At 41.8% G+C, this 72,089-nt stretch overlaps 1 protein-coding gene across 2 annotated transcripts; it reads left to right on the forward strand.

Moving 5' to 3' along the window:
• The first annotated feature begins 20,956 nt into the window (after positions 1-20,956).
• On the forward strand, positions 20,957-55,057 carry ZNF445 (zinc finger protein 445). Of its 2 annotated transcripts, XR_007155704.1 has the most exons (9): positions 20,957-21,080; positions 39,890-40,464; positions 42,911-43,079; positions 43,432-43,508; positions 43,791-43,917; positions 44,658-44,768; positions 45,744-50,444; positions 53,573-53,579; positions 55,046-55,057. XR_007155704.1 is itself a non-coding variant. In XM_047875593.1 (7 exons), exons 2-7 carry the CDS (start codon positions 40,030-40,032, stop codon positions 47,900-47,902), a joined length of 3,078 nt encoding a protein of 1,025 aa, XP_047731549.1. In that variant the 5' UTR covers positions 20,957-21,080; positions 39,890-40,029; the 3' UTR covers positions 47,903-53,148. The 2 variants fall into 2 exon arrangements, 1 of the variants encoding a protein (XP_047731549.1); XM_047875593.1 differs by lacking the exons at positions 53,573-53,579; positions 55,046-55,057 and having other exon boundaries at positions 45,744-53,148.
• The last annotated feature ends 17,032 nt before the right edge of the window (positions 55,058-72,089 follow it).

Consider the following 72,089-nt stretch of genomic DNA (forward strand, 5'->3'; position numbering starts at 1 on the left):
TACAGAATGGGAGAATGCCATGGTATATCTGATAAAGGGTTAGTATCCAAAATCTATAAGGAACTTATCAAACTCAACGCTCCCAAAACAAATAATCTAGTGAAGAAATGGGCAGAAGACATGAATAGGCATTTTCCTAAAGATGTATAGATGGCTAACAGACACATGAAAAGATGCTCAACATCACTCATCATCAGGGAAATACAAATCAAAACCACGATGAGATACCACCTCACACCTTCAGAATGGCTAAACTTAACAATACAGGAAACAACAGATGTTGGTGAGGATGTAGAAAGGGGAACCTTCTTACACTGTTGGTGGGACTGCAAACTGCTGCAGCCACTCTGGAACACAGTATGGAGGTTCCTCAAAAAGTTAAAAATACAACCACCCTGTGACCCAGCAATTGCTACTGGGTATTTACCCACAGGATACAAAAATACAGGTTTTTGTACAAAGGGGTACATGCACACTGATGTTTATAGCAGCATTATCAACAATGCCAAATTGTGGAAAAAGCCCAAATGGCCATTGACTGATGAATGGATAAAGAAGATGTGGTGTATATATAGAGAGACAGAGAGAGACAGAGAGAGACAGAGAGAGACAGAGAGAGAGAGAGAGAGGAAGGATATTACTCAGCCATCAAAAAGAATGACATCTTTCCATTTGCAGTGACGTGAATGGAGCTTGAGTGTATTCTGCTAAGCGAAATAAGCCAATCAGAGAAAGATAAATACCGTATGATTTCACTCATATATGGAATTTAAGAAACAAAATAGATGAACATATGGGAATGGGGAAAAGAGAGGGAAACCAACTGTAAGAGATCTTAATGATAGGGAACAAATTGAGGGCTGAAGGAAGGAGGTGGATGGGGGATGTGCTAAATGGGTGATGGGTATTAAGGAGGGCACTTGTTAGGATGAGCACTGGGGGTTATATGTAATTGATGAATCACTAAATTCTCCTGAAACCAATATTTCACTATATGTTAACTATCTAGAATTTAAATAAAATTTTGAAAAATAAATAATACCCTCCAATAATTCCCCCAAAAAGAAAAATTTGTTAGATAAAACAAATGAATGTAAAGTGACTGAATATGAGAAAAATAACTGATAAAGGTGATTATAATTTTTTTTGTTTGAAACATTGCTAGTTCTTTAATGTTTTGTCTTCCAGATTTAAGATCTTTCACTTTTTTCTCTTCAGCTACATATATATATACCCTACAGTAATTTGGTAAATTATAACTTTGTAAACAGAATTAAAGGTTTAATTTACCTTTTTTTCCTACCTACTAATCCCTTCAGAATTTTGAAACTCTTACGAAGTATTTTTTTTTTAGACTCTACTGAGTTGCATAAATTCAACAAAAAACTATTCTTGTAAGAGGACACAATGGACACATTGGTTTTATAGCCACAACTTTGACTGGAATGTCATAGTTTGAAATGATGTGCACAGGGACGCCTGGGTGGCGCAGTCGGTTAAGCGTCCGACTTCAGCCAGGTCACGATCTCGAGGTCCGTGAGTTCGAGCCCCGCGTCGGGCTCTGGGCTGATGGCTCGGAGCCTGGAGCCTGCTTCACATTCTGTGTCTCCCTCTCTCTCTGCCCCTCCCCCGTTCATGCTCTGTCTCTCTCTGTCCCAAATAAATAAATAAACGTTGAAAAAAAAATTAAAAAAAATGATGTGCACAGAATTCAATATAACCAGACAGTTTATCGGGGCACGTGCGTGGCTCAATCATTTAAGAGTCCGACTTTTGATTTGGGCTCGGGTCATGATCTCATGGTTCCTGAGATCAAGCCCTGCACTGGGCCCCACACTGACAGCGGTGGGGGGGGGGGGGTGGGGGTGGGTAGGGGCAGGGGAGGGCGAGATTCAGCCTTGGGATTCTCTCTGCCCTTCCCCCGCTTGCACACCCATGAACCCCTTCTCTCACTCTCTCAAAATCAGTAAATAAACATTAAAGAAGAAGAAGGAGGAGGAGGGGAGGGGGAAGGGCAGGGGAGGAAAGGAATAAAAGAAGGAGAGGGAGAAAAAAAGAAGAAGGAGAGGAAAAAGAAGAAACTAAGGTTGGCTTTATGGAGCCAGTAAAGGCCCTCGAAAAAATCTCCTGGAATTTTTCTTACAGGGTTCCCAGTCTTACCAATTGAGTAAGAAAGGTCATACCCAGCAGCCCCAGGAATATCAAGTTATTTCCAAACTTCAAGAAATAAAAAATTCACCCAAATCTATAGGTATTTCACGTGACATCTAGCAAATCACTGGGTTAGCTTCCTATCCTCAAGAGGCTTTTAAAAGTCCAATCTAAGAGTCCTTGTAAGAAGTTTTAGCAAAGGAGACTTTTAAAAAGTCTGGTCAATCATATTTTTGTTGCACTTGTGTAAATAATAAAACCAAGTTTAATAATACTAGACTAATATGCAAACAAATTAGTCTGTGATTATTTTTTCTAAAAATTGGAGTAATTGTGAATAGAAAAATTATCTTGCAGTAAAAAACTATTACACACCCTTGTGAATATCAGATTCTTGTCCTGTTCATTGTCTTTGAGATTTTGCTACTACCTGTAAACTGGTCTAGACTTTGAATTTCTCTAGGTTCCCAAATATCTGTTTTTGACTCTCCAACTTTATCCCACTCTTTTTTTTTTTTATTATTTGTTAAAATGTTAACTTATTATTTTGAGAGAGAGAGAGAGAGAGCTGGTGTGAGTGGGGGAGGGGCAGAGAGAGGGAGATAGAATCCAAAGCAGGCTCCAGGCTCTGAGCTATCAGCGCCGAGCCCAATGCAGGACTCAAACTCATGAACCATGAGATCATGACCTGAGCCAAAGCTGGATGCTTCACCGACTGAGCCACCCAGGCGCCCCCGCTCCTACTCTTCTGACTTGGAATCACTAAGAAGAAAGACTGCCCTTGAACCTCATAGAAAGGGACCATACCAGGTCCTCCTCACTACAAAGACAATAGCCAGATTTCAGGGCCCTGAAACTTGGGTCCACATCTCCTAATTAAAAAGGCCCCTGAGGTTCTTGAGTGGCTCAGTCGGTTGAGCGTCCGACTTCGGCTCAGGCCATGATCTCGCGGTTGGGAAGTTCAAGCCCTGTGCAGGGCTCTGTGCTGGCAACTCGGAGCTTGGAGCCTACTTCACATTCTGTGTCTTCCTCTCTCTGCCCCTCCACCACTTGTGCTCTGTCTCTCAAAAATTAAAAAAAAAAAACAAAAAAACATTGAAAAGAATTTAAAAGGTCCCTTGCAGACTCTTGGACCTGCATGCCAGCTAGAGATCTAAGATTAAAATTGACTAGAGAGGTTTCTCAACGGAAGCAGATGGCATCTTGAGGTGGACGACGCTCCCAAAATCAGTGATCAAGATCTTCATCTCCAAGCAATATGAAATCTTTTATTCCTTTTGCTTTTTTGATACTTGCTTTTTCTCTGCTAACGCATGGCGAAACTATGCTTCTCAATTCTGGCAACTATCACTGAAGCTAGCACCAAGGCCATAGTTGCACAACAAAAGTCCCTAGGGTTTCTTGCTAAGATGGTTTTAGATAATAAAATTGCTTTAAATTACTTATTAGCTGAACAAGGAGGAGTCTCTGCTTTAGCAAATACCTCATACTGTACTTGGATCAACACCTCTGGTACTATAGCAAATACAAGAAATTAACAAGCCACTAAAATAGGCTAAAGTAGGTTGATACCTCTGTAGGTAGGTACATTCTTTAATTTATTTGATACCAACTGGCTTGGTTCATGGGGGCCCTCGCTAAAGGATATACTTCAGTCTCTTAGTAATATCCCCCTCATAGCCATCACTGTAGTCTCCATGGTGCTCTGTATTCTCTCAAGAATCTCAAATACATGTTTGGAGACGTCAGCAATATATCAAATGGTCTCACTCTGCTTGGATAAAGATAAACATGACAAAGAAATAAAGAGCAAAAACAATCCTTCCACAAATCTGATAGCATAACTTATCATAAGTTTCATGGGTTTCTCACAACAAGACAAGAACAATTAAAACCTGACAGTGACCAAGAGTGGCACTAATACCAGATTTGGGGTCACCCTTAAGGTGAGAATTGATAAACAAGGAGACCATTAGACTGAGGTGGCTCTAATGCCTTGGTAGCCTCATAAGGAAGCCAAAATCTAAGTCAGAGTCAATTCCTGTAATGCCTCAATGTTTTTCTGGTAAGAAAAACAACTAATCACCAGCAGCCAACTGGGCTTTCCCAAATAACGCAAACTGCTTAAGGTATAGCCAATCAAATAATGTCCTTGCTTTGCTACCAATCTTTTCTATAAAAGTGTTGTCCTTAGCTCCTGTTGATGGAGTCCTCCTAGCCAGTTCCAATTTGGTGCTACTCAGTCCAAAGCAATGTTTCCTCATATAAACTCTTTAAAAATGTTAATATGCCTCAATTTATCTTTTTTTTAAGTTTATTTGTTTTGAAAGATAGAGAGTGTGCACGCAAAGGAGGGACAGAGAGAGAGGCAGAGAATCTCAAGCAGGCTCCACACCATCAGTACAGAGCCATATGTGGGGCTCAAACTCGTGAACTGTGAGATCATGACCTGAGCCAAAATCAAGGGTCAGCTGCTTAGCTGACTGAGCCACCCAGGTGCCCCAAGTCACAACTTATCTTTTAACAGTAGCAAGTGTTGGTTGTATTAGAGGGATATAAAACCATGGAAACCATTATACACTATTGCTCGAAATACAGTATTTGAATGACAAATCTGGTATTACTTGGAAAACTATGAAATCTCAATTTGGACATGTAAAAATAAAAATCAGAATTGGTCCTTTCCATCCAAGATAGCTGAAGCCAGCAAAAGGCATAGATTCTATAAAAACATAATTAAGGTATAGGCTGAATATAAAAAGTGTCACGAGAGAAAAGGCCTACCAACCTGGCTTAGGTTTAGAGAATATTCGTTTATTTATTCAACAACTATTAACTGAGTGCCTACTATATGCTAAATCCTGTTCTGAGTACTTTGGGATACAACAAAAAACACAGTTTCCATAATCTCTTCCTCACGGCTCTGGCCTGACCCAAAGATAGACAGATCCTCCACCCCATTACAAATGGAATTCAAACTCCCCTTCTTGGCTTCCTGATCCTTTCTTTCCACCCCTGCTAGGCAAAGCATACTCTATTTGCAGAACTATGGGAGAGGATTTAGGGATGACGGAGGGGGGTGAGGTGGGGTCCAATAAGAGGGGAAGCTGAATTCCATTTTAAATCCTTTTTTTACTACTTAAAGCATCAGTACTTTTTTAAGTATAAATTACACAGTAATTTAAAAATTCACTTAAAAAGAGATCACCTTCCAAAAGAGGAGACACCTTTTTTACTTCCTGTTTTCACCCACAAAAGAGGGTCTCAGAGCTTGTGGCCAGAAAAGGAGTGAAAATTTCATCAGAACAATTTCATTTCTTGTCACTTGGCCACAGCTAATTCTTAGTTTTACATTCTTTTCTTTTTTTCTCTGGTCACAATCCTGACATTCATCCCTACTCACCATACCCAAATTCCTTCCGCATTTCAAAATAGGAGGGAAAAAAATTGAGGGGGAAATGCCCCTCTTATTTTAGATGCAAAAAGCTGATACATTTTAACTTGAAAACAAACTAGCCAAAACCTTCAGCATGTGGCTTTTGCATGCAGGAGGGAATCAGGGTAAAATGAAGCATCCTAAATTCTGAGGTTCTCAGCCTCAGAGAACCACCTGGAGATTTAAAGTACTAGGAATCCCCAGGGTCCTGCCCAAAATGCTGTGGATTTAATTGATATGGGATACAATTTCTTTAAAAGCTCTGCATGGGGTGGGGGAGAGGACGCCTGGGTGCTCAGTCAGTTAAGCATTCAACTTCTGGCTCAGGTCTCTTCATCTTGCAGTTCCTGGGTTCGAGGCCACATCAATTCTGTCCTGACGGCTCAGAGCCTAGAACCCACTTCGGATTCTGTGTCTCCCTCTCTCTCTGACCCTCTTCCACTCGCACTCTCTCTCTCAAAAATAAGTAAACATTAAAAATGTAAAATATCTTAATAATTAAAATTTTTAAATAAAAATAAATAAAAGCTTTGCAGGGGCATATAATATAGGGGGCAGCAAGTTAAGAGCCAGTGATGGACATGGTACCTTGCTGCTCAAAGCCTCGTATAGGACACAACATGGACACATCTGGGACTTTGTCAGAAATAGTCTTTGGCCCCTCCCAGACCTCCTCAGTTAGAATCTACAGTTTAACCAGTTAACCCCAGGTGATTTGTGTCCATATGCACATTAAAATTGGAGAAGCTCTACCTAGAGCTCATACCAATCACACTGACCCAATCTGTAAGGAGGTAAAGTACTCAGGAAATAGAGCTTGCGAGATTTGGAGTCTGACCAGAAGAGGCATTGCTACAGGCTCCATGCTGTGGCTCTCAGAGAAATCGGGTGCTGGCAGAAGTGGGCTGAGCTTCAAACGCTGTGCAGGATCTCAAAACAGAGCTGTTCTCCCAGTGGCTGCTGCCAGCTTTGCATTGCCAGTGGGGCCACTCTGATGGATCTGTTCCACCACATCAGTCTGGGTGTCATCTGTGCTGACTGCCTAGTCATGTTGTAAAACATCCAGTAAACACACCCCAAACACAGAGAACCTTCTCAAGCTCCTCTATGATGGGAACATTTCATTCTCAAACAGACAAAACTCAAAACTCATTCCATGGGTGGTTGTAAATATTCAATCTGCCCGCGCCCCCCACCTGGTACCACCTGCCTCCTGGAGTCAAGTTTTCTAAGATTATTATTTCAAAAGGAAAGTAATGGAGAAATTAGGCATTGACAAGTGGTAAGTTGTTCCCATTTTCTTTTTTAGTTATGTTGGATATGTCGACTGAAAGAAAGCCAACCTCAAAGTAGGTTAATAAATGCTTTATTCTTTGTTTTACTGAAGCCTATAGCCTGGGAAATGGTCTTTCAGATTGCTCTGAAGAACTGCTCCAAAACTTGTTAGCTATGGGGGATATTATATACAAAAAAAAGGAAAGGGGTATACATGCTTGCAAACAGCTCTCCAAACACTTGTGCTTCACAAGGTGTAATCTACTACAGTTGTAAGAACTAAGGTTTACTGATTTCCACATAGACATGAGAAAGGCCCTTAGGTCATCTTAGTACATTATATTTCTATCATATCTGGTTGTTTAAAAATATTGCTTGTATATCTCTGCTTAACTGGTTTTCTGCTTCTTCCTTTTCTTGATTTCTCCTTGAGGTCACTCGAGATGGTCATAGAAGGCTGACATCAGTCACCTACTGCAGTTTCAATGCACAGATATTTTCCAGTTGCCACTCCATATTCATTCTTGGTCCTTCCCAACCCTGTCCCGAGATGTGGGAGGTTGACCTTGGACTGCCCTCCAGCTTCCAGTTGGGTTAAACCAGTGCCAGTCTCTGGCAGGAGATCAGAAGGAGAGTCAGGTCCAAAATACTTATTCTTCCACTTCCCTCTGTACTTGACCATGGGTTGGCTATGCCCCTTCACTGAAGGCCACAGCTTCTGTCAGTTAGCCTGCTCCTAAAAGTGGTTGCTAGCCCTGGAGTTCTATACCACCATGTCAACTTTCCTTAAGCCATCCACCTTTTGTAAATCATCTTTGAACTCTCCTCAGTTACCCTGCTTCAGCATGCCATCTGTTTCTCTTCCACATCATCACCCTTTCTCTAGTATCAGACTCCATTCTCTGTTGCCATCCTTGGTGACTGGAGCATTGAAAAGAATCCTGGGGTGTTTCAGATGGGTGGAGTGGAGCCTCGGCACAGATGTACATCCTTCCTACTGAAAGATCAAGTGGCAACATGCTGAAGCCTGCCACTAGAAAGCATATGCCAGAGATAACCAGAACAGCTACCTGGCCCCTTGGCACAGGAGCTTGTAGCATACCCCCCAAAGGCAGCAGATGGCCTTTATGACATTGCCTACACATCCTCCAGGTTGCTGGCACTGTCGATAGAAGACATTTGCTCCAACAGAGGCTGGGCAGTGGGCTGATGTTGCTTCAGCTCTTCTTCACATGGCCACTCCACCCCAAAACCTATTTTCCCAGGATTCCACATATTGGCATATGATGCCATTGTTCATCCAGTAGGTGAGCCTCCCTAGAAATTACCTATAGGAATGTTGAAGACACGATGACAGGCCCAAAATGGAGTTGCTTATGCTAAGCCCAACTCACAAAACCAAATTTAATTACAATTTTGGCTGTCCCAGAAATGGATTCTTAAATCAGTTAATGAGGAATTTCCTGATTAGGTTAGGTAATCTGCCTGATAAACCCCCATCCCCCATAAGGAAAGTAATCTTGGAATAACCAAATTCCCCTTTTTGTCTAGTATAACTTACCTTTTCCTGCTCCCTCCTGCCTATAAAATCTCTTGCCTCGTAACTTTTCAGAGCTCCTTTCTACCTGCTAGATTGGATACTGTCCAGTTTATGAATTGCTGAATAAAAGCCAGTAAGACCTTTAAAATTTACTCTGTTGAGTTTTGTTCTTTTAAAGCTTATCAATTTTTCTTTTTTTTAAAAAGTATTCTCAAGAGTCACATGATCTTCCAACTGAGCCAGCCAAGCACCCCAAATTTTGTTCTTTAGCGGTTTTGGCAATAAGGATGGGATCAAAAGGAGACCAATAATGGCCATGTGGACAATGGGAAAGGCTTTGGTGCCTGTGAACCCTTAGTTCTCCATCTTTCTGTTTCCGAAGGCCATGAGTCATTTTTTTCTCAGATCCGAGTTCTGTTTCCCTTCTGTTGGAACTCTCTAGTCTTAATGGCTTTCCAGTCTGGGGCTAATGGGTTAGTTTAGGCTGACAGGAGTCTCCAACAATGCATACTAGTCCCTAGCCCTTGGTTAGTCTATAGTACCATTTCTTTGGTTACTGATGGTATCCACAATTGTATGTCGTTGGTTATTGTTGGTTTCAGCTAATGTGCACATAAGGTAAAGAAATAATAGATCTATTGTTATGGGAATCCTAGAAGCCAAAACTGTAAATTTGGTGGGTGTAGGTTGAACACTTAGCACACCTGTCACCTAACTCTGAGACTCCTGTGCTGGTCACTGAATGGCTTAGATTGACATTAGGGCATCTGTCAGTCTCAAGGAAACGTGTGTTTTACAAGTTACCACCATAAAATTCCGAGCCCATCCAAGTTAGGTATTCATTTGGCTTTAAGAGATTCGGGGAGGGGCGCCTGGGTGGCGCAGTCGGTTAAGCGTCCGATTTCAGCCAGGTCACGATCTCGAGGTCCGTGAGTTCGAGCCCCGCGTCGGGCTCTGGGCTGATGGCTCAGAGCCTGGAGCCTGTTTCCGATTCTGTGTCTCCCTCTCTCTCTGCCCCTCCCCCGTTCATGCTCTGTCTCTCTCTGTCCCAAAAATAAATAAACGTTGAAAAAAAAATTAAAAAAAAAAAAAAGAGATTCGGGGCTTAACTAAAGAGATGGCTCCTCAAATTCTGAAGAGTTGAGTGCTCTACCTTCCAGCACACCTGCTTACTTTGCTTCTAAGAACTGTGGTCCCGAAAGCTATAGATTTCTACAAAAATGGCAAAATCTTACTAAAGACAACCTAGAATTGTAATGACCATTATGGAGAACATTCCAGTTAGGTCATTCTTTTAAGAAGAGCACTTGAAAGCAAGGGTTCCCAAATCAAACAGAATGGAATACCTATGTTGATTGGTATGTAGAAGCCTCCAAAGGGCTTCCAGATGTAAAAACAGCTTCATTGCAAAAGGCTAATAAAAATTAAAGACACAAGAGGTCCCTGAAACCAAAGACTATAAGACTGATGTGACTTGTACCTGAGTACTCGCAATCTACTAATCCTCTATTTGAATTGCTGTTCCACTTTGAAGAGACTATGAAAGAGTTATGTTTTAAAATAAGATCACCAACATGGTATCGAGGCCTGTATTGGGCTCCACACTGTGAGTGGAGCCTGCTTGGGATTCTCTCTCTCCCTCTCCCTGGTGCCCCTCCCCACCTCAAAAATAAAATTTAGACCACTGGGCCTACTGGTGATCATTTTCAGTTATCTCCTCTCCTCGGTCGAAGACTGAACTAAAGGCCCTAAAGAATTTCCTAAACCCAGATAGGATCCCCTAAAGTTTTCTGAAGAATTTAGAGTTCTCATTAGGGCCTATGATCCTGGACTTCCAGATTTTTACCAGTTTGTGCATACAGTGAAGCTCAGAAAAGAAGACAGGAAGCAGAATGACATAACCCCAAGAATGATATTCAAGATTCTCAGTCTGCAACGTGGTCTCTTTATGGATCAGAAAACGCTTGTAAAATATTGCAGCAGATATTTTAAAAGCCATTCCTTGCATCTTCCCTGCCTGCACTGATTGGTCTATTATCAAACCTGTGAACCAAAGAAAGCTGAATCTGAGGCAGACTAAAGCATGTCTGAACTCTCTTCCTATAGCATTCTGGTTTCTATATAATGGATGATACTACCCAACCTGCTCCAGCTGCCTTATGTGTAGATGTAATACCTCCTAGGATTAGTGGATTGATTCCAAGGCAGAAAATAGAATGGGAAGCCACAGGTCTGAGTGAATTTGTGACCATAGCTGAGCACTTTGAAAGGATCTTGGAATGGACTGTTAACAAAGGTCTGCTAAGTTAGTGTCCTTACAGTTTTAATAGGTGTAAGGCCAGAAACCTAAAACAATACCTGGGCTTCCCCCATTGCACCCTCCTAGGGGTCCATCATCAAAACACCCAGACATGTTGTCTCATTTATAATCAACTGGGACACTGGAAAAAGATTGCCCCCAAAGGTTTTGTGCAAATCCTTCAAATAACTCAAGTACTCCTATATGTGCTTTTGAAGAAGGGCCCTATATGGGCCCCTCCCAGGGGTGACAGGACTTCGAAGGATTCTCCAGTAAACTGCTGCTAGTTATTTTCATAAACAGCCAAGGGGAAACTAAAATTAAAATCAATAGAAAACCTTGCCAAATTCTGATACCAGAGCTGTACTCTGCTTGAAACCTGATCTCTCATAGGCCAACAAATCCCTCAGAGTAAAAATAAATAAATAAATGAATGAGTGAATGAATGAATGAATAAATAAATAAATAAATAAATATTAAATTAAATTAAGTTAAAAAGAAGAAAGAAACAAAGATATAAAACAACAACAATGACAAAAATCTCCATAGATGGGTATCCAATTAAATTCAGGGAGAGTTTTTATCTCAACTAGTACAAATGACTAAGAACTTTCACTGAAATCATTCCTTTTTGCTATGATACAGCTCCCATCAGTCTATAAAATAGAGATCTCTTTTGCCCCTAATATAGACCTTACCTTAGAATACCCTGACTAACCTAAAGCTGATGTTTTAATGTTCCTTACAATCCAGGCTTAATAAGCAGGGGGAGAATTTCCAGCAAAAGATCCCTAATTTAATCGAGGTGTCCAAATATCTGCGGGAGACCTCTAATACTGACATTGGGAGAATAAAAAAACAGAATCTATAAAAATTCAGAGAGACCTAACGAAAACTATTCCCAAGTTATCTCCATATCTGTTAAAATCTGAAGCTATACAAGACCTCACGCTAATAGAAGACCTAATTGCCCAGGGCCTAATCATTCCCTGCCCCAGCCCCTGTAACATATCAACTTTGCCAGTCCAGAAATATTGTAGGTAGGGATAGAGATTTGTCTAAGACTTGAGAGCTATTAAACAAGATAGTTATTCCCAGAGCACCTAGCTTGCTTAGTTGGTAGAGCATACAAATCTTTTTTTTTTAAGTTTATTTATTTACTTTGAGAGAGACAGAGAGACAGAGAGAGAAAGAGAGAGAGAGTAGGGGAGGGGCAGAGAGAGAGAGAGAGAGAGAGAGAGAATCCTAAACGCTGACAGTGCGGAGCCCGATGCAGGGCTCAAACTCGTGAACAATGAGATCATCACCTGAGCCAAAATCAAGAGTCAGATGCTTAACTGACTGAGCCACCCAGGCACCCCAAGTAGAACATACAACTCTTGATCTCAGGGTCACAAATTCAAGCCCCATGTTGAGTGCAGAATTTTATTTAGGGGAAAAAATATATAGAGTTATTCCCCTTTCCCAGTTGTTCCAAACCCTAACACCCTGTTGTCACAAGTCCTACTGTAAAGGTTAAATTGTAGTGTAGGGCTAACCTGTAGTCTTGAGAAATAACAGCTTTGTTTTGACACTGTAGGTTAAGAGATAACAGGCCTGTCCTATCAATCAAGGGAACAAAAGTTCAAGGGAATTCAATTGGATTGGTGTTTGGATTGGGGCAAGGGCATGTTGAGAACTTTGAAAAAGTGGGCCAGAGGCAGGGTCAAGGAGGTCAACTGGTTGCGGCTTAACCACAGAAGGTCTGAACTGCTTCCACCCCCATCTGGGAACTATTTCTTTGTTCTGTTCCCAGGTGATGATAAGATGATGTGGTCGGCTATAAAAACTCTGTACCCCAGCTGTTCAAGGCCACACTCTGATCAAGAGTGTCAGTCCTGATGGGTCGGCCTTGCCTCTCAATTGCAATAAACTTTGTTGTGACTGTCACTGGTGCCCGTAGCATTCTGTTTCAGGAGTCATGTGGATGCAACACTACCAGATGTAAAATGATTCACTGTTCAACCTTCTTCAGCATTTCTGTAGACCTCAGCTACCAATACTTGTTTGCTTTTATTTAGAATCAGTAATGTACCTGGACAGTGGTGCCTCAAGGGTTCACTGAGGCCCCTTATTTCTCCCAAGTGGTCCATCAAGATTTAAGTCTCTTTCAGTTCCCTGGGAAATCAACCCTTTTACAGTATGTAGACTATCTCCTGCAATGCTCAGTTACCAAAGAAGCATCTGTATAAGATTCCATTTATCTGCTGCAACAGTTAGCTGAGAAAGAACAGGAAGTCTGTACAGAGAAATGACTTGATTTACCTAGTCATAATGTAAGTGCTGTAGGAATCCAACTGTCTCCAAAGATAATTTTAAGCTTATTCAAGCATTCTCTAGGCCCATGATCGGCAGTAGCTTTCTGGATTTCTACCCCTAGCTGGATATCATAGATTCTGGGTTCCTGACTTTTCTCTATCAACTTCTCCACTCTATGACCTTCCTGAAAATGCAGTGAGCAGGCCATTATGAGATTTACAAAAGCACTATAAGAACTCCTGCCCTAGGGCTATCTAACTATTCAAAGGCCTTCACCTTTTTTGTGCAGTAGAGAGATAATCAAGCCCTGTGAATGCTCACACAAGAGCGTGCTGCTGATAAGAATAGGCCTATTGCCTATTATATCATACAACTTGATTCACTTGCTCATGTCCATCCCAACTGCCTTAAGGCCTTACTGAAGCTGCAAAGTTAGTAAACATTTCCATGGATTTAGTCCTAGGAAATGATGTTTATTTTGCAAGCTCCACATGCCGTCCTAAGTCTTCTTAATTCTGAATTGACTCATCATTTCTCTGCATGCAGACCAACCTCCTATGAGATCCTTCTGCTCTCACTACTAACATACAGGTTAGCATGCAACATTGCAACATTCTTAATCCTGTCCTTGTCTGATGAAAATGAACCCCACAACAGAAAGGTAATCATGTCCCATTTTGTGATACCAAGTCTGGATTTATGACACACTTCTTTGATGAATCCCGATCTAATTTTATTTGTTAATAGGTTATCCTCTAAAAATGAAAAAGGGACTTTCCAAACTGGCTATTCTATTACTACGCAATATGAACTACTTGAGAGGGGAAACCTCCCACAAGCTAAATCAGCCCACCAAGCGGAGCTATACACCCTTACCTGAGCATGCCAATTATCTGAAGAACAAACTATTGATATCATATTTATAATGACAGCTGGTATGCCTTTAGGATCAACCATGATTTTTGGATGTTAATGGAAACAAAAAGGTTTTCTCACATCCACTGGGACTCCAATGAAAAATGGACAGTAAGCAAATGATTCCTTGCTGCTATTCTCTTATTTTTCTGAAATTACTGTCATCAATTTGAGGCTCACACAAAGAGGACTGAAAATGAGTTTAGGGAAATGTCCCAACTGACTTTCATGTAGTAGCAACAAAAACTATAAAGGTTTTGGCATATGGGGATGAAGTCAATTCTTGCTTCTGCAAAAAAACCCCAAAAAACAACAACAAAAAAAAACCCTGACCCTTGAGCTCGACATTGCCTTTTGTCCTCTTGAAGGTCTTGTGACATGTGCTTCCGAGTCATAGAAATCACAATGGGCAAACAATGTTTGTAAATGGAATGAACAGTTGGGACCATGGGAGACAACATGGCTGCTTGTTTCTTCCTAGTGGAAGAGGGGGAGAATTTTTCCTCTACCCTCAAGTTCTTCTAGCCGGACTAAGAATTAAATTTACATGTGAAAGGTTAACAGGAGAAAACCAGAAAGTTTTATTGCGTGTGCTTGGAGGTCCAATAATGATATTGAAACCTAAAGAAATGACCAAGATGGCAATTTTCACACATTTTAGATAAAGAGAGATGATAAATTAGTGAGGAATTTACAGGATAAGGAAAACGGGTATTTGGAAGCTGTAATTGGTAAGGAATTCAAAAAAAATGAATTTGGGCTGAGGAAGTAGATTGGTGAAAAAGTAACAAGGTTTATTTCTACAGCTTTCTCCACTTTAAAGTCCATATCGCTGGTGATAAGGGTGTCTTTCTACTTCTTAGTATAGGGAGGCTATTTTTCATATGGGAGATTTGTTTCCTGCTTTCAGGAGGACAGAGATGTGTCTAAGTGTCCTTGAACTGATTGTTTCTTAAGTAACCTTTGCTAAAATATTCAAATATGCCAAATTGGCACACTGTGGGAGCCTACCCTAAGCCCCTACGCTGACTCCCTCACAAGCCCTACCTTCTTGTTCTTGCGTTCATTTAACCACCGTGGTGCAGCTAAGATGACTCAAACTATAAATAAATACTGGTGGACAGACTTCTAAAAAATTATAAAAACTGTTTATCAGTGTCTTATGTCTGACCTGTCAGGTTCTTAACCTGGAAAAATTATTTTTCTTTCCAGAGTCCTCAGACCTTCTTCCTCTGAACCATCTGAGCACCTTCATTCAAATGCCACCCAGTATGGATTATTAATATATTCTTATTATTGTATATATAATTTCTGGATGGATTGAAGCCTTCCCTTGCTGAAAGGATGACACCCTCACACTCACAGTGGCAAAACAAACCGTTGGCAAATGCAGTTCCTACCTGGAGTTTACCCTTCACACTATCTAGTGACTGAGGCACCCACTTCACTTTGAAGATCAGATGAGCTGTAACTAAAGCTTTGCAAACTTCTTGGAAATGTCACTGCTGCTATCACCCTCAGTCATCAGGCAAGGTTGAAAGAACTAATGGAATCACCAATCTCAAAAATCTCCAAACTCACTGAAACTGCTGGACTCCCTTGGCCTGAGGTGTTGCCTCTGGCCTTGCTGACTTTTGCAGTACCCTCTTTGTGAGATAGTCACCAGTAGACCAATGTCTTTTGGTGTACAACCTTTTGTTGATCCCTTGTTGTACTGTAAGTCTAGTGTCGTTATGCCCAGAATTCGTGATCCCCAAAGTCCACCAGGGAGCCCAGTCCGATGCAAAAGCAAAGAGCCTTTATTCGAGCTAGCTCGAGCTCAATCCCCTACCTGCACCGACGCAGCGGTGAGATGTTGGAGAGAGAGAGAGAGTTTTAAAAGCACAAAGGTTTTATAGGGATCTAGGGGCAGTTGGTGGGGTAATGGTCGTGGCCTTAACCGATTGGCTGAGGAAGGGTCCAAGTCCCATTACGCAGATTGCCAGGCGTGGTTTGAATGGGAAGTTTGAACGGGTGAGTGGGAAGTTACTCAAGGGGAGGAGGCGTGGTCTGAGGTTTAGAACGGGAATTTCTTTCTGCGGTTTTCTCGGGAAGGGGGCCATGTCGGAGACATAGTCACTCAAGATGGAGGACACAGAACAAAATGGAGTCGGCCGGCCTAGGTCCGCTCTTTCAGTGTCTCATGCTAAAACCTCTCAACACCAGGTTCAGAATCTCTTCCATATCCCCAATTCAAAATATCCTCTTGTTCATGATTTGGTATTTTGGAAAAGCCCCCAGAGGAACATGGTCCCTGAGCCCTGTTGGAAGGGAACATTACCAAGTGCTCCTGATAACCAATACTTCTGAAAAACTAGAAAGCACTGAACTTTGGGGCACACATCTCCCAGCTGAAAAGGATCCTCCTGACACTTGGTCCTCCTCTTGCACTGGTGACCTTAAAGCCAAGTTGCCCAGGAAGCTGATGATTTCATGTGGTAGACAGTTTCCTTTCAAGACACCAGAGCAAGAATTCATACTTTCACTAGCCTCAAACGTGAAAGCCTTTCTTTTGCTCTTTCTCTCTTTCATGTTGGCGTTGGCTTGGAAAGATGGCATCACCCACATCTCCCAAGCCACTCTTAAAGGGGATAACCTTTCAGACTGCTCTATTTGTCATCAAAACCCCCCCATCTGTCCCTGATGCTGGAGCCCCCCTGGTCCTCCCTGTGACCAATTTTTCTTCCATTCCCAATGAAACCATAAACTGCAACCGAAGCCACCTGCAGAGTCCAGAACATTCAGCGCCTTTGCTTTAACCTTTCTTTTGCCATAACTGTATGGACTGAGACAGGCAGGGACACTTTGAAAACATCAGTATAGTACATTTTTACAATGACGTTCTTATGATTATCTAAACCCAAACTGCTCCAGCCTAGAACTGCACTTTTCTCCACATGCACCCACTCTCCAAAGAGCTTAGAACTATGTTTTATTTTAGAACAAGAAATTACCTTCCCAAGTGCAGTGAAAGCCTAACTGATCCATGGCTTACCTGGGCAAATGAAAAGTCCTAGTGAATAAATTCATTAATAATAATACTTTGATGGGAGCAGCGTGTGTCCCAGCAGCATTTATTTTTGTCTGTGGTGGTTTTGAGGAAAAGCATATTTCTTTGGCTTATGAATACCTAGATGGCTGGCACTTAACTGGGCAGTGCCTTTGGGGTTATCTAATTGAACCGCTAAACTGCCAACTATGAAACTGGAACACCTCACTGGTCAATTTCCCTCAATCTGTGTTGCTGAAACAAATAGGAATTGCCAGAAAGCATTCACGATTCAGAATTTGCTTCTTTTGGTGGATCTCTAGGAGCTAGAGTGCAGATGAGGCTATGATCATGAACCTCTACTTAACTCTTGAAGATATTCCAGACTCTACTGCTAAAGCAGAACTGCCCAACAAAAATCCCTAAACACTCTGGCCAGAGTTGTTCCCCATACTAGAATAGCCCTTCATTAGCTTTTAGCTGTGCAGGGAGGTGCTTGTGCTGTAGCCAACACTACTGGTTGCACTTGGACGAATGCTTCTAGGGAGGGGTGAGTCTCAGCTACAATAAGGTCACTCACCCAGCCAATTGGTTTAAGAAAGCGACTCCTTCAGTGAGGTCTTCCTCACTGGGTCATTTATTTGACCTTGATTGGTTTGTATCTTGAGCACCATGACTCCAAAGTGCACTCCAGACACTGGGAGGTATTCTACCTTTGGTAACCATAGTAGTCCCCCTGATGCACTCTGTTCACTCAAAGCTTTAAAGGCATGCTTGCATCCACTAACCACTAAGGAGATCATCTCCCTAATATTACAAAGTCACAGGCCACCAGGGTGACTCAGCCAACTAAGCCTCTGACTTCAGCTTGTGTCATGATCTCGCGGTTCGTGGGTTTGAACCCCATGTCGGGCTCTGTGCTGACAGCTCATGAGAAGCTTAAGCAAACTGAAATTTAATCAGCTTGTTCCACTTCTGTACAATGCTTGAATTACGGGAAACTGAAACCTAACCAGCCTGTTCCGCTTCTGTACAATTGCTTGGCGAGTCCGCGAACTCCTGCCCAATCAGTGCATTACCCGTACACCCCTCCCCCCAGCTTAATGTCAACCAATCAACTCCCCCGCTGACTGGAAATCCCCCAAACTGTTTACCTCAGCCTATAAAAAGCCTGCTCAAACTCCCCTCCGGACCTCGGAGCCTCACTGTTCATGAATGCGCGGAGGTCCAGGTTCGAACCTGAAATAAATGGCCCTTGCCGCTTGGCTTTGACTCTGGACTCTGGTGGTTCGTTCTTTGGGGTCTCTCGAGCTTCGGGCGTTACACTCAGAGGCTGGAGCCTGCTTTGGATTGTGTGTCTCCCTCTCTGTCTCTGACTCTCTCTCTCTCTGCCCCTCCCTCATTCACACTCCATCTCTCTCTCTCTCTCAAAAATAAATAAAACATTAAAAGATTTTTTTGAAGTTAGAAAAGTAACAGAGAGAATAATCAATTTAAAGAATGTGAACCTGACATTGTGGCCTTTGATTACCACATAGAGATTCAACAAAAACTGTGAGAACTCCAGAGTGGTATAGCTGGGAGTAGTGCATTAATGTCTTAAATTTTGTTCACATCTCTCAGATAGGCTAAGAGTCTGACTAAAATGGGGTGATTGTTAAAGACAACAGGACCAAAATGGAGTTGCATATGCTATGCCACCTCCCCCCTCCCCCCATTACCAAAATAAGACTTAACAGTTTTGGTAACTTACTTGCATTTTGGTCTCCCAGAAATAGAATCTGAAACCAGTTGGTTAAAGAACAAAATTCAAAATTTAAAGATCTAATTGGCTTTATTCAGTGATTCACAAATCGAGCAACATACAGTCTAGCAGATAGAAAGAAGCTTCAGAGAGCAGTACAAGGCAATACATTTCATAGACAGAAGGGAACAGAAACAAGAATGTTACACTAGACAAACAGGTGGATTGGTTATTACAAGGCTACTTTTCTTCTGGGGATGGCAGGGGTTCTTATCAGAGCGATTACCTAACTAATGTGGATCGGGAAATTCTTGATTGGTTTCAGATTCTGTTTGTGGGACAGCCAAAACTGCAACTAAGTTCAGTTCGGTGACATGAGGGGGAAGAAGAGAGGGGGCCAGGGAAGGGGTTGACAACTCTGACTCCATCTTGCAACAGCCACTGTTCTGTGGAGTCCTTAGAAGAGCAGAACTTTCTTGGAATCATGATAAGCATCTTGAGGGTTAGACACCTGAAAAGTCCTCCCATCTCACAATACCGAGCAAAAAAAGGTCAGCCAACCACTGAGGAGCCCATGCCCAGTGAAAATTTTCTCCCAGTGTGGGTTTAAGCCTTAAAAATACCATCTCCCCTTGTCGTCTTCAGATGGGCACACCCACTGAGTTGAGTTGCCCTTCCTGGTTTGCAAACCTAAATAAAGATTTGTCTCGGTTTTCCTTCCTCATAGGCAGGCTCCTGAAGATTTTTCTTAGCATAAGCGACTCCATTTGGGGCTCGCTGTCCTTAACAAGTCAATCAAGAATTTCCTGATTACTTTAGTTAGGTAATCTACCTGATGAAACCCTGGCATCCCCTTAAGGAAAGTAACGCCGCAATCACCAATCTACCTTTTTGCCTCATCTAATTTTTTCCTGTTCCCTTCTGCCTGTGAAATCTCTAGCATTGTATAGTTCTTCCAGCTCTTTCCATTCTATCTGCTAGACTGGCTGCTTCCCGATTTGGGAATTGCTGAATAAAAGCCAGAAAGATCTTTAAAATGCACTCAGGATTAAAATTTTGTTCAGGAAAAAATAAATGGGGGGCATGGGAAGGCACAGGTTTGTGTGCCTGTGGCTGGAAATCAGCAAGTGTCCCTAGATGTAGTGTGATGGGGAGAAGAGGTCCTCCTGGAGTCTCGAGCGGCCCGCATAATAGCTCTCCCTTTGGCCAGAACCGGTCAGCTAGATCTTGGCGCTCGCTATTTTGGCCCCCTAGTTTTGGATCCTAGTCTTCCCTGGCGGGCGGAGGCCTGGAGGGCAGCCGGGCAGAGACGCTGGAGGGGATGTGGCAAATTGGGCAAGACTGATAGAGCACTGGGGCCTGACAGGGCATTGGAGAGTGTAATGCCCGAAGTTCCGAAACCTCCCACAAAAGACCGCCAGAGCCTTAAGTCAAAGCCAAGCGGCAAGGGTCGTTTATTGCAGGTTCGAACCTGGACCTCCGCTCACTCGTTGCCGGTGACGCTAAGAGGCCCCGAGTGAGGTTTTTACAGCCTTTTTATAGACAGGTACAAACAAGTTATGGGGAAGTTAGGGATTCTTCGCGGTTACAGAGCGGTTATTGGGTGATATCTTAATTTAAACACTTAGCAGAATTTAATTGGTCCCCGCCTTTAGGTCAAATCACAACTGGGGTGTGGGTGTCTTAATGATTGGTCAAGAATACTCAGTTACGCCAAGCAGTTGTACAGAAGCGGAACAAGCTGGTTAAGCAAGTGGATTTAAGCTAAGTTTGATTTCACAGACCAAGATGACTAGGCAAACAGTTTGCCCAGGTCTCTCGTTTCTCCCCTTTCTGAGGAACCAAGGGGAAGGGGAAAATATGTTAAGCAAGCAGGTTTACAGAAGCGAGAAATGCCGGTTAGTTCATGTACAATCACTTATTCTATTACATACCAGACTACATTTAGGAAGTTTCACAACTTACTCTATTACATAGCGGGTTACATTCAGGAAAGGTTTCACAATGCTCATAGCAAACAGCAAGCAAAACAGACTTCTCAGCAATTGTATTTCTTATCAAAGATCCATAATAAGCAGAAAAGAGAACTTAGCTTTAAACTAAGGCAGGGCTGTCATTTGGATTTAAAGCTGTTCTTTTCAGAGAGTGGAGGGCAGGCGCCCAGAGGGGAAGACAGGGCTGCTGAGGACAGGTCAGGCGGCTCACAGGCAGCTGAGCACCGCGCTGGCGCCAGGGAGAAGGCGAGACGTTGGCCCTCCCAGCTTCCTAGAGCGGCCCCGAGACGCAGGGCGGCGGCGCGCCTGCGCGACCTGGGCCACCGGAGAGCTGGTCTCTGGGCCACGGGTTCTGGGCGGGTGGTGTGGCTGGAGGACTCGGTGTCGGGGACCTGGGGAGGTGAGCCACCGGGCGGGGCACGGGGGCGGCGGAGGCGGGAGGGGGGGGACCGGCAGTGAGGGTGCACGGGGCTCGGGAGGGCGGCGGGGACGCTCGGCCCCTCCCGGGGTGAGAGTCAGGGGTCGGGGGTGCTGGCTGAGGCCCGGCCTGGAGGCGGCGCCCGGGGCGAGCGGTCTGGCCGGGCGGGGATCCGGTCCCCGCTGCGGTGAGGAGTGTAGCTGGAAGCGCTTTGCAGCCCCGGGCAGAGAGTTGGGAGTAATGGCTTCTGTGCTTTATCCTTTCTCCCAATTATGCAAACAAAGCGTACTCATTAGGGACAATTAGATGACGCGGGTGGGAGCCAGAAAAGTGAGAATAACCGCAGTCCGCAAATAGTTTCGTCTGGATGCTTCCTGACATTTTAAAATTTGCTCACAATTATGCACATTCATACACGGGTGCGTGTGCCTTTCGAAATGGGATCGTACTGTGGCCTTTAAAAACTTAGTATTATTGGGATGCAAAAGTATTGTGCTAAAATGTACATAATACTTACCATAGGGTACAATAAAATCGACCACTTTAACCATTTTCAAGTGTGGCAAATTGAGCGGCATTAAGTACATTCATACCCTTGCGTTTTGAAAATGATGATACCTTCAACAGGCGGAATGCATTTGTTCACATAGCGGTCAAAATTGGTGCTAGCGTTAGTTAGGACGCCACCGAGACATATTTCTGTGAGGATAATTAAAAGGAAACGTTTTCGTTGCAGTTTATTTTCCGTAGTTAGTACACACTACACAAAGCTGTAATGCTCACAAAGTGACGCTTGTGCAGGAAAATAGCAGAATCTTGTGTATTAGGGTGGCTGCCTCTTTTCAAAATGAAAGTGTAGCATATAAAAGGGAGTTTTAATTTTTTCAATATACATTTTTAAAGATTTTATTTTTAACAAAAAGGGTTTTTTAAAGATAAGGTACAGCTCTTAAAACCACCGTACTGTCTCTGACTTGCATAGGCCTAAGAAGTCAGAGAATGGTCGGTCCCCTTCTAAGTTACAAGTGGTGGCCAGGAAAGAACACCACCCTGTTTCGAGCTGTATGTAGTGCAGAAGTGAAAACGCAGTACTATTAGTACATTATTTGCAAGGAAATGTCAGTGAGTGGTTTTAGTCATAATTTGATGAAGGGATTTTGGAGAACTTGCATCTGCTTACACGTGTGTGTATGTGTGTGTGTGTGTGTTGAGGGTCTGATGAATGGGGGTGTTCTTACCTGTCGTGTTGATGCTGAAGAAAGGCGGACAAATTTTGGTTCAAAATGTAGTCCTTACTGTAGGTCGAAATGATGGGAATGTTTTGAAGATAAACCCTCAGTATATACTTAGAAAGGAAACTGACAACAGCATCACAAATACTAAGTCTGCCACTTGAAGTTTTCTGAGGCTCCTCGTATCCAGGAAGTATCAGTGCAAGGGCATTCTGTGATGTCGGAGTTGCTTGGGAGTAGAAATACATAACGTATAGTAACCGTAACTTACCTTATTTGTCAGTCTTCAGGATTTTTGTATCAGAAACGCTCTGAAAGAACTCCCCAGGTGAATCATGAGATGCTGTACAAGATTGGATTTTTGAGCTTAAACTTCTGCCTGATCTTAAACCTCTTACCCTCCTTCCTTGTTTTATTACAGTGTGTCAGACCAGACATGCCTATCTAACATGCCATGTGTTTTCTTCATTTTCTGTCTTCCTGTAAGCTCTGCAAGGCGGTGGTGTTTTTTGTTTATTTGTTTTGGTTTCTTGTGGTGTTTTGTTTTTGGTATCCTTATTCGTTATGTAGTCCTTGGTGCCTGGGGCATAGCTGGTGCCCAGTAAGTACTGTTAATAAAAGAATGAATCTAAATTGAGATAAGAATAACAATATTTAATATCTTTGATTGCCACAGTTTTGTTTTTTTTTTTTTTTTAATCTAAGATAGAAATACATCAGAAAAAAGTGATAACAGTTCTTCCATTCCGAGACCGTTTTCTTGAGGTGCCTGGGTGGCCTAAATGGTTAAGCGTCCAACTTTGGCTCAGGTCACGATCACAAGGTCCGTGAGTTCGAGCCCCGTGTCAGGCTCTGTGCTGACATCTCAGAGCCTGGAGCCTGCTTCCGATTTTGTGTCTCCCTCTCTCTCTCTGCCCCCCTCTCAAAAATAAGTATATATTTAAAAAACAACAACAACAACAAAAAACACCCTTTTTCTTTTGAATAGTTGTGGACTTAGAGAGGGTTGCAGAAACCGTACCGAGTTCCCTTATATTCTTTGGTCAGTTTGCCTAGAGTTAATATCTTGCGTAACCATAGTATAAGTCCTCAAACTTCAGAAATTTACAGCGTACAATGCTATTCATTAAACTGCTGACTTTAATTACAGAGTCCAGCAGTTTCTCACTAGTGACCTTTTTCTGTTCCAGGATCCGATCTAGAATCCCTCATTCCACCATTCCGTGTAGTTGCCCTGTCTTCTTGTTTTCCTTCAATATGTGACAGTCTCTCCATCTTTCCTTGTTTTTCATGACGTTGACACTTTTCAAGTATGTTGTATGGGTATTTTTAGAATGACTCTCACTTTGGTTTTGTCAGATGTTTTTTCCTGCTTCAATCGAGGATGATGTTGCTATGTGTTATTACTGTCAATACTGATTTTGACCTAGTGGTGTCTTCCATGTGTCACCATTGTAAAGATACTGGCTTTCCCTTTGTAACTAGTGATTATTTGGGGGAAGATACTTTGAGACCTTGCATGGCAATATCCTGCTTTTCTTTACTGTTCACCCACCAATTAGCCTTCTTGGTGGATCTTATCACTGTAATGGTCTAGTGGTGACTTTGATTTCTGTTATTCCTTCTCCAGATAATAATTGGAATATTTCCTGAGGAAGAGTTGTGCCTTCTTTCCCTTTGTTTTATTTCTTCAATTATTTGTATCTGTGTGATGTTGGATACATATCCTTTGGGCTATGATGCGGTGCTGATGGTACTTATTTTGTTGCTTAAATTATTCCAGCTTTGGCCCTTGGGGGCTCTTTGCAGTGGCTCCTGCTTCCCCTTAAAGTGTCCACATCCTTTTTGGTGTCTTTCCCTGACTTTCTGGCCCCATACATTAATTGTGTTTGTTGTATCTTCCCTTCCCCAGCCCCCGAGACCACCACTTCTCCAAAGATCCCTAGTTCCTTTCTCCATGTTCACGGTTTCTTGGAGAATGATACTGAGAAACCAAGTTTTGGGCGCTAGGTTTGAGCTCACTTCTTAACTGATGTACGGGTTCAAGTATACTGTAACACTCTAGTTATGTACTGGAAGCGGTCTTTCTTGTTTCCTTATCAGCGTATAAAATAAAGCATATGTACCCTCACACTGGTAGGAAAAACACGGGAATAAGAGACTGCTGAATGAGGATTAAAAAAAATTTTTGTTAACATTTATTTATTTTTGAGAGAGAGAGAGACAGAGTGTGAACTGAGAAGGGGCAGAGGGAGAGAGAGGGAGACAAAGAATCTGAAGCAGGCTCCAGGCTCTGAGCTGTCAGCACAGAGCCCGACGCGGGGCTGAAACGCATGAACTGTGAGATCATGACCCGAGCCGAAGTCCGGCACTTAACCAACCGACTGAGCCACCCACGTGCCCCATAAATGAGGATTTTAAAAGAAAACGAAGTACGTCATGTATGAGCTGAAGAAGCAAAATGACAAAAAAGGAAACTGTCCCTGAAAAATGCCCAGATAATTGTTTGGGATTTCCCCTGTTTTTACAAAGCCATTTTCATTGCAGGATTGAGACTGGGCCTAAGGTATGAAGCTCTGGGAGAAGAGGCCCGATCAGCTCAGGTTGCCTCCTAGGCCTGGGATGGGTGAAGTTTTATTTCTGTTCTCAAAAGCTGGTTGGGACATGGAGAAACCCTGAGGCATTAGGAAACCTGAATTTAACTGGGCAGCTTCAGCTCACTGGCCCCCATGTCTTTACTGTGCCCTGGGTCTTTCCAGAGTCTGACAGGCCCTCGAGGTCTTTAGCTTTCTCCATGTTCATGGTTGCAGAGGCTAGGCCAACCCTTTCTCCCCGATTGAAGGCCTGGAACCCCTCGCCAGGTTCCTAGGCTTTCGCCCTCTTTTTCCTGTCAGTTAGTCTTCTCATCACCTGTGTCCAGGTACTTCGCTGGCCTCTTTGGACATTTCTGTAGCAGCTGCTTTAGAACAGGCCTGCTTGGAGGCTTATTTTTGGTGCTAATTGTGCTGTGGATCTCCATTTCCTGAGGTAGGTCTTGCCATTTCTATTTCCTGCTGGGTGCCTTCCTTCAGAACATTTGTCTCTGGGCTCAAGTTCATTCTCTTTAGCCTCACTGCCAGATTTCTGGTCACTGTGAGCAGCTTTCTAGTCCTTTCCTAGTTGGGTTTCTTGCTCTTCTCCAGTCTATTCTGCAGGTTTGTTGGGGAAAGTCTCTGTCCCTCTTCCTCTGACTTTCAGCTGCCTTCTGAGCAGTTGTTTCTGCTGCTGGGGCTCAGCACGGCTGGAGCCTGTCCCTCTTGCTCGGCTCAGCCTTCTTTTGTTGTTGCTGGTCTTCAGGTGTGTCTGCAGGCCTTCAGCCACTTACTTTATCATTTCCCTCCTTTTCCTTTGCTTTTGTTTCTCCAGTACTTCTTCTTTTTCTCCACTGTTTTTCCACATCAAAGCTTCACTTCTCTGCCAGAACTTTAGCTGACTCCTCAGCATGCATGATCCCTAATGTAGTTCTTGACTGGACTGACTCTTCATGCCCTGAAACAGGAGTGTAGTGTTTTTGTGTGTGTTAGCTGGATGGCAGCCTGCTTTCTGGCATGAGCTCTTTCCGTCTGGTTAGTCACTCTTTTTTCTCTGTCTTGACAGCATTGGCGGAGTCTGGGAGATAGCGAATAGGTATTGGTTTATAACCAAGTAGGAGATGGCTTCGGAGTGAAGGGAGTGATTTCTTTAAATGTATTTAATGGTCGCAGGAGATGGAGGGTGGTTTCAGGGGACGATGAACATCATTTGTGACTTGGTGCACTCAGTTATGGGACCCTTTACAAGAGGTACCGAGGCCGGCTGTTTATCTCACCCTTTTTGTGGACCGTTTGTTTTGTCTCTTTGTCTTAACATTCTTGGTCTTGTTTTTTCTTTTGCATGTTGTGTTTAGGGGTAGCATTTTGCTCTTTTCATTCTCTTCTTATTTGCCGGGTCATGTCTTAGGTTGGTCTCTTAATTTTTAGGAGATCTAAGGTCACGTTGGTTGGTTTTTCCATTTGTGGTTTTTGAGTACAGCCACCATTTGCTCTCTGTACCCCTTCAAGGCTTGCTGCCTCTCCCCCTCAGTTCTTGTCCCTGTGTCCTGGGAGCTGCTTGATACTCATTTAGTGTGTTTGGCAAAGAGAATTATTGATTACTTTGATGATTGTAAAAGTGACATGTAAAAATTCACGGAACACTGGTTAATAGGAAGGGAAAGGCTTTATCCCACGTTCTGGAGAAGATAATGGGTGAGAACACTCTGGCAGCAAGGCTAAGAAAGTTTTTGTGCATATTCCAGCTGTACTTTATTTTTATTTTAAGTCTTAACTAGTTAATAACTATAATTTTTAAACCTTGTCCCATAATTTACTTATTATTTTAGGAAAATGGGACAAGACAAAATATATAATGAGTAAAGTAACAGGGAGGCAGATTTCAGACACACCAGTTTAAGCACTTCTAACATTTTGGCATTTTTGCAGTCATCATTTCTTTCTTTCTTTCTTTCTTTCTTTCTTTCTTTCTTTCTTTCTTTCTTTCTTTCTTCTTTTAATGTTCATTTATTTTTGAGAGAGAGAAAGAGCACAAGTGGAGGAGGGGCAGACAGAGAGGGAGACATAGAATCTGAAGCAGGCTCCAGGCTCCGAGCTGACAGCAGAGTCTGATGAGGGGCTTGAACCCATGAACCATGAGATTGTGACCTGAACTGAAGTCAGATACCAACTGAGCAACCCAGGCACCCCTGTAATCGTCATTTTCTACATGCATTCTTAAAAGAAAGAAAAGAGAGAGGCGTAGTACACAAATGTTATGTTGAAAAATGAAATAACTACAAATAAACTAAAGGTTCCTTTAACTACTATTCTCAAACTCTCCGCTCCTGTATTCAGTAAGAGTTTTTGTGAATTGCCCAAGCCATCTTAAATTCCTTTGAGTACTTATGTTCATCACACGTACTTACACTTAGACGTATATATGGTTTTAGATTTTTTCTACAATTATATCTAAGATTTTTTTTTTTTTTTTTTTTTTTTTATATCTTAACATGTTTTGTTATTGATGGGCAAGGCGGTCAAGAGCAGCTTCTCCTCTCTTGCGTAACAGCATTTAGAGTAGCCTTGAGCTGGGGACATTTCCTTGCAAAGAGATAAAGAGCACTCTGGGCTTATTGCCTTCTGAAGGACTATTTTTCTCTGTTCTTGCTTAGTGTATACCCCTTTGTTCTGCCTATTGCATGTGTCAGTGACCCTCAGGCCTGCCCCTGCTTTCTTTATTTCAGACCCCACCGGCAAGGGGTTGAGGGTCTTATTGCAGCATTAGGTGTAGTGCTTGTCTCCACACTGTCCTAAACACGTTGCCTGCGAAAGTGATCTGCTGCGCATGGAGAAAGCAATGGATTGCAAGAGGTTGAATCTTGTGCATTCTTTCTCTTTTCTCTTCTTGTGAGTAAGTTTTGTACTACTTGAGTCAGGTGTGTATTTTGTTTCTTCTTAGCAATAGAATCGTGCTCTGGCCTCTTGTGTGAGTAGCATTTACTTGCCTGTTAACCTTGGCCACACAGTCTGAGCACCCAGCAGACAGTGAAACAGTAATGTTAAGAGTCCAGTACAGTCTTTTAAACTGTTGTACTAGATATTTCATCCTAGGAAGTGCTACACTTTTATTTATTTCTATTGATGAACAAGTCATTTATTTCCAATATTGTGTTACTACAAAGAGTACTCTAGTGAACACCTGTGCGAATGTCTGTATATCTACCTCTGCAAGTGTTTTTCCAGGGAGATTCCTAGAAGTGAAATTCCTGTAGCCGAAGTAATGGGACTTCATAGTTTTGCTATAGACTTTCACACTACCTTTCCTGGTGGCTGTATGCATTTACGCTTCTATCACTGTTTTGTTTTTTGTTTTGTTATTATTCTTTTTTCTGGTCAAGAGGTTTTCAAATATTGTAGTCGTATATCACACTTTTCCTTTTATTTTCTTAAGAAATCCTTGCTTACTCTGGGGTTCTTACTCTTTTGTTTTTGAAGTTAAGTCTTTGGAATTCATTTTGTGTGTAATTGTACTTTTATTTTTATTCCCTAGCCAGTCGTCCCTATGCAAGTCATTGATGTCTGTCCTTTTCCACTGTCTTGTAATGCCACTACTGTCATATCCCAGATCAGTGTGTGCATATAAGTCTTTGGATTCTGTGCTATTCCTTTTATTTGCAGTTTGTGTATTCCTTCAATAATACTCACTTTTGTTATATTTTTATAATAAGCTGAATTGTATGGTAGGACAAATCTTCCCACCTTTAAAATAAAAGGTTGTCTTCACTATTGTTGACCTTTACTAATTTTTGTAATTTGTAGATGTTTATCAACTGTGAAGAAAGTTTATATTGGGTTTGTTATGATTTTATAGACTTTTCAATTAATTTAAGGAGAATTGATGTCTTGGAAATACTAGATTTCATATGCTTAAGACTTTTTCAGATATACTTTGTGTTTTGGTAGTTTACTATTTCCCCCATTAAAGTTGTGTACATTTTTTTAAGAGCTTTATTTCTGGGTATTTTATGTTTTAGTTGTTGTTGGTATTTTGTTCTGTTTCTAAATAGTTGTTGCTGTTATGTTAGAAAAGTATTGATTATACATTGATATTCAGCTTTTTAAAAATATTTAAAAAAATGTTTTAAAAACATTTATTCATTTTTTGAGAGACAGAGACACAGAGTATGAGCGGGGGTGGGGCAGAGAGAGGGAGACAGAATCTGAAGCAGGCTCCAGCCTCTGAGTTGTCAGCACAGAGCCTGCCGTGGGGCTTGGACTCATGAACCACGAGATCATGACCTGAGCCGAAGTTGGACACTCAACTGACTGAGCCACCCAGGTGCCCCCATGTTTGTTTATTTTTGAGAGAGAGAGAGAGAGAGCGCACGCGCGAGCGAGCGAGCAAGCTGAGAAGGGGCAGAGGGAGAGGGAGACAGAGGATCTGTAGCAGACAGCTCCACGCTGTCGGTGCAGAGCTTGATGCGGGACTTAAACTCATGAATCGTGAGATCATGACCTGAGCCTAAGTCGGACACTTAACCAACTGAGCCACCCAGGTGCCCCGACATTCAGCTTCTTAATTACCTATCATATTTTAAGTTTTTCAGTTGATTCTCTTAGACCTTTTAGGTGGATGTTTATATCACTCATGAGTCATAGTAGCTTTTAAAAATTTTAATTTACTTTTTTTTATTTTTATTTTTCTTAAAATTTTTTTATTAACATTTATTTATTTTTTGAGAGTCAGAGAGAGGCTGAACACAAGCAGGCGAGGTGAAGAGAAGTAGACACAGAATCAGAAGCAGGCTCCACGCTCTGAGCTGTCAGCACGGAGCCCAATCCGGGGCTTGAACCCACGAACCGGGAGATCATGACCTGAGGTGAAGTCAATCACCCAACCGACTGAGCCCCCCAGGCGCCCCTAATTTTATTTTTAAGTGATTTCTTTACCCAATGCAGGGCTCGAACTCATAACCGAGCGTCGAGTGTCTACCAACTGAGCCAGCTAGGCGCCACATCTTTGATCCTCCTTTTCTAACAGTTTCTGCGTATTTCTTCCTCTTCACCTCCTCCTCCCTTCCCCCTCCTCCCCATCTTTCCCCTCTTTCCTCCCCTTCCTCCACCTCTGCCCCCTTCTACTCTTCCTATTTCCTTTCCTCCACCACCGCAGCCGCTGCCAATTTGGTTGCCTTTTATTTCGTTTTGTTGTCTGATTACTGAGGCTGAGACTGCCAACACTATGTTAAACACTCCTCATCCTCCCTTTCCTCCTCCCCTTCCTCCTCCCCTTCCTCCTCCCCTTCCTTCTCCTCTGCCGCTGCCAATTCGGGCGCCTTTTGTTTTGTTTTGTTGTCTGATTGCTGAGGTTGAGACTTCCAACACTGTTAAACAACCGTGGTGAGAGTGGAGATCGCTGTTGTGTTCCTGATCTCAGGGGGAGTGTTCTCAGTTTTTCCCCATTGAGGATGATATTAGCTGTGGGCCTTTCATATATGGCCTGTATGATGTTAAGATATGTTTCTTCTATCCCAACTTCCTTGAGGGTTTTTATTAAAAGATGCTGTATTTTGTCAGATGCTTTTTCTGCCTCTATTGACAGGATCATATGTTCTTACCCTTTCTATTAATGTGATATATCACGTTGGTTGATTTGCAAATATTGAACCAGTCCTAGAGCCCAGGAATGAATCCCACTTGATCATGGTGAATTATTCTTTTAATATACTGTTGAATTTGATTTGCTAGTATCTTGCTGAGATTTTTTGCATCCACATTCATTAGGGATATTGGCCTGTAATTCTCCTTTTTTGTGGGGGTCTCTGTCTGGTTTGGGAATCACCATAATGCTGGCTTTAAAGAATGAGTATGGAAGCTTTCCTTCCATTTTAATTTTTTTGGAACAGATTGAGAAAAATAGTTATTAACTCTTCTTTAAAATTCTGGTAGAATCGATCTGGACCAGGACTCTTATTTGTTGGGAGATTTTGATAACTGATTCCATATCTTCACTGGTTATGGGTCTGTTTAAATTTTCTGTTGCGTCCCATTAGGGTTTTGGTAGTATGTGGGTGTCTAGGAATTTGTCCATTTCTTCTAGATTGTCCAGTTTGTTAGCATATAATTTTTCATAGTATTCCCTAATAATTATTTGTATTTCTGTGGTGCTGATTATGATTTCTCCTCTTTCATTTGTGATTTTATCTATTTGGGTCCTCTTCTTTTTGAGAAGTCTGGCTAGGGGGTTATCAATTTTGCTTATTCTTTCAAAAAACCAGCTCTTAGTTTCATTGATCTGTCCTTTTGTTGTTTTTTCAATTCTGTACCATTGATTTCTGCTCTAATCTTTATTAATTCCCTTCTTCTGCTGGCTTTGGGCTTTATTTGCTGTTCCTTTTCTGGCTCCTTTAGGAGTAAGATTATGTTGTGTAGTTGGTACCTTTCTTATTTCTTGAGATAGGCCTGAATTGCAATGTATTTTCCTCTTAGGACTGGTTTTGCTGCCTCCCAAAGGGTTTGGACTGTTGTGTTTTTATTTTCATTTGCTTCCATGTATTTTTTAATTTCTTCTTTAATTTCCTGGTTGACCCATTCATTCTTTAGTAGAATGTTCTTTAACTTCCATGTATTGGGGACTTTCTAAATTTTTTCTTGTGGTTGATTTCAAGTTTCATAGCATTGTGATCTGAAAATATGCATGGTATGATCTCAATCCTTTTATTTTTGTTGAGGGCTATTTTGTTACCACTATGTGATCTATTTAGGAGAATGTTCCATGTGCATTTGAGAAGAATGTGTGTTCTGATGCTTTTGGATGAAAAGTTCTGAATATATCTGTTAAGTCCATCTGGTCCAACATGTCATTGTTTCCTTATTGATTTTCTGCCTAGATAATCTGTCCATTGTTGTAAGTGGAATATTAAAGTCCCCTACAATCATGGTATTATTATCTATACATTTCTTTATGTTTGTGACTAGTTGATATGTATATATGAGTGCTCCAGGTTGGGGACAATAAACATTTACAGTTGTTAGCTCTTGATGGGTAGACCCCTTAATTATGATATAATGCCCTTCTTCATCTCTTGTTATACGCTTTAGTTTAAAATCTAATTTGTCTGTTATAAGTATGGCTACTCCAGTTTTCTTTTGACATCCATTAGCATGGTAGATGGCTCTCCATCCCCTCACTTTCAATCTGCAGGTGTCCTCAGGTCTAAAATGAGCCTCTTGTAGGCAGCATATAGGTGGATCTTGTTTTTTTATCCATTCTGATACCCTATATCTTTTGATTGGGGCATTTAGTCCATTTACATTCAGAGTGATTATTGAAAGATACGGATTTAGTGCCACTGTGTTATCTGTAGGTTTCATGCTTGTGGTGATGTCTCTGGTCCTTGTAGTGTTTCCTGCTTTCTACTCAGAGTCTCCCTTAGGATCTCCTGCAGGGCTAGTTTAGTGGTCATGAACTCCTTCAGTTTTTATTTGTCTGGGAAAGCCTTTATCTCTCCTTCTATTCTGAATGACGCCCTTGCTGGATAAAGGATTCTTGGCTGCATATTTTTCCTATTCAGTACATTGAATATTTCCTGCCACTCCCTCTGGCCTGCCAAGTTTCAGTGGACAGGTCTGCTACTACCGTTATGGGTCTATTGTGTAGGGTAAGCCCGTATGTCCCTAGCTGCTTTCAGAATTCTCTCTTTATCTTTGTATTTTGCCAGTTTCACTATGATATATCATGGTGTTGACCTGTTTTTGTTGATTTTGAAAGGCGTTCTCTGTGTCTCTTGGACTTGGATGTCTGTTTCCTTCCCCAGATTAGGGAAGTTCTCAGCTATAATTTGTTCAAATAAGCCTTATGCCCCTTTTTCTCTTCTGGGACTCCTATGATATGGATGTTATTTCATTGCATTGGATTGCTACCTGGCTTTCTTTTTACTTCCATTTGAGTGATAAATGCTTCTCCATCCCTTGACTTTCAATATACATGTGTCTTCTTGTCTGAAGTGAGTCTTCTTGTAGGCAGCATATAAACTCAGGTCTTGGGTTTTTGTCTTCTCTGTCACCCAGTGTCTTTTGATTGGAGCGTTTAGTCCATTTACGTTCAAAGTAGTTATTGATGGATATGTATTTATTGCCATTTTGTTACTTGTTTTATGGTTGTTTTTTGCAGTTCTTCCCTGTCCCTTTCTTCTCTTGCTCTCTTCTCTCTTGGGTCTGCTGGCTTTCTTTAGTGATATTCTTGGATTCCCCTTTCTTTGTTATTTGCATGTCTATTATCAGTTTTTGATTTGTGGTCACCATTAGGTGTATATATATAGCATTTTATGTATATAGTGCTGTATGTTAAGTTGGTGGTTGCTTAAAGCACTAACCATTCTAAAAGCACTAAATTTTTATTCCTCTCCAACCCATGTTTTAAGTATATGGTGCCATACTTCACATCATTTTATTTTGTGAATCCCTTGCCTGAATTTTATAGGTACACTTAATTTACTGCGTTTTTGCTTCCTATTCTTTTTACTCCTGCTTATGGTCTTTCCTTTCCTCTCAAAGAGTGCCTTTTAATATTTCTTGTAAAGCTGATTTAGTTGATGAATTGATTTGTTGGTCTGGAAACTTTTTCTCTTTCCTTCTCTTCTGAATGATAGCTTTGCTGGATAGAGTATTCTTGACTGCATAGTGTTTCCTTTAGCACTTTGACCATATCATGTCACTCCCTTCTGAAAAATCCACTGATAGCCTTACAGAGTTTCCCTTGTATGTAACTGTCTTCTTTTCTCTTGCTGCTTTTAAAATTCTTTCTTTATCATTAGTTTTTGCCATTTTAATTATTAGGTGTCTTGATGTGGACCTCTGTGGGTTGATTTTGGGGGGGATTCTCTGTACCTTCTGGATCTGGATTTTTTTGTTTGTTTCCTTCTCCAGATTTGGGGAGTTTTCAGCTATTATTTCTTCAAATACATTTTCTGTCCCCTTTTCTCTCTCTTCTCCTTCTGGGATCCCTATAATACAAATGTTATGCTTGATGGTGTTGTTGAATTCCCTAATCTACTTTAATTTTTAATTATTCTTTTTTCTCTCTCCTGTTCAACTTGGTTACTTTCCATTACTCTATCCTCAGGATTGCTGATCTATTTTTCTACTCCCTCTAGTCTGCTCTTTATTTTCTGTAGTGTATTTTTAATTCCAGTTATTGAGTTTTTCATCTCTGGTTCATTTTTATATTTTTTATCTCTTTGTTGAGGGTCTTACTGAGGTCCTCCACTCTTAAGTCCAGTGGGTATCTTTATGACCATCACTTTTAGTTTTCTATCAGGCATATTACTTATCTCCATTTTGTTTAGGTCTTTTGCTGATATTTTGTTCTGTACTTTCATTTGGGACATATTCCTATTTCCTCATTTTGTCTAGGTCTCTGTGTCTGTTTCTGTATATTAGTAAAGTCACCTATGTCTCTTCCTGTTGGAAGTAGTGGCCTTATACAGAAGAGGTCCTATAGTACCCTGCAGCACAGTGTACCTTATTCACCAGAGCCTGGCATTGTAAATATATCTCTTATGTGTGTTAGATGTTCCCTACTGTTGTTGCTGAGCCATGTTTGCCTTCTATCCAGCATCTGCAATGGCTCTCTTTGCCTGTTGTGGGCACGGTTTGTATCCTGTGTTGTTAGTGGGCCAGTCAAGGGCCATCTTGGGCTTGAATTAAGTTAGACCATGTGTTTTCCAGAGCTGTGGTAGCACCAAACTGCAGGGTACTCTCCCTGTGTTGTTCCCTGAGAAGCTTTCATCAGTAGGTGAGGCCTGCTGCCAGACCAGATGTCTGCCCCCGGCCCACTGCTGGGGCCCCGGAGACTAATGTGTGTGGTTGTCTTCCCCTTTCTGCTGGGCAGGAGTCAATTTGGATTGGTGCTGGCCCCCCTTGGGGGTGCTTGCACACTGCCAGGCTCGTGGTACCACTTTGGATGTAATGGTGCTGAGGGCTTGTTGGAGGGGGTCGGTTACAGGAGATGGCAGCTCTGTTAACAAGCTAGGTGGAGAGTGTTCACACTGTGCTGGTTCCCGCAGGTGTCCCTGTATGTACGTTGTGGGGAGTGAGAGCTCCTACCAGCTCTTTTGTTCTTGGAGAAGCCTCCTAAAGATACCTGCTCCTCCAGCACATGCTTTTGAGATTAGTAAATAAATCTCTTTGTTGTATACCGAGGTGTTTTGCAAACTGTTGCTTCTCTGCCGAATCTCAGTGGGGCTGTTTGTTGTGCTTTCCTTTTAAGGGCAGAGACTTAGTTTCCCATTGCCCTTCCCAGAGCTGATCCCGCTAATTTTTAAAGTTCCAGGTGTTAAGTACCACTGGTTGTAAGAACTTGAGAAATTAAGCCCCTCTGGTTTTCACGGTCAAATATTGTGGAGACTTGTCTTCCCAGTACAGGTCCTCTGTACCTGGGTGCCTGGTTTGGGGTTTGTTCATGTCCTTTGTCCACCCCACATGCTCCCTCCTGTCCATGTCTTTGCCCTTTCTACCCTCTTTGTTGTGGCCTCTTCTATACATTTAGCTGTGGAGAATCTGTGCTTCTAGTCTTCAGTTGTTTTCTGGGTTATTTACACTGATATGGGTGTTATCAGGTGTATCTGTGGGATGAGGTGAGGCTAGGTGAGCCAATGATCCTCCTATTTCCAGCCATTTTCCCTGAAAGCTTCCCCCCACCCCCCCCTTTTTAAAATTAATTAATTAATTAGTTAATTAATTAATTTACCTAAGTGCCTAAGAAACCTCCTGGACGGTGTTAAAGAGAAGAGTTGAGAGTGGACATCCTTGTCTTATTCTCACTTTTTGGGGGGAAACATTTGGTTTTTAACTACTAAGTTTGATGTTAACTGTGGGTTTTCGTAGAGGTGTTTTGCCAGAAGTAGAAGTTCCGTTCTATTTCTAGTGATTGCTTTTGTTATGAAAAGTTTGGGTTTTGTAAAAAAATTTTTTTGCTCCTATTTACATCATTATGTGATTTTTGTTTTGTGTTTATTGATATGTTAAACAATCTTGCATTCCTAGGATCAATCTCACATGGTCATGGTATATAATTCTTTTCGTATGTTAGTGGATTTTATTTTGCTAGTATATTGTCCAGAATGTTTGCATTTATATACATAAGAGATACTTGTCTGTCTGGTTTTGGTATCAAGGTAATACTGAGCTCCTAGAATGAACTGGGACGTGTTCTTCTCTTCTGTGTCTTTGAAGAGCTTATGAAGAATCAGTATTATTTTTTTCTTTAAATATTTGGGAGAATTCAGCAATAAAGCCATTTGGGTCTTTGCTTTTCTTTATGGGTAGTTTTGACTACTAATTTAATCTCTTTACTTGTTACAGGTCTATTCAGATTTTGTGTTTCTTCTTGAACCAATTTTAGTAGTTTGTGTTTTATAACTACTGTAACTACTTGTCAATTTCATGTAATGCATTTAATTTATTGGCAAAAATTATCTTTTAAAAATTCCAGTAGTCAGTAGTATGTTTCTTCTCTCATTTCTCATTTCCATATTTGGATCTTTTTTTTTCCCTTCATCAGTGTGGTTAAAGATTTATCAATTTTGTTATCTTTTCAGTGAACCAATCTTTTTTTGAATATAATTTATTGTCAGGTTGGCTTACAAACAACACCCAGTGCTCATCCCAACAAGTGCCCTCCTCAATGCCCATCACCCATTTTCCCCTCTCCCACACCCCCCTTTTCCACCCTCAGTTTGTTTTCTGTATTTAAGAGTCTCTAGTGGTTTGCCTCCCTCCCTCTCTATAACTATTTTTTTTTTCCCTTTCCCTTCCCTCATGGCCTTCTGTTAAGTTTCTCAAGACCCACATATGAGTATAAATGTATGATACCTGTCCTTCTCTGACTTATTTCACTCAGCATAATACCTTCCAGTTCCATCCATGTTGTTGCAAATGGCATGATTTTGTTCTTTTCATTGACAAGTAGTATTCCATTATATATATAAACCATATCTTCTTTATCCATTTGTCAGTTGATGGACATTCAGGCCCTTTCCATAATTTGGCTATTGTTGAGAGCACTGCTATAAACATTGGAGTACACGTGCCCCTATGCATCAGCAGTCCTGTATCCCTTGGATAAATTTCTAGTAGTGATATTGCTAGGGTATCAATAGGGTAGTTCTATTTTTAATTTTTTGAGGATCCTCCACACTGTTTTCAAGAGTGGCTGCATTAGTTTGCATTCCCACTAGTAAGGTATGAGTGATCTGGTTTCTTTGTATCCTCGACAGCATTTGGTGTTGTCATTGTTTTTTTTATTTTAGCCATTCTGATAGATGTATAGTAATTATCTTATTGTGGTTTTAATTTGCATTTCCCTGATGACTAATTATGTTGAACATTTTTTCATGTGCTTATTCTCTGTATATCCTCTTTGGTGAAATGTATCTTCATGTTTTTCACTCATTTTCTTATGGGATTGTTTGCTGTTGAGTTTTGAGAATTTTTTCTTTAATGTTTATTTTTGAGAGAGAGAGAGAGAGAGACAGAGTGTGAGTGGGGCAGGGTAGAGAGAGGGAAACACAGAATCTGAAGTAGACTCCAGGCTCTGAGCTGTCAGCACAGAGCCTGATGCAGGGCTTGAATTCACGAACCGTGAGATGGTAACCTGAGCCAAAGTCAGACACTTAACCAACTGAGCCACCCAGGAGCCCCAAGAATTCTTTGTATAGTAAAATACCAGTCCTTTGTCAGATATGTGGCTTCTAAATATTATCTTCCAGTTTGTAGCTTGTCTTCTCATCCTTTCGACAAAGGGTCTTCCAAAAGCAGAAGTTTTAAATTTATCAGTTTTCCCTGAGCTTATCAGTTTTCCCTTTTATGGATCATGCTTTTGGTGTCAATTCTAATAACTCTTTGCCTAGCTTTAGCTCCTGAAGATTTTCTCCTATGCTTTTTTCTAAAAGTTGTATAGTTTTATGTTTTATATTTAAGGCCATGATTCATTTTGAATTGATTTTTGTGTAAGATGTTAGGCTTAAATTGACTCATTATTTTGCCTATGAATGTCCAATTTCTCCAGCAGTATTAGTTGGAGCTTATCCTTCCTTCTCTGAATTATTTTTTTTATTAATGTTTATTTATTTTTGACAGAGAGAGAGAGAGAGAAAGTGAGCATGAGCGTGGGAGGGGCAGAGAGAGAGGGAGACACAGAATTCGAAGCAGGCTCCAGGCTCCGAGCTGTCAGCACAGAGCCTGACGTGGGGCTTGAACTCACAGACGCGAAATCATGACCTGAGCTGAAGTCGGACGCACAACCAACTGAGCCACCCAGGCGCCCCTATCCTTCCTTCTTTGAATTGCTTTTGTACCTTTCTAAAAAATCAGTTGAGCACATTCTGCAGAGTAGACTCCTATGCAGTGATGTGGCCCGCAGCATAAGCTCTTTCCCCAGTGTGAAGAGGCAAACATTCATTGAGGGCCCAAAATGTTAAATCCCACAACCACACACATATTATACAGTGAGGCCACAGAAATTTTAAGAGGTAAAGAGGTAAAGTGCACCTATTGTCTTACAGGTAGTGGGGAGATAGATTTGAACCTAGGTAGGTCTTAGTGCATGTTCTCTACTCTGTACACTAAGCTCTGCTGTCTCCAGTAAGTGGCCCTTATGACGAATTACAAAGGCAAATAAGTTCAGTAGAGAACTGGATTAGTGTTTCCAAATTACAGTTCTTAATTCATTGGTGGGGTCATAGTTATTTAGGGGATTCCTAATCAGCATTTGTTTTGTTTTTGAGTTGCTTATTTGAGACATTTTAAAATATTATATTACAGTATTAGTAAGGTCACATTTGATATTACAAATCAGTTGGGTATACTTGTGTTAGTCTATTTCAGGTTTTTCTTTTCCACTGATTTATGTGTCATTTCCTCCACCACTACCAGTCTTTTTTTTTTTTTTTAAGTTTTTATTTACATACCAGTTAGTTAACATACAGTGCTGTATTAGTTTCAGGTATACAATATAGTAATTCAACACTTCATACAACATCCTGTGCTCATCACAAGTGCACTCCTTAACCCCCATCAACTGTTTTACCCATACCCCACCCACCTCCCCTCTGGTAACCATCAGTTCTCTATAGTTAAGAATCTGTTTCTTGTTTCTTTTTTCCCCTTTGCTCTTTTGTTCTTCTCTGGCTGACTTATTTCACTTAGCATAATATTCTCGAGCCCCATCCATGTTGTTGCAGATGGCCAGATCTTGTTCTTTTTTATGGCTGAATAATATTCCATATACCACATCTCCTTTACATCTTTCATCAGTTTGTACATCTTTTCATCAGTTGATAGACACTTGGACTGTTTCCATAATTTGGCTATTGTAGACAATTCTGCTATAAACATCAGGGTGCATGTATCCCTTTGAGTTAGTATTTTTGTGTTCTTTGGGTAAATACCTATTAGGGCAATTGTTGGATTCACAGTCTTAATTATTGTAGCTCTAAGTTTTGAAATCAAATAGACTATTTCCCCACACTTTATTCTAATTTTGAAAAATTGTTTAGCTATTGTAATTCCTTTGCCTTTCCACATAAGTTTTAGGATAATCTTGTCTATATATATATAAACAAAAAAAAAACGTTGCTGAGATATTGATAGGAATAGCATTAAACCTGTAGATCCTTTGGGGGAAAATTGACATCTTTATTCTGTCAAGTTTTCCAGTACATGATATAGTATGTCTGTCCATTTATTTAGATCTTCTTTGGCTTCTTTCATCTGCCATTTGTAATTTTTGGCATACAAGCCCTGTACATGCTTTCCTGTATTCTGGGATATTATCTTAGTTTACCCCAAAATGTGACAATCTAGCCCTGTGGTCTGCTTGATATGGGCAGGCACGAGTATGCAAACGGTCATGTGCCCTCTTTTTGTACATCCAAAGATGATCCTGGCTACCAGGATCTAACTGCACCATCATTCTCATCCTCCTGAACAGTAATATTTGTTATTTTAGTCTCTTACCAGTGATGTCTGATGCCCCAGCAAATGACGTTGCCCACCACTGTGCTGAAAAACTACTCCTGAGGTCCCAGCAGCGACACAGCTAACATAGACTTGGTTTGCACTCTGCTGGGTAGACCCTGAACAGGAGTGATGCCTCCAGGCAGGTGGTATGCTGTCCACCCAGCTCAGGCCCGGGCTTCAAGGGAACAAGGGCGGCTTCAGATGGTAAAGAAGGAAGAAGAGGATGAAGGCTACACTTCAGCGCAGGCTGCCAGGCCACAGACACTCAACCGTTCTGGCCAGGAGCTATTCCGCCAGCTCTTCAGACAGCTTCGCTACCATGAATCTTCTGGGCCCCTAGAGACTTTGAGCCGGCTCCGGGAGCTCTGCCGCTGGTGGCTGAGGCCTGACATTCTCTCCAAGGCCCAGATCCTGGAACTGCTGGTGCTGGAGCAATTCCTTAGCATCTTGCCTGGGGAGCTCCGGACCTGGGTACAGCTGCATCACCCTGAGAGTGGTGGGGAGGCCGTGGCCCTGCTGGAAGAGCTGCAGAGGGATGTCGATGGGACACCGTGGAGGCTGAGGGTGAGCAAGTGTGTAGTACTCAGTGAACTCTGCCTGTCAGTGAGCCCGCTTGTCTAGAGGGACTGGGTTGGGCCTCTGAACGCTCAGCACTGAGGAATGCAGGGAAAGTCTTCCCTTCTCATTCCCACGGCACCTGAGCAGCAGAGAACTGGGCTCTGATCCAAGGACCTTTTAGCAGCAGCCCTTCTCGCCCTCCCAGAGGACAGTTAGCTCCAGGAAGAGGGTCAGCAAGTAGATAACAGTAATGAGTTTTTGGACACAGTAACTTAGATTATGGGAGTCTATCTCCACAGACCCAATTTGACTGGATACTGACCGGTTAAGCGGGGGTGATGTCTCTTGCTTGTTAGAGTCAGGACTCTTGGCTTCTGTGTGCCCATTAAGACCTGTAAATGCAGTGCACTCATAACATGTTCCTTCTTTCTTAGTAAGCTTTTGAGGATTTATTCTCTGCAGGGGTCAAGGGTAAGAAGAGTACTGAGGGTCAGCCCAGGGCCAGGAAATTGGAAGATTTATTCCACAGCCTCATTGTTCTTGCTCACATTCTTTCAGAGCCTCACTTTATTGAAAAGGATATGCAAACAAATTTGTTCAGTGTCTATTTGAGTGCCTACCATGTCCCCAGTTCCAGCCTTAGACCTGGGAAACAGAGCTCTAGGGCTGGCAAAGAGCAGCCAGTCAGTTAAAGTGAGCTCTGTGTGCCCCTTGTGCTACACACAAGCAAGCCTCTCAGTGCTTCCTGTAGCTTGAGGGTTTTTTTTTTTTAAAGAGGATTTATCATTTTTATAGGCTTTAAAATTTTTTTTCAATAAAAATATGTGTAAGTCTACATATATGATGCATGCATAAATGAAAGTTACCTTTAAGATTTTAAAAAATGTTTATTCATTTATTTTGAGAGGTGGGGGAGGGACAGAGAGAGGGAGAGAAAGAGAATCCCAAGCTGACAGTGCAGAACCTGACGTGGAGCTCAATCCCACAAACCATCATCATGACCTGGGTGGAAATCAAGCACCGGACACTTAACTGACTGAGCTACCTATGCGCCCCACCTTTAAGATATTTGAAACGTATTTGGCATACTCTTCCCCCAAATATAATATGAAAATTAAGTCAGTTGAGTAACACATCTGACTGAACATCTACCAGTAAATGGTAATAAATCAATTCAAGGTATGACTTAAACAAGAAAGCTCTTTGCGTAACATTCGTTACTATTTTTAAAAATCTAAAAGAGCATTTATCATTTTTGCTGAAACACCAAGATGTTCAAAAGGATTGAAAAATAATTTATTAAAGCAAATAAGGTTCATAGTAGGCACATAATTGTAGCTTGGTTACATTTAACTCATTTAGAATTCGAAAATCCATGAAAACATTGCCAAATGTGCAGACAGGGTCTACCTGGTTGAAAGTAGTTAGAAATTAGAAAACAAAACAGGCTGGGAGAACACCTTCTAAATTCTGAAAAGTGAGCAGAAAAACTCAAGATGCACATAAAATTACAGAATCACCCTATGGTTCATAAGAATTGAGCAACTAGGGCCCGGTAATGTTTGTCCTTAAACTCATTGGGCTGTGTGCTTCCATCTTTAAGTATTGTTTCTTTATTCTCTTTTTGGTAGGGTTTGGGAGGACTAGGATCATCATCTTTAAGATGTTTAACAGCCTCAGGCTAAGATTCGTCCATAGCAGTGTAGTCAGTGTCTTGGCCAGAGAACCAGAAAAAACTTACAGTTCATTAGCCATAAGCTTTCTATCCTCATTTCTCCATCAGGGATAGCCTTGCCTAAGAGACTGGAGCCATTTGAAGTCCCAGGGCAAATTGGCTCTTTCCAAGTGTTTGCTTGGATGGGCACTGTCATTTTTTGGATCTGAGACTTCTTCTTTTATGGTCCCATGGCTGACCCTCACAAGTAATATTGCCTCACTGGTAGTGTTACTTACTATCTCAATCAGATTAATGTCTGGGAGCTGTCCTTTGAAGTCACTTTACTTATCACTGCCTAGAGCAGTCCCTGATACTTGGGAGATGTTATCTGTCTGCATCTCTCTTGTGAACCATTATCAATTTAACTCAGGGATAAATCTCTTCTCTCTCATTTCTAAGTTCCAGACCAGGGGTGGGGTTGAGGGTTAGTGGGGAGGAGTCACTGCAGCACCTGAGGCCTGACAGCATTGCCTTGCTGGGTGTTTCCTATGTTGTAGCTGGAATCTGACTCCACCTGTCTCCCTCATGGTCCACATTAGAGGCCAGGGAGGCTGAGGGGTGAGGAGGTCCCCCTTGGGCTTTCTCCTCCTCCTTTTCCCTCTACTTATAGATAAGAAAGGGCCTGGCCTGCCCTTCCCTGGGTCCCTGCCCCTAAAGATTGGCCATGTGGCCTCTTCTCTGAGTTTGCTTTCTGATTCCCATGGGGATTCTCTCACAACATTTTCTTCCCGCCAGGACCCAGCCCTTGCCCAGAGCCCAGACGTGCGTTGGATGGGTACAGGAACCCTGCGAGCCTCACAGATATGGCCCCCTGCTTCACCTCTCAGGAGCAGCTCTACTCTTGGGGACCACCTGGAGCCTCCCTATGAAATAGGAGTGTGTGACTTCCTGGCTGGGCAATCCGGTACTCGCCATCTGGCTCTAAGACCCCAGCCATATGCCACACATCCCAGATTAGTATTGTCATTTCACCATCTGTCCTCACATGAGAATCCCTTTCTATCTTGGCCCTTAGCTTTGTGTCCTTTTTGCCTTCTGTGACCCATGTCCACCTAGACTTTCCTCCTCCCATTGTACCCCCCACTGCTCACCCCCCATCCCTCAGTGGACATTGGGGAAATGTGAAATGGATGTTTAACAATAGTCCATACCTGCTCATGGGCCCAGGAGTCCTCTGTGTGGGGGAAGAGTAGGCCTACTCAGTGGGGTGCCACGAGCTGGGTTACCTTCTCTCATGGCTCTTTCTTCTCCTTCAGAGCCTCCTGTTGCCCAGGCTCCTGCTCTTTCCCAAAGAGAGGGGTGCCCAGGAGACCTGTTGACAGCCCAGCCTCAGGTGAGCCACAGGACCTTTGGTCCTTCGTGACATCCCAGCATTGCTGCCTAATGGAGCTGCTGAGGCTCCCCCTCATCTTGAGTCTCTGTGTCCAGTGACCTCACATCCAGAGACCTATGTCCTAGAGACCAGATTATCCCCCTTGAGCCCAGAGCTCTTCTGCTGCGTGGCGCTCTTCTTTTTCACCCTTACCAGATCCATCTTGTTCTCACTCAGAGCCTACCCCTTTACAAAAGCCGGGAGCTGTAGACCAGCTCTTGGACATAGGACTATGTTTTTCAGGAGGCTGTGACTTTCAAGGACGTGGAAGTGATCTTCTCCCAGGATGAGTGGGGATGGCTGGACCCTGCTCAGAGGAACTTATATAGGGATGTGATGCTGGAGAATTATGGGAACATGGTTTCTCTGGGTAAGACATTAATTTCCCCATACTTCTACCCACTTTTACTTCTGCCTTCTTAGTTTTTGTTATGGTGCCTAGACGGGGGCCTGACCTGGACTTAGATCTTGGCTCTCTGTCACCTCAGGCTCTTCTCTTGAAGCTTGGTGATAATGATGATTGTCATGCAGGGTTATTGTTAAGATTAAAAGTCATATATGTCCAGTTCCTAGTTAGACATCCAAAAAAATGTTGGTTGGTTTAACTGAGTGAGTTGTCACGTGGCTCCCACCTCCAGAAAATCCTAATGATTCTTTTGGCTGTGACTTCTTTCAGCCTCTTTTTTTTTTTTTTTTTAAATTTTTTTTTCAACGTTTTTTACTTATTTTTGGGACAGAGAGAGACAGAGCATGAACGGGGGAGGGGCAGAGAGAGAGGGAGACACAGAATCGGAAACAGGCTCCAGGCTCTGAGCCATCAGCCCAGAGCCTGACGCGGGGCTCGAACTCACGGACCGCGAGATCGTGACCTGGCTGAAGTCGGACGCTTAACCGACTGCGCCACCCAGGCGCCCCATCTTTCAGCCTCTTTTATCTCTGTTCAGAGCTGTTGGAAATGGCTGCCTGGGCCTCCTGTCCTAGCTTCTTCCACCAGCCTCCCTGGCCTTTCCCTCGTCCTTGCCAGGACCTGAGGCCTGAGAGGGTCCTGGAGAATAATTCTGTATGATTTATCTACCCTTCCATCTCATCTCATTCCCTTGTCTTCTGCAGTGGGGCCATTCACCAAACCTGTTCTGATTTCCTGGTTGGAGGCAAGGGAGCCATGGGGCCTGAATGTCCAAGGAGCTCAGCCCAAGGGGAATCCAGGTGTTGCCCCTGCAGGTGAGTTCCAGAGACCCTCCAGATCCTGCTTCTCTCACATCTACTCTTTTCTTTCTTTCTTTCTTTCTTTCTTTCTTTCTTTCTTTCTTTCTTTCTTTCGTTTATTTATCTCAGGGGTGGGGGAGGGGCAGAGAGAGTGAGAGAGAGAGAATCCCCGACACAGGGCTTGAACTCACAAATTATGAGATCATGACCTGAGCTGAAATCAAGTCAGATGTTTAACTTACTGAGCCACGTGGGCACCCCAACTCTTCTCTTTCTTAAAGTCTTTTATACCAAGTAAGTCACAGGGAACTTTGATGTTTGCTAGAAGGAAGATCCTTAACAGTGATGCTAAGGAATGCTGGGTTTTTGGCCTTCCCCCCCTCCAGACTGGCCTATTAGACATTTGTTTCTGGCCCTGCTCCTTCCCCAGAAACCCTTTCAGTAAGTGTTCTTGCCCACTGGAGGGCTTCACTGTTGCAGTCTTTTCCAGTCAGTGATGGTCCTCCTCCTCCCTCTGCTGCACTCCTGCTGGCCCGTAGGCCCGTGCCTGTCCCTTTGTGCTATGAAGAGCCCTGATTCCACTCCAGCTTCTCTTCTTTGCCCCTGCGATAGGCTTGACATTCAGTTCTTTCATCCAGTCCTCCATGGATCCCTCCCCTGGGCTCTTGTGGACCTTCTTACCCTCTTATGCCAGGACTCCTCTCCCCTCTTTTGCTGTTTAACACTCACTTTTCAACTCTGTTTTTCAACTAGATGTGATTTCTGCATATGTCTAGCTTCTGTGGCCACCTTGCTTCTCCTCCTCCCTTCCCTGTCATCTGGAATACTCTTCCACGTTTTGCCTTCCCTGATTCTTTGGTAAAGGTATTGGTAGTCAGGCAAAAGCCTCACCACCCAAGATTGTGGCATTTTTTTTTTTGTCCTTCGGTGCTTTCTGCAGTTCCAAGTATGGGGAAAAAGTACACTGTCATTTGTTTTATTTTGTGTCAGGAGGTGAGCTCCAGATTAAAACAAACAAGTTCGTCTTAAAACATGAACCTTTGGAAGAAGCAGAAACCTTTGCTGTGCCATCACAATGTTGTGTGATGAGTGTTTCTGAGGGAATCAGGCTCAGAGAATCTCTTGAAAAGAAGAGCAGGCTAAAGCAACAATGTGGAAGCCCCATACAATCAAGAGTTAAGAAGGAAGAGACCAAGTTCAGTCACAGGACAGCAAAAGAATCTGAAGAGTCAGGAAGAAGTGCTAGTCTTAATTTAAAACATGCTACGTATTTGAGAGTTCCCAGAAGAAAGCGATCCCTGAAACATGGCTGTGGCAGACACTTCAGAGGGAGTTCATACCACTATGATTACAAGGAATATGGGAAAGGGCTCAGGCGCATCGTTGGCGGGTTTAGCCTCCATCAGAGAATTCATGCTGGACTAAAAGGGAATGCAAAGGATGTACATGGGAAAGATTTTCGCCTTAGCCCACATCACCAGCGTGCGCAGAATCTTCACATGGTGGAGACCTCGTATAAGTGCAGTGACTGTGGGAGGGCCTTCAGTCATAGCTCTCATCTCGTGTGTCATCAGAGACTTCACACTCAAGAGAAACCATTTAAATGCAGGGTGTGTGGGAAAGCCTTCAGGTGGAGCTCAAACTGTGTGCGACACGAGAAGATTCACACTGGAGTGAAACCTTATAAATGCAGTTTATGCGACAAGGCTTTCAGACGCCTGTCTGCCTACCGCCTACACCAGGAAACCCATGCGAAGCAGAAATCTCTTGAGTCTAATCAGTGTGAGGAAGCTCTCACCTGTGGCTCAGGATTTGATAATCATTTGAGAGACCAGAGTAGGGGGAAGCTTTTTGACTGCAGTCAGTGTAGGAAATCATTCCACTGTAAATCGTATGTTGTTGAACATCAAAGGGTCCACACTCAGGAGAAACCTTATAAATGTACCAAATGTAGGAAAACCTTCAGGTGGAGATCAAATTTCACTCGTCATATGAGAATGCACCAGGAAGAAAAGTTCTATGATCAAGACAAATGTAAGGACTTCAGACTGGCCTCCAGCTGCGGTCAGCTCCAGGGTGCCCCTGCTCGGGAGAAAGCCTTTCCATGTCAGCAGTGTGGGAAAACGTTCACTCGGAAGAAATCTCTCATTGATCATCAGAGAATTCACACAGGTGAGAAGCCCTACAGATGCAGTGAGTGTGAAAAAGAGTTTACCCATCGGTCAGCCTTTATTGCTCATAAGAAGCAGCATGCCATTCAAAGAAGACCCGAGGATGGGCCGTCTTCAAGTCAGGACACAGTGCTCCAGGTTCCTCCGAGCAGTACAGAGGAAGCCTACAAATGTAGCCAGTGTGGCAAAGCCTTCCGCAATCACTCGTTCCTCCTCATCCATCAGAGAATTCACACCAGAGAAAAGCCTTATAAGTGCAGGGAATGTGGGAAAGCTTTCAGATGGAGTTCTAACCTCTCCCGACATCAGAGGATTCACTCTTTGGAAAAACGGTACGAGTGCCACGAAAGTGAAAACACTCCAAATCTGCAGCCGCAGATCCTCACTGGTGAGAAACCTTTTTGGTGCCAAGAATGTGGGAAAACTTTTACACGCAAAAGAAGTCTTGTAGATCATAAGGGAATACATAGTGGAGAGAAGCGCTATAAGTGTAATCTGTGTGGGAAATCTTACGATAGAAAACATCGCCTTGTTAATCATCAGAGAATCCACACTAAAGAGAGACCTTTTAAATGTCAGTGGTGTGGGAAAGATTTCATTGGAAGACATACTCTCCGCATTCATCAAAGAAAACACACCAGAGTGGCACAGTCTGAATGCAGCCTGGCTGCATTATCTTCCTGCCAGGACACAGGGGTGAGTTTACAGGAATTAAAGCCAAGTGGGGAGAAGCCACTTGAAGATTCTGAGGAAGCTTGTGACCAGAGCTCCAGGCTCACCGGACTCCAGAACATACCCATTGGGAAAAAGGGCCACAAATGTAGCACCTGTGGGAAAACTTTTAACAAAAGCTCACAGCTCATTAGCCACAAGAGATTTCATACCCGAGAGAGGCCCTTCAAATGCAGAGAGTGTGGGAATACCTTCAGGTGGTCTTCAAATTTGGCTCGGCATATGAAAAACCATATTAGAGATTAGCTTGGGTTTTGACAGTGGGGGGAGAGGGGTTCCTAGCTGCCCTGCCAGAGAACCCTTAATTGTGGGCAGTGTGGAAAAAGCCTTCACAAAGGGTCCAGCCCTTTCTGTTTTTGAAGCTGGTGGCAGAGAATCCTGAGGTCAAAAACTCAGGGCATTTCCTTTCCTACCTGCTGGGGAAGAGCAGCAACCTGTTTTTGGGGGCCCTTCTGGAGGCTTGGGCCCCACGAGTGGCCTTTGCACAGTGGCCTGGAGCTCCCCCAGACTTAGGTATAAGTCTAAAGGCGGATACCATTGCCCTGTGTTGTTTGATGAAATGTCTGTGGTGTGATGGGCTGCGGCTGCTGGGAAGGGGCCAGTTGGTTACTGTGGTGGTGTGTATTCTATTTGATCTCACAAGTTGCAGCAGCAGCAACAGCAAGAACTCCTAGTCTCCCCAGTTGCCTCCTGGGAGTTCTGGCTGCAGCTTTGGCCTTCACGCCTGGCTTTGGAGATCTGCCACGGGCATACAGTTGTCTCAGTGGCACGTGGAAGAGAGCAGGGTTGGACTTAATCACCTGGAGAATGGGGCTCTCCCAGTGCCCCATTGCTGTCTCCACCCACAGTCTGCAGGGTCAGCAACGGGCCATGTGTTCCAACAGAAATGTGCTGAGCACCTTCCATATGCCAGGCACTGTTGTGTGTGCTAGAGACCCAGCAGTGACTGGAATAGACAAAAAATCTGCTGTCTTGGATCTTTACAGACAGTGAACGAATGAGATACATAGTGCTTTGGATGGCGATATGTGTTGTGGACAGAATGAATCAGAGAAGAGAGGCAGTGCTGGATTAGGAGGTGGGTTGCGATTTTAAGTAGGCTAGTTAGAGAGGGCTTCAACTGAAGAGGTGAAACTTGGTCCAGGCACAGGAGGTGGGGTCTTGTCTGGTATCTTGGAGAATAGTAGGGAGGCCCTTGGGCTAGAGTCGAGGGAACCAGCAGAAGAAGGGGCCCCAGAGAGCTGGTGGGCCAAGTGGCGTGAGCACCATCGAGTCCCCCCAGGGGCCGGAGCTGCTTCACAGGGAGGTATGGAGGTGGGGAGCTTTGGGACAGTTTTGAGTTTAGGAGTAATGTACTCTGTGAATTAACATTTACAAGGGTTAACCGCAGACCCGGGGACTCATGCAGTTAGTTATCCCTGCTTGCCAGTTTCCATGAATGGGACTATCTCCTTTCCCCTCAAAATGTCTGAATTTTCTACAAGACGTACAGCTCTCAGCAACAATTGTAAATGTTTAATTATTGCACTTGCATCTGTACGGGACACTACGGGACCCTCTAACCTTCATGTAGCCTTCTTCTCATGTCAGATCCGGTGCTGGCATCGGGTTCAACCCAAAGGTACCAGTTCACATGACTGATGCCCTCTGGAGGAAAGGTGGCCTGGTGGGGGGAGGCACCCCCATCTCATTTGCCAACTTGACTTGAAGCACATAGCAAGAATCAGCTGGTGGTGTAAGGGTAAAGGACTGATTTTTCTAAAATGTATGTAGGTAGCCATTACTTCTGATTATTGAAGAGCTCACATTATGAATATAAGAATAAAATATCTCACTTGATAGTAGAGCACCATCCCAGACTATGTTTTACTGCTGTGAGTCAGGGTACACCTGGTGGACAGGCCATCTCTTATAGTAAGAAGAAACGAACCTAAAAAATGTACTTTCAGTACAGTACAAGTACTCTTATCCTTTCTGGATTGTCGTAGGTGGGTGAAAATGAAGGCTTTGATGCTTTGTGGTGATGTCACATGGAATAGGCAGGGGTGGGGAAGAGGGAAATAACTGCGGCAGATCCATGTTTGTGTTCTGGTCCCCATTCAGCTTTGTATTCAGGAAGGTTCGGTCATCCTGGCTCTCCCATCCTTTTCCTACAGCAGCAGCTGCCTCTGGCCTGGAATTGGGTGTCCCATCACTGGTAAAGTAGCAAAAACTGGCTCTAGAAGTGGCTGGGCAGGGACCAGAGACCCATGTATTGAGAGCCCAGGGTCATGGGAAGGGCCTTGGAGTTATCAGATCTGAGTTCAGGCTCAGTGTGACTTTTCTTGGCAAAATGATCCTGGACAAGTCACCGAACATCTTCATCTATTTTCGGGTGTGTAAAATTAGAGTAATCAAGCTCCCTGATCCTAGGAGTGGCAAAAGAGGACTTGGTATACGGGGCTCTGGGTTAGGTAGCTGATATCTGGAACCAGAGCCCTCCGAGAACTGCAGCTCCATATCAGTTTCAGCTTCAAATCAGTTGGTGCTACAACCAAGGAAATACCCTTTTCTGTTCGTATTTTCACCACCCTCCCCCAATTCCTTGTGCCACTGTCACCTCATAGAGTTCATGCCCCAATAGGGGTTTTCTACTGCCATTTTTATAAAGTGAGACATACTTACTTTTAAACATTCACACCACAATTTGAAATGTTCAAAGAAGTAAAAATCAACAGAAATCCCTGTATGCTGAGGTAAGACTTTAATATCTTGGGGTTGTGCTGATGGAGTCTGTTTAATAACCTGAGTTTTTAAATAATATTAATTATATGAGTAATACACGATTATTCTAGAATTATTAGTAAATACAGATGAAGTAAAAGGAAAAGGAGAAAAGTCTTACTACTTAGAGCTAACTGCTAAACATTTTGGTGTAATCAGTGTTGGATTTAACTTCATTGCCTGCCCCTGAACACCCTTGGACTGGCCTGCTTTGTGCTGACTCCCTTCTCCACGAGTGTAGACTCTACCCATGCTCTCCCAGGTCCTCACCCTTCAAGGCCCGGCCCTCCCTACCCCTCATCCACCTAAGGCCTGGTCCCACCTCTCCTTGTGCCTGTATCTCACTCTGCAAGTATTATCCAAGTTTCCAGGAGTTACGCCTGCCACTGCAGCCAGACAGGGTGCTCTGGAGGCCAGAGCTGGGTGCTTGTTTGTTTGCCATGCCGAGGAGATTTTGCACAAAATTACCTCTATTAAGGAATATGGAACTGAGTTTAGTTCAGCTAAGTCAGAATTGGAGTGTTTTGAAGGGACCGTGAGCACAGTGTTGATTGGAGGTCCCCCACCGGCACACTAGTTAGCAGCTCAGCGGTGCAGTTCCAATTGACAGTGTCTGACTGCCCCAGCCACCAGTTCTCAAGTCGTACCCCATCTTGCCCTAGAGAACATGCAGTCTTCTTTGAACCCTGCCTTGCTTTCTCTTACTGCCTAGGAAGAAGTGGAGTTGGGGCTGGGGAGAGCCAGAGGGCTGGGAGCCCCCAGAAAAGAGTAGGTATTGGAAAGTCTGAATCGGTTGTTCAGTATGGTTAATCCCAGCCTCACTGACCATCAGCCCACACAGAGGCATGTACAGAGAAGAAAGCACAGGAAGTGTCAGTTAATATGTACCATCTCACACGCCTCAAGATGACAGGTTTCTGTAAGCCCTTGCATGGGCATGTGTGTGGTACAGCAGGACCTGACTGTGGTGGGAGTGGAAATTGTAATAGCTCCTGTACCAGGCAGCTTGCAAAACCTTGTAAAGTTGTGTGTGTCACCAGCAGCTTCACTCCTGGACAAATCCTAGAAGAATTTCACATGGGGAGGGACATCTGTGTAAAACTGTTTATTGCAGTACTGTTTAGGTAGCAAGAGTGGGAAAAACCGAAATGTCCTTCAACAGAAAAGCAAAATAAAAGAAAATAAAAGGGGTGGTTCTTGCTACTTTGGGAAGTGAATGTGAAAGAGCTAGTTACATCTTTCAACATAGATAAATCAAAAATGCTGAGAAAGTTGTAGAAGCTATGTACAGTATACCCCATTTATGTCAAATTAAATGTGTATCTGTGGGCACATTATTTAAACTTGTGTTTCACTTTTTTAATGAAATGGGATAGTAGTTGCCAACCTCACAAGGTAATTTGGGGAGGGGGGATGATTAATGAAATAATGCATGTAAAGTGTTTTGGTTAGTGGCTGGCATGTAAGCATTGTTGGCATATGGTAAACAATGTTGTTATTGTTTTGCACAATAATATATTCCTGTGGATTCAAATTATATGATCATAAAATCATGTATTAAAATGTTGTGTGAAAATCGTGTTCTGCCTTTCCAGGGTGGGATTTGCAGATAGAATCAGGGAGGGTACATGGAAGTTTCAGTTGTGTTTTTATTTCATTTTAAATATTGATGTAGATGGGTCAACATGTTGATTAACAGGATAGCGTGGGTTTTTTTTTTTTTAACTTTTTGCTTAAAATACTTAAAAATAAAAGTGTTTTTAAGCATGGGCTCTGTTATCTCATGACTTTCTAGAAATCCTGGCCCTACCGTTTATGAAATGTTACTTAGAGTGAGCCATTTAATCTCTCAAGGGCTCCAGTTTCCTCACCCACAAAAATCTGTAGCAACACAAATGGCTACTAGTAAAGGAATGGTTGAACAGTTCTGGTCCCATCTGTGATGGAATACTACACATCAGTTAAAAAGAATGAGGATGTTCTCCATGTATTGACACATCTCCAAGACAGGCAGTTTATAGGAAATTATATTTTCTTTAACCTTTTTGGCCTAAGTCTAGCAAGTTAGGTCAAAAGCTTTAGACTCAAGAGTTTAAGAAATGAAAAAAAGAAAAGTTTAAGAAATGGGATCCTGTGGATGGAGATGCTTAGCCATTCCACTTTATTAGGTAAATGAAGAAAGGGGAGTAAATGTTTATGCCCAACTGCCACGCATATTACGTTAATCCTAATAACCCTGTTAAGAATAGCAAAGAGACTTGTATCACCCAGGTTATAGTCAGGAGTCAAAAACCATACCAATTATTTTAAGAAAAAGAACTTAGAATTGTGTTCAGTAGGTATATCTAAGTAAAAAGCCAAAAAAAAAAAAAAAAAAAAAGCTAATGTTCATGGAGGTAGTGACTTGAAACCTGGTACCACCCCAGGACGGGGGTGGGGGGTGCTGTAATGGAGTCTGACCCCATTTTTGATGTTTGACAACTGACAGCTTTCAAGCCCTCCCCATTTTGCCTCACATCTGGTGCCAACTGGTAAGGAAACCAGGCACTATCTTAACACTTGAGGTGAACTTTATGCAAACCATTGCCCTGGAAACCCACACCCCTAACCACAATAAAAATCAGAGTCACTTGCCCTTCCTTGCAATCAAGGCCAACTGACTGGCTGGGGTGCCTGTCTTGCTCTTCCCAGAGAGCCGCATTATGTGAAGAATAAACTTTTTCATAACATCCTGATGTGTGTGGTGTCCTTTGTCTCAACATCTGAATCTGTTTGGGGGCACAGTATTTATCCCACCTACACAGGGCAAGCTACAAAGCAGGAACAGAATTATAAAAAGGTAGGACATTGGAAGAGAGCACCTGTGGGGCTGAATTCAGATGTATGCAGAGATCACTGCTGGGCTGGTGTTGGTCTGAATCAAAAGGAGGGCCTTATGATGACAGAACTGCAAGCTGGACCCAATTGCTGCTACCAGAGGGAATTGCCACTGCTGGAGTGAAGGAGCACTGGAAACAGGAAACAATGCCTACGTAGACATGAAAACCAGGAAAGGATTCCCCTCTTCCTCCTTGTATTGTTAAGGTTCTCCAGAGGAACAGAACCAATATATATATGTGTGTATACACATAGAAATAGATTTATTATATGGAGTTGTCTCGTGATTCCAGAGGCTGGCAAGTCAAAAATCTGCCCGATTGGCCAGAAGACTAGAGACCCAGGAGTGCTAATTTTCCTGTTCCAGTTGAAGGCTGGCTATTGTAGAACTAGAAAGAGCCAGTGTTGTAGATGAAGTCCAAAGGCAGCCTCCCAGAGAATTCTTGTCCCCGGGAGGCTTTTCTATGCAGGCTTTCAACTGATTCATGATGAGGCCCACCCACATTATGGACAGTAATCTGCTTTACTCAAAGTCCATTAATTTAAGCGTTAATCTTATCCAACAGCACCCTCACAGGAACACTCAGAATAATGTTTGTTCAAATTAGGCAACTTGTCACACGTAGCCAAGTTTACCCACAAAATCAATCACAATACTTCCAACACTGCAGCTTTCCTTTTACATTCCTCAATGCTAGAGCCTAGCAGAGAAATAGCTGGCAAAATGGAGATGTGGATTACAGAGTTCCCACCCCATCATTTCAAAGCATCTATAGAAGAGTGGGTTTTGAAGCAGAGACCAGTTAACTGGCACAGCTTTCCTAAATAATTTTTATCTTAAAAATTCCTAGGATGACTTAAAACTTTTGAGACCAAGAATATTATTTTTAAAAAAAGTTTTATTTTGAGAGAGCTAGAGTGTACAGGAGGGACAGAGAGAGAGAGAAAGAATCCCAAATAGGCTCCACAATGCAGGGCTCAACTCACGAACCTGGAGATCATGAGCTGAAAAAGAGATGCTTAACTGACGTGAGCCACCCAGGCGCCCCTCAAAATGGAGAACATATTTAAAGATATTTCTGCTTAAAAACATTTAATTTACAACAAAAATGAATACATTTAATAAGTTTAATAAATTTAACAGTAAATTTATGACTTTAACAAAACACAGACTTCTGATTTGCCTCCAATGGAGCAGTAACTTAGGTGATAACCCCCCAACAGAGCTTAGGGGAGAGCATATAGCAACTCCTATAGCCCTGAATTCTAAATGAATGAATCAATTAAGAAGGCAAGGTTGCCTCCATTTATATCTCATAGTTGAGCCATCTGTCTTTGTTCCCAACTGATCTGTAGCCACATTACTTCAAGCTTCTTGCTATGAAATCAATTTGAGCTAGGTAAGGCAAAGAGAGTGTATGCATCCTCTGATTAAGTCATAGGATGTTTGTTTTCAACAGATGGTTGCTATTGGTGTGAACCCAAGAATTGGGTCAATATATTGGATACAGGTAGAGAAAATTGGCCTAACTATGGATGTTTTACCATCATGACTTGGGGTTTTAATGAGAGCAGAAAGCAAGCTGTCCTTGGATACATCATTGAGGTTTACTTAAAATGGCCATGGCAGGTTCTCCCTTGGTGAGAAGTCTAAAGAGTCCATATGTACATAAACCAATACTAAATATTGAAGTCAGCAACCCAAAGGAAATGTACTTTTATATTCATACAAACATTTCCATATACTAGTTATACACATATACTAGTTATACTAGTTCTATATTCATATATAAACAACAAAGTTTTGGGGGATATCCACAAATATTTCTTCCTTTTTATTTATAATCAAAACAATTAGTCTTTATACATATAGAGTTCTATCATCAGATCCTCACCTGAGAAGCTCATTCTACCAAGGTGCATTCTAATGTGAACATAAGCAGAACTTTTATATGTTAAAAAAAAAAAAAAAAGAGAAACAAGTAGCATTTGCACATAAGAAGGAAGTCTGGTTGGAGTCCTTGAGAGCAAGCATGGTGACTGCATTGTCATTGGAAGGAGCTATGTTAGGTAAGACTACTGTAATTCTAATTATATGAGGTGACTTGTAGAAGAATGTTCCAACTGATAAACCATGGTCATGGTCCTGGAGTAAGTCAATGTCCAATAAGAATTGGTGTTTTCCTGTCCTCAAATGTTTCATTCACACATTGAATGTTTCATTCAACCCTAGAATGACTTTCCACCTGTAATTGGCCACATTAGTTGGAGCTGGTAATCTTTTAAAACTGAAATGGAAGAACAACCTATTAAAGTTTTACTTGATCTGAATATGTGGAAAATCTCCAGGTCTAGGGAATATAGGTCTGAAATGAATCACCAAAACAGAGTTACAACTCATCACTCAAATCCCAGACTTAAGCTAGTTCACAGACCCAGAGCAGCTTGAATAAAGGGTAGGTAGGCCCCTTTGAAGCAGGACACTATGTGTGTGTGTGTGTGTGTGTGTGTGTGTGTGTGTGTTTTAGAGAGAGAATTTATATATAAATATAAATATAAATATATATATATATATATATATATATATATAATTTTTTTTAGAGAGAGAGATCATGAGCAGGATAGAGGGGCAGAGAGAGAGAAAGAGAGAGAGAGAATCCCAAGCAGGCTCCCTGATGTGGGGCTTGGTCCCACGACCCTGGGATCATCACCTGAGCTGAAATCAAGAGTCAGATGCTCAACTGACTGAGCCACCCAGGTGCCCAGAACAATTTATATTTTGAATTTTCCTCATCTTCTTCCAAGGCACCCAAGGACATTTACCAGTGCATCAGGAAGGGCATATAAACAGACTTTTCTGGGATTGCCCAAGCCTGGTTCTGAACTGACACTAATTACGAGACACAACTTGATTCAACTTGATCTTGATCCATATTCTTGGGCATTGAAAAATTCAATAATTGAAACTGCTTTCTACTATGTGGTGGTCTGAGTCAAGTTGAGAATAGATTACTTTCCTATCCTCTCTGTTTTTTAACAGAGTTGGGAAGAACATGAAAACTGTAGGTGAGTTCATAATTTATTTTGAATTCTTTGAGTTTCCTGAGTTTGATCAAAATTAACTGCATAACAGAGTTCAATCCAAATAGTTTTGAACAAAGGATTATTATTTTTTTCAATGAGAAGAGGCCTTAAGGTTTTACATTACTTGACCTAGAGCGCTACCTCTAGTTTTGGAGGACCCACTCAAAATCAGAAAGTTTAAAAGAGAGCTCTGAGTAATAACTCTAGAAGTGGAATGTAAGTGAAAATATAACTCTAGGAGTACAGTGTTCTATATTGAGTGAGAAAGAGTGCAGGAGGGGCAGAGAGAGAGAATCCCAAGCAGGCTCCCCATTATTGGCACAGAGCCTGATGTGGGTCTCAAACTCACGAACCGTGAGGTCATGACCTGAGCCAAAATGCTTTGGCTGAGCCAAGAGTTGGACACTTAACCGACTGAGCTACCCAGGCACCCCAAAAGTATTTTTTATCACAAAATGTAACAAAGTATTTGAAACAAAAATGTACAACTCAAGTTTCATGAAGTGAGCTCCCCTAGAATCACCAGTCAGACTCAGAAGTAGGACTCTGCAGGAAAATTTTAAGTCCCCTCCTGCCCTTCCTGATCACTTTCCTCCCCTTACCAATGTAAACTGTAATCTGATGTATAATAATTTACTTGCGCTTATTAACCACCTAAGAAAACGTCCCTAAACATATTTCTGCCTGATTTCTGTTTTGTTTTCTACCTTAAATAGATGGAATCATATAGTATGTATTCTTTGTGTCCGGTTCCTTTTCATCTAAGTGGTTTGTGGGATTCATCCCTGTTGTATACCTCTGATTGGTTCATTTTCACAGAGAAGTATAGGTAGCACAGGTGATCACAGATCTAAGAAGGTTAGCTTTTCAAAATCCTGACAAGAAGACTGGAAAATAAAGTGCCATAGAAATGGAAATAGATATTCTCCATCATTCACCACCCTAAGCTTCCTGGGAATCTAAGCATCATAGTTGTTTTCATCTTTCCATCTGAGATACAAGGGCAAGTTTGGGATGTGGAAATTTTGTTAGAGAAAGGAAATAGGATAGACAACTCAGTGGAGTCGTAGGAGCCACTCCCAGAATCCATGTTAAATTAGGCTCATATTTGTGAGGACTGATGGGAACACAGGGAAATGCCCAGGGAGAGAGAATGGGGATGGCTCAAGAGCTCAAGGAACACGTTCTGGATCCTGATCTTAGGCCAAACCTGAGGAGAGAGGGTCGGAAAGTCAAGGATCATCTGCTCAATTTCCTCCTCACTATAGCAAATGCATCTGCCTCAGATCAAGGGCTGGCTTCCTGGGTGTGCTACTTGGGCATTTGCACATAGGCCTCATACTTAGAAGAGCCTCAGCTTTAATGCCCTGATTTCACTGTCTTAAAATTTGGAATAATTTTGAACATTTTGCAATTGATGTGGCAAATTATATAGCTGGTCCTGATTAGATCTCAAAGCAGCTCCAAACCAAAGCTGCTCAAAGCCCCACTGAGAGAGTGAGTAGACAGTGTGAGATGAGAATTATCTGAGACTTAAGGGCACCCCCCCGCTTGGAAAACATTTGGGCAGTTCCACAAAATATTAAACTGAGTTACCATATGACCCAGCAAATGTCATGTAAAATTTCCTCTTGTGGCTCCTTTAAACATACAGAAAATAAATATTGGAAACATTACAAAGAATGAAATTTTGGAAAACATTGTTTACCTTAGCCAAGTTTATTTTCCACACTCTGTCATTTTATGTGTCTGGTCAGCATGTTAGAGTAGTTGCTGCTTCCGACATAGCAGATCTGATTACCCTAATATCATCAATATGTGGGCCAGCATGGTGTCCTGTTGGTAGAAATGTGATCAAACTGTGAACTAGATTGTAACTAGGGTTGTAGGGTTGGTATAGCCCTGAGGTAGGATAGTGAAGGTATATCCAGCTGAAAGCAATTTTTGATGGTCTTTACTAACAGGCATAGACAAAAAAAAGCATTCACCAGATTAGATTAGTAGCTGCAAATCAGGTGCCAGATGTGTTGATTTGCTCAGTACCAAAACCACATGTGGAAACAACAGGTGCACTTGGAGTCACTACCTGATTATGATAATCCAATGTCATTCTCCAACATCCATGGAGGCAGGCTGAATGGGGAGTTCATATCTTTGATGGTGGCACTTACCTTGTCAATTTTTCCAGAAGTGCAATATTGCTTTGGTCCACTATTTTCCTGGGTAGAGGCAGTTCTAGTGGCTTCCACTTGGCCTCTCCTATAAAGCCTTCACTCTATGGGTCAGGGAATCAGTGGGATTCTGCCAGCTGTTGAGTATGTATAGTCTAATTCTGTGTTCCAGACTGGGAAAATAATTGCAGGATGAATATAGGAGGCCTACGGTGGAGCTGAGCAAAAACTCCATCACTGACCTCCAAATGCTCATACTCTGACCAGGGGACCACAGTGGCATTTTGAGTCTCCTGTAGTGTCAGTTCAGAATCAGGCTTGGGCAATCCCAGAAAAGTCTATTTATATGTTCTTCCTGATGCAAAGTCACTCTGGTAAATGTCCTTGGGTGTCTTGGGAGAAGATGAGGAAGATTCAAAATATAAATTGTTCTGGAGCACCTGGGTGGCTCAGTCAGTTGAGCATCTGACTCTTGATTTCAGCTCAGGTCATGATCCCAGGGTCGTGGGACCGAGCCCCACATCAGGGAGCCTGCTTGGGATTCTCTCTCTCTCTCTCTCTCTCTCTCTTTGCCCCTCTCTCCTGCTCATGCTCTCTCTAGAAAAAAGTATACATATATATATACCACTCTAAAAAATACACACACACACACACACACACACACACATGTATATATAGTGTCCTGCTTCATAGGGGCCTACCTACCCTTTATTCAAGCAGGTCTGGGTCTGTGAACTAGCTTAAGTCTGGGAATTGAGTGATGAGTTGTAACTCTGGTGACTGTCATACCTATATTCCCTAGATCTGGAGCTTTTCCACATACTCAGATCAAATAAAACTTTAATAGACTGTCCATCCATTTCACTTCTAGGGACACCAGGATCAATTAGCTATTATCAAAGAATTCTGTGGGTCAGGCTATTCAGATTACAACTTTGACTCCACTGTTTATTATAGTAACTACATCTACCTTATCGTTGCTGACTGTTACCACATGGTCTTTGCCTCCCCTCAGGATTCCATTATCCCCATTGCATTTACGAATCCCAGTTTAATGGAAGTAATTCCCACTGTTTGTAGATTCCCTTGGATTTTCTATGAAGATAATCTTATCAACTGTGACTAATGGCAGTTTTATTTCTTTCTTCCCAATCTTTGTACTTTTATTTTATTTGTTACACCTGTTAATTAACTGGTTAGTTTTACAATATTGAATCCTTATCTGATTCTTGCCTTAAAGGGGATTATTCTAAGATTTCACAATTAAGTATGATATTTACTGTATGATTAACATACTAGCATTATTGGCTTAAGTAAGCTCTCCTATAGTTTTAGTTTGTCAGTATTTTTAAAAATTGTGAATGGATGTTTTATTTTGTCACAGATTTATTTTGCTCTTGTTGAGATGTGGTGACTTAAATAGATTTTCTAATATTAAGCCATTTGTGAATTCCAAAGGTAAATCCAAAGATGTATTTTTTAAAACATGTATACATCGTTGGATTTGATTTGCTAATATTTATTTATAATTTTTCATCTATGTTAATGAATGAGATTGGCCTGTAATTTTCTATTTTCCTTATCCAAATTTGGTGTCAAGTTTATGCTAGCCCTATAATTGAAAATATCTCCTGTTTCCAACTCCCTGGAAGATTTTATATACAATTAGTGTGGCAGAGACCACTAGATGTCGCCAAAGAGAATGAAAAAATGATTTTCTGGCTTTCAAGGTCAGAGTTGAATCAGAATTAGGAATTGTGGTAGTCACGTGATTAATAACTTTACTAATTGTTTTATGCCTCATCTATCAGTTAATGAGTAATACATATTTTTTAAACATCTCAGTGTGATGGTAGGATTATCATCTTCTCCATGTAAGTAGATCTATCTTTGTTTTGTCATGTACATTCAAGACAACAGTAATAACAGAATACACCTTAAGGATTGTAAAACATTGCTGGAAAACTAAATCTTTTATCGTTGTGTGATGAGCCTCTATATCCCTGGTAATACTTTTTGCCTTAAAGCAGGCACAGTTGACAAACTATGGTCCATTGGCATGGGAAAAAGAGAGATAAAAAAATCCAGGAGTATGAGAGGAAAATTAGAGAACTAAGTGATGCACTAAAGAGAATTAATCTATGCATAATTGGTATTCCAGAAGAGGAAGAGAGACAGAAAGGTGCTGAAGGTGTATTTGAAGAAATCATAGCTGAGAACGTCCCTGAGCTGGGAAAGGCAAAAGGCATTGAAATCCAAGAGGCACAGAGAACTCCCTTCAGACTTGAATTGATCTTCTGCACAACATAGCATAGTAAAACTGGCAAAATCCAAGGATAAAGAGAAAATTTTGAAAGCAGCTAGGGATAAACACACTCTAACATACAAAGGGAGACCGATAAGACTAGTGGCAGATCTATCTACTGAAACTTGGCAGGCCAGACAGGAATGGCAGGAAATCTTCAATGTGATGAACAGAAAAAATATGCAGCCAAGAATTCTTTATCCAGCAAGTCTGTCATTCAGAATAGAAGGAGAGATAGAGGCTTTCCCAAACAAACAAAAACTGAAGGAATTCACCACCACTAAACCATCCCTACAAGTGATCCTAAGGGGGATTCTGTGAGTGAAATGTTGCAAGGACAACAAGTACCAGAGACATCACTATAAGCATACACCTACATACATCACAATGACTATAAACCCATATCTTTCAATAATAACACTGAATGTAAATGGACTAAATGCTCCAACCAAAAGACATAGGGTATCAGAATGGATAAAAAAATAAGACCCATCTATTTGCTGTCTACAAGAGAATCATTTTAGACCTGAGGACACCTTCAGATTGAGAGTGAGGGGATGGAGAACTATTTATCATGCCACTGGAAGTCAAAAGAAAGCTGGAGTAGCCATACTTATATCAGACAAACTAGACTTTAAATTAAAGGCTGTAACAAGAGATGAAGAAACACATTATATAATCATTACAGGGTCTATCCATCAGGAAGAGCTAACAATGATAAATGTCTATGTGCCGAATATGGGAGCCCCCAAATATATAAAACAATTGCTCATAAACATAAGCAACCTTATTGATAAGAATGTGGTAATTGCACGGGACTTTAATACTCCAGTTACAACAATGAATAGATCATCTAGACACAGGATCAATAAAGAAACAAGGGCCCTGAATGATACATTGGATCAGATGGACTTGACAGATATATTTAGAACACTGCATCCCAAAGCAACAGAATATACTTTCTTCTCGAGTGCGCACGGAACATTATCCAACATAGATCACATACTGGGTCACAAAACAGCCCTTCATAAATATAAAAGAGTTGAGATCATACCATGCATACTTTCAGACCACAGTGCTATGAAGCTTGAAGTCAACCACAGGAAAAAGTCTAGAAAACCTCCAAAAGCATGGAGGTTAAAGAACACCCTACTAAAGAATGAATGGGTCAACCAGACAATTAGAGAAGAAATTAAAAAATATATGGAAACAAATGAAAATGAAAATACAACAATCCAGATGCTTTGGGATGCAGCGAAGGCAGTCCTGAGAGGAAAATACATTGTGATACAGGCCTATCTCAAGAAACAAGAAAAATCCCAAATACAAAATCTAACAGCTTATCTAAAGGAAATAGAAGCAGAACAGCAAAGACACCCCAAACCCAGCAGCAGAAGAGAAATAAAGATCAGAGCAGAAATAAACAATATAGAATCTAAAAAAAAACCTGTAAAGCAGATCAATGAAACCAAGAGTTGGTTTTTTGGAAAAAAAAAAAAAAAAAAAAACAACCCAAAAAACCAAAAACAAAATTGATAAACCTCTAGCCAGGCTTCTCAAAAAGAAAAGGGAGATGACCCAAATAGATAAAATCATGAATGAAAATGGAATTATTACAACCAATCCCTCAGAAACACAAGCAATTATCAGGGAATACTATGAAAAATTATATGCCAACAAACTGGACAACCTGGAAGAAATGGACAAATTCCTAAGCACCCACACACTTCTAAAACTCAAACAGAAGAAATAGAAAACTTGAACAGACCCATAACCAGCAAAGAAATTGAATCAATTATCAAAAATCTCCCAACAAATAAGAGTCCAGGACCCAGATGGCATCCCAGGGGAATTCTACCAGACATTTAAAGCAGAGAAAATACTTATCCTTCTCAAGCTGTTCCAAAAAATAGAAAGGGAAGAAAAACTTCCAGACTCATTATATGAAGCCAGAATTACTTTGATTCCTAAACCAGACAGAGACCCAGTAAAAAAAGAGAACTACAGGCCACTATCCCTGATGAATATGGATGCAAAAATTCTCAATAAGATACTAGCAAATCGAATTCAACAACATATAAAAAGAATTATTCACCATGATCAAGTGGGATTGATTCCTGGGCTGCAGGGCTGGTTCAACATTGGCAAATCAATCAATGTGATGCATCACATTAATAAAAGAAAAGATAAGGACCATATGATCCTGTCAATCGAAAGATGCAGAAAAGGCCTTTGACAAAATTCAGCCTCCTTTTTTAATAAAAACTCTTGAGAAAGTTGGGATAGAAGGAACATACTTAAACATCATAAAAGCCATTTATGAAAAGCCCACAACTAATATCATCCTTAATGGGGAAAAACTGAGAGCTTTCCCCCTGAGATCAGGAACACGACAGGGATGTCCACTCTCACCGCTGTTGTTTAACACAGTGTTGGAAGTTCTAGCATCAGCAATCAGACAACAAAAGGAAATCAAAAGCATCAAAATTGGCAAAGATGAAGTCAAGCTTTCACTTTTTGCAGATGACATGATACTCTACATGGAAAACCCGATAGACTCCACCAGAAGTCTGCTAGAACTGATACATGAATTCAGCGAAGTTGCAGGATACAAAATCAATGTACAGAAATCAGTTGCATTCTTATACACTAATAATGAAGCAACAGAAAGACAAATAAAGACACTGATCCCATTCACAAGTGCACCAAGAATCATAAAATACCTACGAATAAACCTGACCAAAGATGTAAGAGATCTGTATGCTGAAAACTATAGAAAGCTTATGAAGGACATTGAAGAAGATACAATGAAATGGAAAAACATTCTGTGCTCATGGATTGGAAGAATAAATATCGTTAAAATGTCAATACTACCCAAAGCAATCTACACATTGAATACAATCCCAATCAAAATTGCACCAGCATTCTTCTCGAAGCTAGAACAAGCAATCCTAAAATTTATATGGAACCACAAAAGGCCCCAAATAGCCAAAGTAATATCAAAGAAGAAGACCAAAGCAGGAGGCACCACAATCCCAGACTTTAGCCTCTACTACAAAGCTGTAATCATCAAGACAGCATGGTATTGGCTGACACATACACCAATGGAAAAAAATAGAGTCTCCAGAATTGGACCCACAAATGTATGGCCAGCTAATCTTTGACAAAGCAGGGAAGAATATCCAATGGAAAAAAGGCAGTCTCTTTAACAAATTGTGCTGGGAGAACTGGACAGCAACATGCAGAAGAATGAAACTAGACCACTTTCTTACACTATTCACCAAAAAAAAAATAAAAATAAAAACCACCTCAAAATTGATGAAGGATCTGAAAGTGAGACAGGAAACCATTAAAACCCTAGAGGAGAAGGCAGGAAAAATCCTCTCTGACCTGAGTCCCAGCAGTTTCCTACTTGACACATCTCCAAAGGCAAGGGAATTAAAAACAAAAATGAACTATTGGGACCTCATCAAGATAAAAAGCTTCTGCACTGCAAAGGAAACAATCAACAAAACTAAAAGGATACCGAAGGAATGAGAAAAGATATTTGCAAATGACATATCAGACAAAAGGCTAGTATCCAAAATCTATAAGGAACTCACCAGACTCCACACCCGAAAAACAAATAACCCAGTGAAGAAATGGGCAGAAAACATGAATAGACACTTCTCTAAAGAAGACATCCAGATGGCCAACAGGCACATGAAAAGATGCTCAACATCTCTCCTCATCAGGGAAATACAAATCAAAACCACACTGAGATATCACCTCACGTGAATCAGAGTGGCTAAAATGAAGAAATCAAGAGACTATAGATGCTGGTGAGGATGTGGAGAAACGGGAACCCTCTTACACTGTTGGTGGGAATGCAAACTGGTGCAGCTGCTCTGGAAAACAGTGTGGAGGTTCCTCAAAAAATTAAAAATAGATCTACCCTTTGACCCAGCAATAGCACTGCTAAGAATTTACCCAAGGGATACAGTAGTGCTGATGCATAAGGGCACTTGTACCCCAATGTTTATAGCAGCACTTTCAACAATAGTCAAATTATGGAAAGACCCTAAATGTCCATCCACTGATGAATGGATAAAGAAGTTGTGGTTCATATATACAATAGAATACTAAGTGGCAATGAGAAAGAGTGAGATATGGCCTTTTATAGCAACGTGGACGGAACTGGAGAGTGTTATGCTAAGTGAAATAAGTCATACAGAGAAAGACAGATACCATATGTTTTCACTCTTATGTGGATCCTGAGAAACTTAACAGAAGACCATGGGTGGGGAGGGAAGGGGGAAAAAAAGAGAGGGAGGGAGGCAAACCATAAGAGATTCTTAAAAACTGAGAATAAACTGAGGGTTGCTGGGGGTGGGAGGGAGGGAAAGTTGGTGATGGGCAATGAGGAGGGCACCTGTTAGGATGAGCACTGGGTGTTGTATGGAAACCAATTTGACAAAAAATTTCTTATTTATTTATTTATTTTATTAAAAAATTTTTTTAAAGTTTATTTTTGAGAGAGAGAGCATGCGAGTAGAGGAAGGGAGGAGAGAGAGGGAGACACAGAATGCAAAGCAGGCTCCAGTCTCTGAGCTGTCAGCCCAGAGCCCGATGAGGGGCTTGAACTCACGAACTGTGAGATCATGACCTGAGCTGAAGTTAGACGCTTAGCCGACTGAGCCACCCAGGTGCCCCGATAAATTTCATATTAAAAAAAAACCCCAACTGGGGACCCTTTCCTAGGAAGTTGGCCTTAAGAAAGGACTACATGTGTTGGAAAGTTGCTTATATCATGATGGACTTCTATCTTACCATTTTTCATCATTGTCCTCTACTAACTACTTAAACTACAGAATTGGGGGGCGCCTGGGTGGCGCAGTCGGTTAAGCGTCCGACTTCAGCCAGGTCACGATCTCGCGGTCCGTGAGTTCGAGCCCCGCGTCGGGCTCTGGGCTGATGGCTCAGAGCCTGGAGCCTGTTTCCTATTCTGTGTCTCCCTCTCTCTCTGCCCTTCCCCCGTTCATGCTGTGTCTCTCTCTGTCCCAAAAATAAATAAACGTTGAAAAAAAAAATTAAAAAAAAAAAAAACTAAAAAAAAAAAAAAAAACTACAGAATTGGGAAATTTCACCTTGTAAAAATTTTCCAGTGTTTTCCATGGATTATAAATGGCAGGTTATTCATGGCCTTCTCAGCAAGGCAAGCCAAGGTACAGCATGGCCTTCTCAGCAAGGCAGGCCAAGATGCATCTGGCCTTTATGGTGTGGCCTTCTCAGCAAGGAAAATTCAGTCCATATGCCAGCACCCATTGTAGTCTAGGAAGCAATGGGGAAGTGGTAGGGGGGAGGGGAGGGGGGAGGGCTGGCCTCCCTCCTACAGGGTCTTTAGGGTAGGTGGTGATCATAGCAATTTTGAGAGATGCTTCAGGTCCCTTTGACACCAGGAACCTCTGACATATCCTGTGTGTGGAATGCCACCTGGGAGTCGGGGGGAATTTTCTTGGTAATGGACCTTCTCTCTTCTTCAATTCCCAAGGACTCTCCTTTGGGATGCCTTTTAACCCGCTGGAAACAACTCAGATTGCAAAATTTAAGAAATAAGTGCTCTCCTAAAGCACTGCATGGCCTCAGTAGGATCTATCAGTTAGATCTCTCCTGCAAGAAACAGGGAGAATGTTAGAGCTATCCCATGTCCAGGACTTTTTGTCTCTAAATCAGGACCTCAACCTAAGGGCCTCTTGCAGACTGTGTTTGCTCAAATGTGTTTGGCTAGTAAACTTCCTCCTGATATATTGGATGATAATGGTCTAAATAAGTCTCCCTGAAATAAATCCAGGTTGCTGGAGGAAACACAGGCCATCTCTAATGAAGGGGATGCAGACTCTCTTGCACTGTTCCTCTTAGTAGACCCAGGTTACTCTAGCTATATGTGGGGGCTTCTCCCTCATTCATTTCCCAGGGTAATGTCTATAATTGGAACCAATGGTCTCTGGTAAGTCTATCTCAGGACAGGGACTTTAAGGAATATTCCCAAGCAGCTGCCAAAACCCTCTTTGTTTCATAAAAGTTCCCTGTCTTCTCTGGCCTGACATGGACTGCATATTTCCACTTTGGTGGAAAAAACATGGTGTCTGCTCATCTGTCCAAGCTGACAAGGTTTAGAACCAGGAACCCTCTTTCTCTGCCTTCTGGCGGTGCTTTGCCTCTTTGGTCTTCCCCTGTTTCTGCACCACCTTGGGTGCAGCCTGTATCACTGGCTCTTATGCCATCCTCTTTGCCTCTGGCACAATTGGCTCCTCCTTCTATCTTCACTGTCAAGGATTAAAAGGCAAAACCCCCTTGGGCCACCCACTTCAGATTTCCCCACAAGTGTCCCAGGTAAGAATTGACAATGGGGAACAAATTGATTGACTTTTAAGTGGGTGCAAGTGGAAAATATTCTGTGTTTAAGCTAATTTAAGTTTGTGGGTTTAATTAATATAGACATGCCTTTAGAGTTTTTTAAAAATTTTTTTTTTAACATTTATTTATTTTTGAGACAGAGAGAGACAGAGCATGAACGGGGGAAGGTCAGAGAGAGGGAGACACAGAATCTGAAACAGGCTCCAGGCTCTGAGCCATCAGCACAGAGCTCAACGCGGGGCTTGAACTCACTGACAGAGAGATCATGACCTGAGCCGAAGTCAGCCACTCAACCGACTGAGCCACCCAGGCGCCCCTAGAGTTTTTAGCATTAAATATGAAACTTTTATACTATCTAGGTTTGCTGAAGGTCAAATAAGCTCATATTATCTCTGCAATTTGTCAACAAAAAGATAACTTAAAATGATGGTTAATTCTGTCTCAAAGTTTTCATGGGTAATTAAGATAGCTTTCATTCTTTGGTAATGAAACTTTAAAGCTTTGCTTGCATGATAAATGGGATTGAATCCACTGGACATCTAGATATTTTCCAAATAGAATGTAGTAGTGAAGAATTGAATTACTGAAAGTAGGTTTACGTCTTTTGGCTTCTTATTGAAGAGAAACTAAGGATATTTAAATGTGTTGGAAAACATGCTTTGTGCTTAAATGTGTCCATAAATTTGCCATCTAAAGAATTCTGGTGTGACAGACCACAATTGGTTACTACTTAGTTTTCACTGGAGACTAAGATTTTTAAGAGTTAAAAATTCTGCTAACTGTAATTAAGACTGATGGAGACTGTGATTAAGACTGCTGTCTAATAATAAGTCTTAAATTATATTTGGGTAAGTGCTATAACTATTCTAGAGATTATATGAAATTCCTGAAGCTTTTTTTTTTTTAATTTTTTTTAACGTTTATTTATTTTTGAGACAGAGAGAGACAGAGCATGAACGGGGGAGGGTCAGAGAGAGAGGGAGACACAGAATCTGAAACAGGCTCCAGGCTCTGAGCTGTCAGCACAGAGCCTTATGCGGGGCTCGAACTCACGGACCGCGAGATCATGACCTGAGCCGAAGTCGGCCGCTTAACCGACTGAGCCACCCAGGCGCCCCATGAAGCTTTAATATATATTGGTACAAGGCCATCACTTGGTATTCTGATTATTGAAGTGTTATATGTCACATAAATAACCGGATTTCTTGTCAGCTATACTCTCATCAGATCTTTATGTCCATTTTTTACTCTTTCTGTCATTTATAGTTTTTGTGACTCTTGTTAAAATATTTCTGGTTCTCTAATGTGTGCTTTTCCAGATTAGGGAAATTTCTCTTAAGATATTTATGATTTACAGAAAGGTGATAGAATATTCCTCTGTGAACAAATTGAAGCATTTAACTTTCTCCTTGAACCCTCTGAAATTCAGAAAACTCTCATTGAGTATTCTTTTTTTTTCATGGCAACTACAGATATTTGCATACGTTCAATAAGCACCTGTTCTTGTAAGAGGACACCATTGGAAATACTGGTTATTTTACCAAGGCATCGACTGAAATGTCATTATCTGAGAGACATACATAGACTCAAATGACTATACAACGTTAAGGAACTAAGGTTGACTTTATGAAGCATGAGCCATTAAAGCCCCTTGGAAATGTTGGCCTGATACCTTGCTTACAGAGTTCCCAGCAGCCTTACTAGGTGAGTAAAAATTGTCACTTCCTGGCAAGTGCCAAACTTCAGGATATTTTGGGGACCTTGAGAAGAGGAATTCACCCAAATCTACAGGTATTTCAGGCATGTGTAATGGCAAGTACTTGGCTTGGCTTCTGGCCTGGAGAGACTACTAAAAGTTCAATCTAGAGATTCCTTATGAAAAAGTCCCAGCAAAGCAAAAATTTTAAAGATCTATATGATCAATCACTATTCTTACTGAGCTTATGTAAATAATTAGGCCAAGTTTGTTAAAATTGGATTTGTTTTACAAATGACTTAGTTTTGATTTGGCTATGGCTCTCCAAATTAAGGTTTCTAATATTCTTCCAAAAAGCCTTTTCTTACTTGTAGAGTTAACAATAGATGGAGACTATAATGCTCTGCTAAATTATTACATGGGACCAGGTTAATTCATAAATCTCTAAATGAATATGAGAAGGAAACCTGGTAAAAAGCATACAAAAAGGGCCAGCCAAGATGTCCGAGGCTGGATACTCCCTTTACATGCTTTTGGCTTCTGCAATCTTGCTCGCCTCTTGTATCAGCCAGCAGCCAGGAAACAAAAGCTTCTCTATACTAGTCCCACCCAGCCTGGAAGCACTTATGTATAAAAGACCAGTAAAACGCAAGCCGGATGCTCAGCTTTTGGAATAACTCAGCTGGGGGTGGCACTGGTGCGAAATAAAGTCTTTTCTGATTCCCCGAGTGCGTGTCCCTTCCTGGGCACTGAGTATTCCTGTAACAAACATGCAAACTGTATCCTCCCTAAATCTGATCTGACAGTTACTAGCAACCCCATGTAAACTCAGGAGACCAGGTTTATTTAAAGGTTTGGAAGTCTAATACAGTGGGGTATTTAACTGCAAAATGTCAGGGTCCCTACTGGGTCATATTATGTACTCCCATTGCTGTAAATTAGAAGGACATTCCTCATGGACTCATATATCAAGAATTAAATATTTCCTTCTTCCCAGGAATCTAGTATGCCCGATGACATGCCTTCTTATTCCTATGAACCTGTGGAACACCTCACATTCCTCTTCCAACGACAATGAAGGACTTGAGGAAAATTTTGGTCAACTATCAAAGGTCTTTTATTCAGGCTTCTTTTTCTCACGATAATATTAAACTTATTTTGTTGTCTTTTCCAGTGTCTTTCTGCCTGGCCTTTCTTCACTGCCATAACTTGTAGCTGACAGATGATCCTTTCTACTCAAGAAGTTTCATATATGTTGGATTGACTGTTTCTGCCTTTGGTAACTCCTACATATATATATATATACCCCAACTGACCAATGTTGACCCATAGGTAGGGACATCTCTATGCCCCTATTCAGCGGTAAGAGGTTACAGAAGGTAAGACCTTCCTCTCTCAGCAACCTTAAAGATTTAAGGGTCAAAATTGTTCAGGGGTGAATGATGTGGGAAACAAAGGCAGAAAAAAATGGTAGATAAAATTAAATTTCCTTATAACCTGCAGCCCATTGACAAATACTTGAGTCTGGCAGAATATGACATTCCTCCAGGAACTCCCAACTGTCTTAATGTTAATGCTTTGCTGGAGAGAAAAACAACCTTGGCTTCACAATAAGCTAGGCCTCCAGGATCCTGCGAATCTTTGTTAGCATATTAAAATCTCACTGGAAACTTCCTCTTGCCTTACCTTCCTCAACTCCCAAGTATGTAATCAGCCACTCTTCACAAACCCCAGGGCAGCTCTTTCTGCCCATGGATCCTGTCCCCATGCTTTAATAAAATCACATTTTTTGCACCAAAGATGTCTCAAGAATTCTTTCTTAGATGTTGGATCCAGACCCCCCTCACCACCACTCCATAACCTCATCAATTTCTACAACCTTATTGTGCTTTTGAGTTTTAATTTGTCCTGCTTTATAGATCTTCTTCTACTTTTGTTTTGGATTTATCGAAGCCTTTAAATTCATTTTTTTCTCTATACTATGGTAGAAGTTATATGCTATTTCTGTTATCTGAAAATATGCATTTTATACCATATACATACTTACATTGTACCTCTATTCATATATGATATTGTTATTACTACCTCAATTTTTTTGAAACACTGCTCTACTCACTTTCCATCTTTAATTTTTTCTTTTTTGAAAAGAAATTATCCAATTAAAAACTGTAAATGAGCAACTATTACACAAAATTTTATAGAGCAAAAATTATTAGATGCTAAGACAGAACTGCTTAAATCTCTCCTACTTCCTTTTTTCATTTAATATTGACAATATGTTATAGACTTCCTTCAAGGTCAGTATATATAGACACTTTCCATGTTAATGTCTGTTTTAATTTTGTTTGGTTTTTATCCCACAAACTACACATTTTTATTATTGTTTTATACACTGTTTACTACTGAGGTAGACATCTTTAAATACAATTAATTTCTGTCCATTTTTTAACCTTCTGTAAATGGAGTCAAAAAGTATTTTGTCTTGCATCTTTTGCTCAAAATTATGTTTGTCATTTTATGCATGTCACTACATGCCACTGTGCTTTAGTTTGTTTTATGGTATTCTGCATGATAACACAACTGATATCCAGACACCGGGCTCTTTCCAGTTTTTGTCCTAGCTCACTGGGAATATCTATGTCCAACACTATGAAATAATGTCAAATCATAACAGTTCTTCTTGTTAATGCTTGATTTTGCCAGATTTCTTCACATTTGCCAATACGATAGATTTGTTATAAAAAGCAGCACACTTAATCTCATCTTTACTCACAACACCAATGTTATTATCTTCTGCAAAGGCTGCCTGCTTCTTCATAGCCATAGCTCAAAACTGTCTTGGTTGAGTGTACAGAGTGGTTATTTTTTTCAAACTTGCAAGGAACCAAATTATTCAACTGTCCATGTTATGGCAGGCCACAGTTGGAGTTACCTTCATTAATAATACAGGGTCCTTAACAACTCTCCTTGCATACTGGATAACTCCAGCCAGAGACCATCTTTCTTACAAGACTTTGCTAAAAGCAGCTGGAAAAAAGCCAAGAAATCCACCATTCTGGATTCTTGTTACCATTTTCCTAATGCCACCCGTGTGGTCAAACTGTGCTCTAACCCCCAAATTAAAGCAGACTGCAACCTGGC

This window comes from Prionailurus viverrinus, chromosome C2 (genome assembly GCF_022837055.1).
Source record: "Prionailurus viverrinus isolate Anna chromosome C2, UM_Priviv_1.0, whole genome shotgun sequence".
NCBI lineage: Eukaryota > Metazoa > Chordata > Mammalia > Carnivora > Felidae > Prionailurus > Prionailurus viverrinus.

Coding starts and splice junctions, on each gene's coding strand:
- ZNF445 (XM_047875593.1), top strand. CDS start 40,030: ATGCCTCCAGGCAGGTGGTATGCTGTCCACCCAGCTCAGGCCCGGGCT. Junction 43,509..43,790: donor TGTTGACAGCCCAGCCTCAG/GTGAGCCACAGG, acceptor TATGTTTTTCAG/GAGGCTGTGACTTTCAAGGA. Junction 44,769..45,743: donor TCCAGGTGTTGCCCCTGCAG/GTGAGTTCCAGA, acceptor ATTTTGTGTCAG/GAGGTGAGCTCCAGATTAAA.